The 60,948-nt window shown below is 39.5% G+C and overlaps 1 protein-coding gene across 1 annotated transcript; it reads right to left on the bottom strand.

Moving 5' to 3' along the window:
- Positions 1–437: 437 nt before the first annotated feature.
- Positions 438–35,305, bottom strand: RAB39A (RAB39A, member RAS oncogene family). The gene is made up of 2 exons (XM_043898300.1): positions 34,938–35,305; positions 438–5,757 (listed from the first exon to the last, which is right to left on the bottom strand). The coding sequence occupies exons 1-2, from the start codon at positions 35,162–35,164 to the stop codon at positions 5,331–5,333; spliced, it is 654 nt and encodes a 217-aa protein (XP_043754235.1). The 5' UTR covers positions 35,165–35,305; the 3' UTR covers positions 438–5,330.
- Positions 35,306–60,948: the final 25,643 nt, after the last annotated feature.

The following is a 60,948-nucleotide window of genomic DNA, read 5'->3' as shown; positions in this document are numbered from 1 at the left end:
CATGTGTGAGGCTGAAGCATGGCAAAGATGAACCAAATATAAAAAAGCCACAAATTCTGAAATATCTGTCAAAGCAAGGTAGATGATCATGTTCTCTTTTCTGCAATTCTGAAATCCAAAAAGCTCTGAAAATCTGAAATTCTTTTGATAATTCATTTGGCAGCAAAAATTTGACCTGATCTGGTTATTGATAAACTTGTCTTTTTAGTGTGAATATTCATACATTTTGCTGCATATATGTTAATGCTTGATTATACTGTTCTGCCCCACACTCCACCAAGGTATTATGTAATATGTAAGAGATTTCAGATCTCGAATTCTTATTCATACCTCACTTGTGAATAAATACACACATGTATTTAGTAGTTTCTGCTTCAAAAGCACTGCTAAAGATGGCGCACTAAAAACAGATAATGTAACAATCATGTGACAATGAGTTCTCATTCTCATTCCTTTTATTCATTATTTAAAATCAAATAACATACTTCAAGAACTTTATGCCATATCTTTCTTCCATTTGCTGTCATTCTGAAAAAAACTGCAAGAGAAATTGTAGCAAAACATGTTTGTTCCTCCATGGAATATATAAACTAAAACTAAATATACGGATCCCATATTAAATAGGATTAACTCAGCATAATAATCATCAATTAATAGTCACTGAATGCCACATAGATAATGTTTTAGGCACTATTTAAAAAATGATGAAAAATTTACCGAGACATAACAACAAGGAACACCAGTTTTTTAATATCTTTAAATTTTTTCTTTTATATTTATTCTATATCATAATGATGTGAATTAGATTGTGTAGTAATTGATTAGATTGTCACAGCTCATCACTCACATGTTATTAAGATTTTGGAAATACCAAGTCATGTAGCAGTTCACTCAGGTTCAGTAGAACAGTTTTTAAGTTATTTTAAGATCAGTTGCTCAGGAAAGTTTAGTGAGAAAACTGGAATTTAGAAAGATTTTGAAGCAGAAATGGTTGTTTATCAGCTGTGGAATATCCAAAAGTAGGTTCTGATTGGGAATGCATTCTACTATTTTAAAATACAAAGAATCTAACTTTAAAGCCTTCATAGTCTTTCATTGTTTTTTTCTTAATGATTTCCTTTGCATTTCCAACTGAATCTCTCCAGGCAGTTACAGGGCAAAAAAATGAGTTAGCTTATCAAACAGGTCTTTAGTCTTTTGAATGCTTCTATGTCGTAACTAAGGAAATAGAGTACACTCTTTTAAGTTGTAGAACGACCTAAGAAAGAATTGTAGGATTTTATTTGAGCCAAATTTGAGAAATAAAACCTGGGAAGAGTATCTCAGAAAACTCTGAGAACTATTCCACCTGTTATAAGTCAAGGCACAGTTTATAAAAGTTTTTTGAGCCAGAAGGCTGTACATCAAATGACTTATTAGTGACCACTTACATAATCCAGGTCTAAGTGTCATCGTGGTGGGTTATGTGATACTTTACAAGACCAAGAAAGAATGTTACCTTCCAAGGAGTTGTCTTTTTGATGCTAGGCCAATGGTGCTCTGAATGATTGAGCAGGTATTCCTGCTGAGAGAGATTTGGTTGATGCACAGTGGGGGAGAGAGGAGGCCAAAGGGCAGAGAAGAATTCTTTTGTTTAAATATTTCTTATCTTGCCATAATTGTGAATTTTATTTCACAAAGTCAAAGGACACCGTGTTCTTCTTTTCATAATTTCATTTACGTATTTATTTTTGGCTGGCTAGGTCTTCATTACCATGCATGAAGCCTTCTCTAGTCACGGTGAGCAGGGGCTACTCTAGCTGCTGTGTGCAGGCTTCTCATTTTGGTGGCTCTCTTGTGGGGCACTGGCTCTAGGACGCAAGGGCCTCAGAAGTTGAGGAGCTTGTGCGCAGTGACTGCGGCTCGCGGGTTCTAGAGCGTGGGTTCAGTAGTTGTGGCACATGGGCTTAGCTGCCCTGCGGCATGTGGGATCCTCCCCGATCAGGGATGGAACCCGTGTCCCCTGCACTGCAAGGGAGACTTTTTTTTTTTTTTTCATTTATTTTTATTAGTTGGAGGCTAATTACTTTACAATATTGTAGTGGTTTTTGTTGGAGACTTTTAACCCGACTAGACCACTGAGGAAGCCTGAAGCTTGGTTCTTAATTTAACCAATGGCAATATAAAATCTGACAAAAGCAGCACTAAGATGATTTTATTAATCCATAGATTCAGTTTTTTCATGATGTAAAGTTGGATAAAAAGACTGCCAAAGTTATCTTAACAATAATAGAAATGACTGCTTTGGTTGCTACCAAACCAAACCAACTAACCAACCAACCAAACAAACTGAAACTGCTTTGAAGCTTTGGAAAACCTAGAGTAAACTCTCAGGTTTCCAGGCTCAAAAACTCTTGTTTGCTACTACCGTGTATATAAAGGCCACATTTACACACTCCACACTCCAATTACATCATCATTTTGGCTTAAGCTTACCGTTTAATGAAACATATCACTACATGCCCTGAAAGTGTTAATAATACTCAAGATGAGCAATTTCTGTCAGGGACAAATTTGTTACATGAATGGATAGTTTTCATTTCTTTTTAATCACATCTAAAATATTTAATAATTAGCTAATTATTAAATTAGCTACATTGTTCATTTTAAAGATTTTAATTTAAGTAAGGTTTAAATTAAATATTAAATTATATAATTCTAATGTAAAATCAAGTATTTTTGATTTCTAAGAACCTTAGTCAAAATATTTTGCCTGGAGCTAATATCTTTACTACATTGGCATTATTATCCATATGCTACATAATGATGTGTAAGAAAATAGGTCAGTTACTTACATGTATAGGGAGATGGGCAGATAAATAAATAAAGGTATCTGGCTAAGGTTATAAAGATACTTGGCAATCTGGTATAAGAACTCAAAAATTTCAGCTCCTCTATAATATAATGATTTAGCCCAATTTTAGACTTTGTGGATTCAGTTAGATAACATTTCCCCTTTTATTCAACACACACACACACCCTGACACAGCATGATTACAGAAAGAATACCAACCAAGATGTAAGGATTACACTTCGATGCTTGCTTCTGCTCATGTGTGATTCTGCTAAGTGTCAGCTTTATGGGGCCCTGAATTCCCATTTGTTTCTTTTGATTCCTTAATTCGATTCTAAATCTTGGAACACATCATATCCTTTGACCAAACATGAGTGCTATCCCAACATTAGTATTACAAAGGGTATCCACTGAAAGTTAAATCACATTTTATATTTTAGCTGTTTAACTTTACGAGTAGCCACAAATAACTGTACTTTAAACTACTATTAAGTATTCACTATGCAAGTTGATGCTACTTTGAACTGATGGGAAATTATAAGATTTTAAATTGTAACAATAAAAACAGACTACTTCACATTTGGGGTGACAGTATTGTCTTATCTGGCCAGTTAAAGTTTGAACTTACTCAAGTAAAATTAATCCAAGGATATCAAGAAAACATTGTCAATATATTCAAAAAAATTATAGCAATGGTATAATTTATAGTCTCTACAGGCACTATAAAAATACTTACATTAACCTAGAAAGGTACTAGTATTTAAACAATCAAAGAGGCACAAAAACCACATTCAAACATGACTTTTGATTGAATTAAGTCTTGTGGGATTTTCTTGCCTATCATTTCCACTCTAGAAGAGTGAAGTTTCAGGGTAACAGTCTACAGAAATAAATCAAACCAAGAACTGCACCAGGTCCATGAAAGCATATACCTTCTTTGCTTCTTCTGTGTGGGAGTGAAGGAAAAGAACACGGGAAAAATTCTCATCCACTGTAAAAATTCTCATCCACTGTAAATATAATAGTATGCCCATCAGCAGTTGATATTGATCTCACATTGGTATAATTCTTTCTCCATTTACAAAGCTTTTCTACATGATTCACTGGATTCCCAAAATAATTTCATGAAATACAATTAATGAGGTCATTAGCCTTGTTTCACAGATGAGAAAACTAACAGAGGTTAAGTTACTTACTCATGTATGAATACTGGAAAGCAAAGGCAAGTTTAGAACCAGGTTTTCTGATTTCTTATTAAATATTCTTTCTACTATACAAATTTGGTTTTCAAACAAATGAAGCAACTACAGTTAAATAGTAAAGACCTTATGATTCCAAAAAGCAGTTTCTTTGTGATCAAGAATGGTTTACAGAACAGAATAGAAATGTATATTATAAAATATTTGACATTGTCATAAAAATGTCCCTTCCAGGAGGGGAATTTAATCAGCAAGTTAAAAATTAGAAAACTCAAACATTATCTTGTAGCCTTAACTCATTATTTTATTTTTACTTTTACTGATGATATTTTAAAATAAAATTTGAATGCTATTTCAAACATCTAGCCAATTTTCCTTGCCCAGAAAACTATTTTCTACACTTTCCTTGTATTGAAAATGGGGAAATTTGGAAATTCACTTGAACATAAAAAGCAATTATTAAAAATATTCTGCACTTACCTATATTGATAATTTTGACAATAGCTCAAGGTAGGTTGGATTTACTTTCTTTGAAAATGTCATCAGTATATAAATTCATTTTTCTTATCTGATTAAGGACAGTATACTATAAAAACAAAACATTTGCTGATAGTGATCTTTCATTTTGATTTTTACAAATATTTATAGTAAAATATTTTGCTGAGACCCTTAGATGTCTCTATAAAACATAAAATTTTCAGGAGCAATAAATCAGAGAACAAAAATTAATATAAAACTTACGTTTTCATGTTCAGGCAAAATTAAGGGCGAATATTTTAGAGAATGCTTACAAACTTGCTACCTTAAGCAAGAAATTGTTATTTTAGGCCTACTTAATAACTCTGAGATTGTTTACTTTGTAAATGAACAGTGCACTTTTAAATCCACTTTACTATTTAATATTAATTAATGCTAGAGAATGTAATTCCTGATAAAATCTTTTCAATAGAGTATATGTGTGCATAAAACATCCATTTCAAACTATCAAGAAAGACGAGTAATATTGACATATTTGGATATTATGGTCAGTTATATGCTAACAAAATGAGAATGAAGGCAATTATGTAGACACTCCAGTTTTCAGAAAATGTTGTCTGCTCTGCTTGATAATTTAGCAAAATACCAATCTGTTAGTTTAACAAGTAAGCATATTGCTCTGAATTAAATACCTTACAAAACAGCATTAGCATGGGTTTATAACTTTTTAAAATGCTTTCATCATATCATTCTGTTGTTAATGTTGGTATTTATCCTGAAATGACACCCAATCTGTTCTTAATTCTTTGGCATGTTTGAAGTCAGCAGAAGCACTCTTTCCTGGGCTTTACTGCTTCCTCAGAAGAATGCACAGTATTTGGAACAAAACCACTTTTAACCCCTTCCCAGCCATCCTGAATACAAATCTCTCCCCTTTTAATAAGTTCATATATGTCTCTTGTCAAGATAGTGAAGGATTCCTCAACATTCGTAGCATCTTTTGCTGAGGTTTCTATATACTTCATACCACAGTCTGCTGACAGTTTTTCAGCTTCTTCCCTTGTAACTTGACGTTGTGAAGCTAAATCACATTTATGTCCCACTAGCAGAAACACAATCTGAAATGGCTGTACGTGCATTTTTGCTTCTTCCAGCCAATCTTTCACGTGTTCAAAAGACCGTCGGTTAGTAATGTCAAATACTAAAAATCCACCAACCGAGTTGCGGTAATAAGATCGAGTTATTGATCTGAAAAATAAATAGAAAAAAAGGTTGTAAAAGGACAACTTGTTCTATTTCAAGCAACGTAGCACCATAACAAAATCTGAAGATACTTTAAATGTGATTTAACTAGAGTTTATAAATCAAATATGAAGTGTCGTAAGTGCACAAAAAAATTCTATGAAACTAATATGCAAGCCAGTTTCATCTACTGACAATATTAGATATTTTCAGATAGATCAATAAGCACGTATATGTCATCTCACACTCAGGATTACTTTTATTTTTAAATGTCTGATAGGATAATTATCACATTACTGTGATTAAAAGTATGTACACAGAAAGTTTTGCTTCAGGGCAGAAGTTACAATGATCTTAAGAATCTTCTCCTATCATTTAGGTCAACAAGCTACTCCTTATGTCAGTCAAGGAAGAGGAAATGAGGGCCAACTTGTCATGTCAGTTAGAGGTTTAGTCCTGGGTTAGTTATACCTGTTCAAGAAGCAGGAAGTTGTTCAGACACAGGATATGAATCTGAGATGTATGTACTAATGATTGTTTGCCTCTGCGGATCTAGTCTCTGCTCTCCTGGCCTCAGAAAGCCAACCTTTACAGAAGCTTTCTCAAACCCCTTTGCCCTCTGGGCTGCAGTGGGGTTCAGCTAGCGGGAGGGGGTCCTGCTGGAGACTGGAGGAAAGGGAGGACAGGGTATTTACCCCTCCCTTTGTCTCTGCCAGGCTGGGATTTGGTAGTGGTTGTTTTTTCTGCTTCTGGTTGACGTTGCTTGTGGGCAGTCCCTCTCCCACGGCGATGCCTCTCAGCAGGTTCTGGTGGTCTCATTCCCTTTCCCTGCCCTTTCTGGTCAGGTCATTATAGCTTCCCACTGAATGCTTCACCATTCTTTGCTGGTGCCCTTGACTTGGCCCACATTTCTGGAAATAGTCATCTTCATTAAACTCGTTTCAGTTAACCTTTCAAGTGTGCCATTTGTTTCCTGACTAAATCAAGATGCAAGATGGCAAGACCATACTATTTTATATTTTTTGCCTTTATGTATGTTGTTTTCTCTACCTAGAATGTCTTCTACACTTTTCTTTGCCTAGCAAACTCCCGTTCTTCTTTAGAGAGTCAGTTAAAAAATCCTATCATATAAAAAGCCTTCCATGTCACTGTCTTCTCCTCCTCTCTTAGGTATTTCTCTTAGGTATCCTCTCTTAGGTATTTCTCTAGTAACGCCACTGAACCTTTGGCATACTGCCATTATTTATCAATTTTCATAATGTATTGATTGGATTTGTTGGTATGTCTTCAATTTAATGAAGACATACCAACAAATATGTTCCTTCTTTAGGGCTAAACATATTCCATTTATGCATCTAACAACTGCCTGACAAGTGATGGATGTACTTTAATATTTGTTATATTGGATTAATTAATCTTATTGGAGAGGGAACGTGTTAAATGTTGTATGAGCCAGAGATCACATAAGTGTCTCAGCTTCCAAGTTGTCAGTGATTTTTTTTTTGGTCAAGCCACGTGGCTTGCAGAATCTTAGTTCCCTGGTGGTGGTGGTGGTTTAGTCGTTAAGTTGTGTGTGACTCTGCAACTCCACGGACTGTGGCCGGGCCATGCTCCTCTGTCCATGGATTTCCCAGGCAAGAATACCGGAGTGGGTTGCCATTTCCTTCTCCAGGTGATCTTCCCGACCCAGGGATTGAGCCTGTGTCTCCTGCTTGGCAGGTAGATTCTTTACCATTGAGCCACCTGGAAAGTCCTTAGTTTCCTGACCAGGGATCAAACCTGGACTCCTGAAGTGGAAGCATGGAGTCCTAAACTCTGCACTATTAGGGAACTACCCAAGTTGTCAGTGATCTTAAGCATTTAGATCATCCTTAAGCAAGTGTTCCTGTTACTTGCCTGAGGCACCAAAGATATTTGTGAAGGGTCAGTAACTTTACATACCTTCTTTATCCTTATTGCTGAAATCACAGCTCAGTTCAGTGTCTGGATATCACAAGTACAATTTGTTGAAGAAAGATTACCTCCCCTCTGCATAGCTCCTGCCTGCCCTTCTCCTTGGAATTCCTAATAGAGAGGCTCTTAAGTGACTGCTTAAAAAAAACCTCTTTCAAGGACTACTGTACCACACAGTTGGAGACACTAAGGAAAAACTCTCCCTATCATTGTGTGAGTGCTAAGTTGCTTCAGTCACGTCCAACTCTTGCAACCCTACGGATTGCAGTCCACCTGGCTCTTCTGTCCACTGGATTCCTCAGGCAAAAATACTGGGATAGGTTGCCATATCCTTCTCCAGGGGATCTTCCAGACTCAAAGACTGAACCTGCGACTTCTGCATTTGTAGGTGGGCTCTTTACCACTAGCGTAACCTGGGAAGCACACTCCTACTATCACTGACAGGCTATAAATAATGCAGTTCATTTAAGTTGTTGCTGTTCTTTTTTACTTTTGAGGGATAACGAATTCGTTGTTGTTTTGCTACTCATCTATATACGCTGGAATTTAGGCAGATGTGCAGGGCTCCCCAGGTGGCGCTAGTGGTAAAGAACCCACCTGCCAAGGCAGGATACCTAAGAGACAGGGTTTTGATCTCTGGGTCTGGAAGATTTCCTGGAGGAGGGAATGGCTATCCACTCCAGTACTCTTGCCTGGAGAATCCCATGGACAGTGGAGCCAGGCAGGTCAAGGTCCATAGCATCACAGAGAGTCAGCCACAACTGAAGCGACTTAGCACATAGTGTCTTAAGGGAAACCTAAATAAGGCTGATATTAGACTGAAAGCTTTCACTTACTCAGAACCAAGTTTGTATTACTCCCCCTTTGCCAATTAATTTACTACCAGTATAATTAAAAATAATATGCCTTTTAAAAACAATTTTATTTATTTATTTTTATTATTTACTCTTGACTCCACTGGGTTTTTGTTCCTGCATGTGGCTTTCTCTAGTTGCAGCAAGTCGGGACTGGGGCGGTGCATGGGCTCCTTGTTGTGGTGGTTTATCTTGCTGCTGAGCATGGACTCTAGGGTATGTGGGCTTCAGTAGTTGGGGCATGTGGGTTCAGAAGCTGCAGCTCTTGGGCTCCAGAGCACAGGCTCAATAGTTGTGGCATGCAGGCTTAGTTGCTTTACAGCATGTGGGATCTTCCTGGATCAGGGATAGAACCCCTGTCTCCTGCATGAGCATGTGGATTCTTTGAGCCACCAGGGAAGCCCAAACCAACATGATTTTGTCGTTAAAAACTCAACACTGTTCAGGATCGGGGGACACGTGCACCTGTGGCTGATTCCTGTCAATGTATGGCAAAAACCACCACAATATTGGAAAGTAATTAGCCTCCAATTAAAAAAAAATTAATTAATTAAAAAAAACTCAACACTGAAATGCTTGTCTATTAGGCAGAGGCATGTCTTACACTGTAGGAAATGCTACATATTCTAGTATCTGTATTTAATTTTGAAAACATATTTGGAATACAGTTGGCAAATCATTCTATAGAATAAAATAATAGCAAAATACATGTAACATATTCTATAAAACAGAATTTTTAATTAGTTATTAGTTGAAACTTATTAATAAGTTATTAATAATTATTATAATATTAATTATTATTATTATAAGTTATTAATAATTAGTTGAAATAAAAGGCCTCAATAGGAAACCTGCCTTTTTCAATATAATAACTTGATCTCCAGTTTGTATCTGGATATTAGATTGAGAATTCTGATATAGTTAGGATTCAAACTCAGAATTAGTTGCCCTAAGAGGTAGGGTTTTCCCTAAAATAATTGAGTATCCCTGCTGTCAATTATATAGGGGGAGAGACAGGCCTCAAGATTGAAAAATAGAACTTGAGAGCCAGGTCTTACAGAGATGATGAGGGGGCATCTATCTTTCTCTGGAAGTTATTCTCTTGGGTTGAGACACCTAGGTGTTCAGAATGTCTTAAAGGTGCTTTAAGGAGGCAGGGAATAAACCCTAAAAGAACTAGGTAGATAGGTCTTCCTGTAAAGAATCCAAGAATTGCAAAGAATGAAGAGTAACATTTTTTTTTAAGCAACAACATCTTTTGCATGTTATTTTATATCTACTTCCTTCTGGGCTTTGAAAGTCTCACTGAATGAATAAATGATTTAAAGAAAGCCTGGGGAAGGTTCCACTGGACAATTACAGGCATGACATTTTAGAATACAGACATGCCCACTTTGTCAAGAGCTATCATGCTTTTGAGAAATAGTTCTTGGCTTAAAACCTGGCTTTGATAGAGATTAACAAACAACAGCCGTCTGTGCAATCTGAGTGCTCATAAAGAGCTAGGTGTTCTGACTCATAGGCAGGAACTATGACATCAAACAGAAGTCATATACATAGGCAGGAATAGGGGTGGAACCTGAGGGGACCTGGAGCAACATGGCTCACACATCCAGCATGTCTCCTTCTGCAACCTATGGCCTCAACCTCCCTCAACCTATGGCCTCGTGTGGATTTCTCTTATAATCGAAGAGGAAAAAAATTCAAGTCTGCCTTACAGATGGCTCTAAATAATATGTTGGCATCAGTCAATTCCACTCAATAGTGGAAAGGACAAATCCTTCCATTTCTTCCAAAGGAGAAATTCCTCCATAATGAGGAACTTTTACCAGAGGAAGAGATGGAGAGATGTATGTTAAGGACCTACATGAATTCATGAGCAGAGGCTAAGGGTTATGCATGCTGGAAAAAACAAAATCAGAAGATTGATAATAAGGATGTTTGGGATGTGTGGATGGGTCTTGAGTATGCAAATACTGTATCCAATGTGAATACTTACCAAAAGCCTCCTCTGTGAAGGAGTTTCTTAATAATCGGCTAAACAAAATGTCCTGTCTTACAGTCATCAGTCAGTATTTTTATCCTATTTTGGACTCAAAGTGATCATGCTAGCAGGCCGACTAGGCTCAACATAGACTTTCTCTTATCTCAACTTCAATAGCTTAATACCCAATTTTCTAGCAGTTAATGACATCTTGAATATGGTACCTTACCTGGGAAAACCATCACAAAAGGGACACTGATATGTTCTCACTGTAAAAGACATTTAATGTGGACTCAAGCCATGCTAGCACCACCATCCAAGAACTTGTGGAATGCCTTATACACAGTCAAGATATCTCACACTTTGCTACAGACCAAAGGTTTCAGTTCACAGAGGAAGAAATGAGCTGATTCCATAAGATTCGATGATCTTATATCACTATCACCTAGAGGCATACACCTATAAAACTGGGTTATTAAGATCTAGTTATGTTAACAGATACACACACACACATATATAAAGATGTTTAGAGAAACTTCCCTGGTGGCACAGTGGATAAGAATCTGCCTGCTAATGCAGGGGACATGGGTTCCATCTCTGGTCCAGGAAGATTCCACATGACGAGGAGCAACCAAGCCCATGTGCCACAACTACTGAACCCACGTGCGGCAATTACTGAAGCCCATGTACCTACAGCCTGTGCTCGGCAACAAGAGAAGCCACTGCAATGAGGAGCCTGTGCGCCGCAGCAAAGAGTAGCCCCTGCTTGCCACACCCAGAGAAAGCCTGGGCAAAGCAACGAAGGCCCAGCACGGCCAAAAATAAATAAAACATTCAATATACATTACAATAACCTAAGTGGAAAAGAATCTGAAAAAGAACACATACACCCACCCCCGCTGACACACACACATAAAAAAACTGAATCACCTTGCTGTACACCTAAAACTAACAGAACACTGTAAATCAACGTTACTTCAACTAAAAAAAAGATTCAGTTATGCTCATGCCCAGGAGTTGACACCCTGTAAAATTTTGGCCTGATCCTTCAGGATGTATATGTTCTAAGCTAGTGAGGAATATAGTAGGTGGTGACTTTTTCCCCATAAAAAGATGCTGTGGTATGGGAAACAAAGGGTAAAAGTGGGGTGATGGTACCTTTCACAATTACACTTAATGAGTCACTAAAGTTTTTTTGTTGCTTCTAATCTCTGTGACTCTGAACTCTGCTGATATAAAGGTTTTAGCATCCAAGGGAGAAACGCTTTCACTAGAGAACCTCGTGACACTTCTATTGAATTTGTAGCTGAGACTGCCAACTGTCCATTCAGGGTTTCTTATGGCAATGGGTGAAAAGGCAAAAAGAAAAGGCAAAAAAAGGTCCCCATGACAGTATCATGGGGACCACACTGGCCTCCTATGGTTCTCACCCTGGGATCTCTGGGTTCATTCCAAGCCTGGTCCCCAGCTATCCTGTCAAGGCTCTGTGACTCAGACATGCTTCCAGTAGCTTTTGTTTTTTATTAAAGTCCTCAAATTGATTTGCTGCTGGCAACCAAAGATCTGATTGACAAAGCCTACAGATAATTTGTAGGAAAGAATGATGCAAAACAAAGTTACAAACAAACTTTCAACATAGTTTTATGAAGCCAAAATTCATTCATTAAAAAACAAATTGTGGTAAGAAACTTGAGATTTACTCTCTTAACAACTTTTAAGTATACAGCATTGTTAACTATAAGCACAATGTTGTACAACAGATTCTCTAGAACTTTTTCATCCTGAATGACTGATAACTTCCATTCTCACTGAATAGCAATGTCTTATTTCCTACCCTCTCCCCCATGCCCAGCCCCTAACAACCACCATTCTGCTTTCTGCATTTGTGAGCCTGACTTCTGCAGATACCTCATATAAGTGGAATCATGCAGTATTTGTCACTCTGTGACTGGCTTATTTTGCTGCAGGAAAATGGGGAGCGAGAGGACAGTCATGTCCCAGGTCTCAGGTGAGTCCCTGAGACAGGCCACCAAGTAAGGGTCCTTGGTGGGGAAGAATTCAAGAGCAAGCCATAGGAAAGTGAAAACAAGTTTATTCTGGCAGATACACGCTACAGAGATGAAGTGTGGGCCATGTAAAAGTCAAGAGGCCCTGATAAATGGGGTGGTTAGTTTTTATGGGCTGGGTAATTACATATGCTAATAAGTAGGAGGATTATTCCAATTCTTTCAGGGAAGGGACAAGGATTTCCAGGAGTTGGACCACTGCCCCCTTTTGGTCTTTTTATGGTCAGTTTGGGAATTCTCATGGCCCCTATGGGTATGTCATTTAGCATGCTACTATATAACAATAAGCATATAATGAGGCTTAAAGTCTACTGGAAGTCAAATCTTCTGCAATCTTGGGCCCAGCTGGTTTCTAACCAGTTTATGTCATCTCCTCAATGACTATGTCATTTTTTTAAAGATTGTGACCTGCCCACTTCCCTCCTATCTCAATTTCACTTATTAATACATAATGCTCCCCAGATTCATCCATGTTGTAGCATATGACAGGGTTTCTTTTTCTTTTTTATGGCTGAATGAGTTTCAATTATATGTATATACCACGTTTTCTTTATCCATTCATCTCAAAATTTATTCCTACATGTATATTTATTTTAGAATAGAAAAGGAAAAAGATTGTCTTATTATTAAACTGCTTAATCATTCTAATTTCTTTTCCTGAAATATATATAGACAAATGAAAGTGAGAGCACTGGAGTTTGCTTACATTTATAGAGTTACTTAATATATGGGCAATGCAACCAAGTACGAATGAGATCTTATATGTTATGAACTTTATAGGATGTGCACTAGCCTCGTACAAAAGCAACAAAACATAGAACATTTGCTGACTTTACTTGGGTAAAATGAGCCAGTTGTTCCATTCTGGAAATGCCCTTCCTGTGGCTTTGCCAATTGCCAGGTAGGCATTTGGAAGATAAAGGTACTTTGATGTCAAAAGGCTGTTGGCAGCAAGCAGCCTACAAATGCAATAGCTTTGGGAGTGCCTTTTTTCACCATGGCATTACATTCCTATTGCCCTTCTGGGAATAGTCATTGTATTGATGCTTTATTTACCTGCTTCACTTGCCTTGTAATCCAGGCCCTTAGGACTGCTTTCAAGAGACCAAAACACATCTCCCCCACTCCTCTTACTATTACTGACTTTAATAGTCCCTGGTCTTGCCTTCTGAAATGTGTTAAGTTGCTTCAGTAATGTCCAACTCTTTGCAACCCCACGGACTATAGCCCACCAAGCTCCTCTGTCCATGGAATTCTCCAGGCAAGAATGCTGGAGTGGGTAGCTGTTCCCTTCTCCAGGTAATCTTCCTGACCCAGGGATCGAACCAGGGTCTCCTGCATTACGGGAAGATTCTTTACCATCTGAATTATCAGGGATGACTTCTGCAACTTGGGGCTTATAACGTAGGATATCTTTTTTCATACATATAAATACTGAAATTCTCTTTCTTTGTATAATTCCAAGGTCTTTTCATCAAAAATCAAATTTGTGGTTTGGAGGCTATATGTAATATTGAGAATACACAATGGCCACATTCTCTCTTTGGATATGGGAATTAATTTTCCTGTGACCATCTTTTTTTTTTTTTTCCTTTTACCACAGATCATCATTTTATGATAGTGAGGCCTTCTTATCACCCTCCCCCCAAGCATGCTCTATTCACCTTGTATCCTCTATTTTCCTCCGTAGTAATTAACCCATTCTAATGTCTATACAATTTTTCCAACTTATTTGGTTATAGCCTGTCTCCCCTCATTAGACGATAAGCTACACAGAGCAAAGTTTTTCTTCATTTTTTGGTGCATTGTATCCTAGTGTCTAAAACAAAACTGGGCATGTGTGAGGCCTACTGTGAGTTGTAAATAAATAAACAACAAAATTAATAAGTTCAGACTCTGTAAGGCTATCCCCAGGCAGCATGCGAATAATAAGCAAATGGGGGAATAACAGAGGCAAATATAAAAGAGCTTATCTGCTTTTGATATTTATAGTAGGGATTCATGAAATAGGCCAAATAACAAAGAGGAGAAGAGGGCTGAATAGCAGCACACACTATAAACATATAGGTGAAATCATTCACCTTTTCTAAAGAACTACTGTATTTAAATTCAATTGTAATTCAAATTGTCCTCTGTAGTCAATTCTAGATGGCAGACATGTCATGTGAAAATCCAAATAATTTATTTAGAAATTAATGAGAATTTATGAGAGATGTTTCTAGCTTCACCATGTTTCTATAAGGTAATAATGAAAGATGCTTATTTTCCATTTGGTATGGTACGAGAAAGTGTAGAAAAGACTAGCGCTTATTCTGACACCTTCTGGCATCCTTTTGCAGAACAAAAATGAGATGATGACAGCTTCTCATGATATTTGATCTTCCATGTAACATAATGCATTATGTGATTTAATGTAAGTAAAGAACATTTTCTCTTGGGTTATAATCCTCCTACCATTTTGTGACTTCTGTTTCCATATGACTCTCTCAATATTGCTTCATTTCATGTGGCTTTGTATATCTCTCCACATTTTATAATTTATGTTGGTGTTTATCCTTTTCTCATTTCATTCTATATCTGAAATTATGCAGCTTTTATTTTCAAATTAGAATAGGTTGTTCTTTTCTATTCTTTTTCTAAATTCATGTTTTCATCAACGTTTACTGTGTACTTATAGAACATCCTTATTTTTCCCATTCCCCAAACCTGCCAATACTGTATCATTATATCATAATTGTAGAAAGATCATTTCTTGGCATTTGGTTATTGTGACCATGTAAACTTTTCAGTGCTAAGCCCCAAAATAAACTATGATTTATTTTCCTTAGAGTTGATAATTATCTTGCATATTAGTCAAGATAGACCAGGCTATGCTACAGTAAGAAATAACCCACCTCTTGATAGGAAGAAAGTTAAAAAAAATCTGGGTTGTGTTTTAAAACTATCACGTGTGAGTTCTACTCAAATTCATTGGCCAGAAATAGTCATATGATTCTAAGTGCAAGAGGGAAAAGAAATATATTCCTCCCATGTGTCCAGAGGAAAAGAAGCATCAGATAATGCGTAAGCCCTCTCTACCACATTTTTTTCGCTTCCTTTTTTCTTTTTGGCTAAGTTTTCCATGCAGTCCTCAATAATCCAACCCCAAACTCTGCCAGTTGCCATCTTTTATAAAGTTCATACCTATTAGCTTATCTGTCAATTTCACCTTCTTGAGGATTCTCTCCTACAATCTTCTGCCCTGCTGCAATAAATCAGGTCTGGTTGTCCTTGGTATCTGGGGCAGAGATAGCATCCTGGATCTCCCTTCACCATTTTCTAGGGCATTTCCTTTGATTTTCTTTAGAAGTAAATCTCCTGTTCCTTGTAGCCCATGTCTTCATTCCTAGTTTATTCTTTTACATGCATGTGTGTGCTTGTCTGTGTTTATATATATAGAGAGATATACAGCACATCTTCAAGTACCTTCCTAAAAAAGATACATGAGGGAGACTGGCTCAAAATGGCGGAGTAGAAGGATGGGTGCTCACGTCCTCCTGTGAGTGCACCAAAATTGCAACTAGCTGTTGACCAACCATCAACAGGAAGATGCTGGAACCCACCAAAAAAGATACCCCATGATCAAAGACAAAGGAGAAGCCACAACGAGATGGTAGGAGGGTAAAATCAAATCCCTTACCCACCAGGTGGGAAACCCACAAACTGGAGAACAATATTACCAAAGAAGTTCTGCCACTGTTGTGAAGGTTCTGAGCCCTGCGTCAGGCTTCCCAGCCTGGGTATCCAGCAAAGGGACTAGGAGTCCCCAGTGAAGCTGACTTTGAAGGCCAGCAGGATTTGATGACAGGAGTCCCACAGGACCAGGGGAAACAGAGACTCCAGTCTAGGAGGGCACACACACAAAAATCCTGTGTGCCCCAGGACCCAGGGGAAAGGAGCAGTGAGCCCACAGGGGACTGAACCACGTCTACTTGTTAGTGTTTGAGGGTCTCCTGCAGAGGCGTGGATCAGCAGCGGCTCAACGCAGGGATGGGGGCACTGCAGCAGTAGTCCTAGGAGGTGCCCCTTGGTGTGAGCCCCCTTGGAGGTCGCCACCAGTCCTACCATGGCAGCTTCTCAGGTGGCGCTAGTGGTAAAGAGGCCGCCCGCCAATGAGAGAGACATAAGAGATGTGGGTTTGATCCCTTGGTTGGGAAGATCCCCTGGAAGAAGATATGGCAACCCACTCCAGTATTCTTGCCTGGAGAATCCCATGGACAGAGGAGCCTGGCAGGCTACAGTCCATGGGGTTGCAAAGAGTAGGACATAACTGAGGCAACTTAGCAAATAGGCATACATGCAGGGCTTTAGGCTCCAGGGCTGGGTAACCTCAGGCCAAACTAATAAGGAGGGAGTGCAGCCCCACCCATCAGCAGATAATTGAACTAAGAGCACAGCCCTGTCTACTAGAGCAAGACCCAGTTTTTCCCACCATCAGTACCTCCCATCAGGAAGCTTGCATAAGCCTTAGCCTCATCCATCAGAGGGCAGACAGAAGAAGCAAGAAGAACCATGATCCCACAATGGTTAGAACAAAAACCACATTACAGAAAGTTAATCAGGATGAAAAAGCAGAGAGTTATGTCCCACATGAAGTAACAAAACCCCAGAAACACAACTAAATGAAGTGGAGATAAGCAATCTTCCAGAAATAGAAGTCAGAATAATGATAGTGAAGATGATCCATGATCTGAGGAAAAGAATGCAAAGGATGCAAGAAATGTTTGCCAAAAACCTAGAAGAACTAAAAAGAACAAACAGAGATGCATAATACACTAGAAGGAATCAATAGTAGAATAACTGAGGCAGAGGAACAGATAAGTGACCTGGAAGACGAAATGACAGAAATCACAGCCACAAAACAGAATATTACAAAACAAACAAAACTAAAAAAAGAGACGAAGACAGCATAAGAGACCTCTGACACATTAAATGCACCAACATTCATATTTATAGGGGTCCCAGAGGAGAAGAGAGAGAGAGAGAGAGAGAGAGAGAAAGGACCTGAGAAAATACTTGATGAGATAATCAGCTGAAAACTCCCCCAGCATGGGAAAAGAAATAGTCAGCCAATACCAGGAAGTGCAGAGAGTAACAGGAAAGATAGACCTAAGAAGGAACATGCTGAGACACATAGTGATCAAACTGATAAAAATTAAAGACAAAGATAAACTATTAAAAGAAATAAGGGGAAAATGACAAATAACATATAAAGCCAACTCCCATAACTTTCAGCTGATTTTTCAACAGAAACTCTCTAAGCCAGAAAGGAATAGCATGATACATTTAAAGTGATGAAAGGGAAGAACCTACAGTCAAGAATACTCTACCCAACAAGACTCTCCTTCAGATTTGATGGAGAAATCAAAAGCTTTCCAGACAAGCAAAAGTTGAGAGAATTCAGCACCACCAAACCAGCTTTACAAAAAATGCTAAAGGCACTTCTCCAGGCAGAAAACACAAGAGAAGGAAAAGAAAAAATGAACTCCAAGCAATTAAGAAAATGGTAATAGGATCATATATATCAGTAATTACCTTAAATGTAAATGGATTAAATGCACCAACCAAAAGATATAGACTGGCTGAGTGGATACAAAAACAAGACCCTATATATGCTGTCTACAAGACACTCACCTCAGACCTAGGGTCACTTACAGACTGAAAGTAAGGGGATGGGAGAAAGTATTTCATTCAAATGGAAATAAAAGAAAGCTAGAATAGCAATACTCATATCAGACAAAATAGACTTTAAAACAAAGACTGTTATAAGAGAAAAGAAGGACACTACATAATGATCAAGGGATCAATCCAAGAAGATATAACCATTATAAATATATATGCACCCAACACAGGAGCACTTCAATATGTAAGGCAAATACTAACAACCATAAAGGGAGAAATCAACAGTAATACAATAATAGTGGACCACTTTCATCAATGGACACATCATCCAGACAGAAAATTAATAGGGAAACACAGGCCTTACATGGCACTTTACACCTGATGAACTTAACTGGTATTTATAGAGAATTCCATCCAAAAATAGCAGACTACACATTTTTCTCAAGTGCACATGAAAGGGTCTCCAGGACTGACCACATGCTGGGCCACAAGGTGAGCCTTGGTTAGTCTAAGAAAACTGAAATCACATCAGGCATCTTTTCTGATCATAATGTTATGAAATTAGAAATAGAAGGACTGATGCTAAAGCTACAATACTTTAGCCACCTGTAACCAAATAATCCCACTCCTGGGCATGTATCTGGAGAAAACATGGTCCAAAAGGATACATGCACCCCAATGATCATTGCAGCATTGTTTACAATAGCCAAAACATGGAAGCAACCTAAATGCCCATCAACAGAGGAAGCGATAAAGAGGTGGTACATATAAAAAATGGAATATTGCTCAGCCATTAAAAGGAATGAAATAATGCCATTTGCAGCAACATGGATGGACCTAGAGAGTGTCATACTGAGTGAAGTGAGTCAGACAGAGAAGGAGAAATATTGTATGACATCCCTTAATGCAGAATCTAAAAAGAAATAATACAAATGAACTTACTTACAAAACGGAAACAGATTCACAGACTTAGAGAATGAACTACGGTTGCCAGAGGAAAGGATGAGGGGAAGGGATAGTTAGGGAGTTTGGGATGGACATGTACACACACTATATTTAAAATGGATTATCAATAGGGACATAGCGTACAGTACAGGGAACTCTGCTCAGTGCTATGTGGTAGCCTGGATGGGAGGGGAGTTTCGGGGAGAATGGATACATGTATATGTGTGGCTGAGTCACTTTCCTGTTCACCTGAATCACAACAGTGTTAATCGGCTATACCCTAAAACAAAATAAAAAGCTTTAAAAAAAAAAAAAAAGATGCATGAGGAAAAAAAGATGCATGAGGTAATATTTTGAAGTTTTGCTTGTTTTTATTCTGTTTTCACAGTTGAATGGTCAGACACAGAATTCTTTCAGAATTTTGAAATCTTTCCATTGCCCTCGAGGTTCAACTGTTGTTTACAGGAAGTGTGAAGTCAATCTGATTCCTGATCTTTTTCACGTGACCTATTACCTATTATCCATATCCCTCCCCTGCCCTACCCCGGAAGTTTGTAGGAACTTCTCTGTGGACCCAGGGTTTAGGATTTCATGACAATGTCCCTTAGAATGTGTCTACTTTCATTTATTGTGCTGGGCTCTTCTCATCTGAAAACTCAGGTCCCTACACCTTGGAAATATTTTTTAAATTGCTTCACTGATCATTTCTTTCCTGTTTTTTTCTGTTCCATTTTTCTGGAATGCCCGTTGCGTTTTTATTGAACCTACTGGAACAGTCATCTAACTAAAGAAAAAAAAAAAATATATATATATATATTTTTCCTATTTTCTAAGTCTTTGTCCTTTTGTCCTATTTTTTGAGAGACTTCCCCAACTTTATATTGAGTGTTTTACTTTTTTCTATTGTGTTTCCAAAAGCTCTTTTTTTCTCAGACTATTCTTTTGAAAAAACAGTATTTATTCTTCTTTTATGATTGCAATATTTTCCTATTTTCCCTCTGAGAAAGTTAAAGACAGGGATTTTGGCAGGGGGGAGGGGTTGTACTTCTGAAACATTCCCTTCTCCCTTATCAAATTTGTTTTTCTGGTTGCTTTTGGCTTCTGTTTATTTCAGTCTCTAGATTTCATATTTTGGATTTCCTAATATTTCTTGCAGTCTTTCATTGAGACTAAAAGCCTAACTCATAAGATGATCAGGATGGATCATTTAGTTGAGGAATTGCTAATGTTGGTATCTTAAGTCTTTCTTCTTGGCCTGGTCAAATTCTTCTGAAATGATTTCACCAATGTTCTGTTTGAAGGGTGAAGATCTGATTGTCAGCATTCTGGAAGCTAAGACAGGGAAGAAAGCTAGACAGTCTTAGCATACAACATGCACACATTCACTTAAAGTCCTTACTTTTAATAAGGGATCCCAACCTCACTTATGCCTGATCATTTCAGTAAGAGATTCTATGTTTAACTTTTTCAAAGAATAAATTTCTAGTTTTTTGCCAATGTGCGGGAAGAGGAAGTCAACTGTTGCATGGAATGGTGGAGGGGATGTGAGGACCCAATCTTTCTTAAACAGATTGACAATCAATGATCCTTATTTTAGCATCCCTAATTCAGAAGTATCTGGTGTCACCATTTCCTGGGTCTTTAGAGGACTCAATGATATATACTGGTTTGGTTTTTCGCTTTTCCTACCCCCTAGCTTAGAAGCTAATTTTCTTTAAATTGCTAATTCATGTATCATTCCTCCATCTGCTTCCTTACTTCAAATTTTTTTTTTTTTTTTTTTTTGCTGTTGTCTTGTTACCTATTCTTGCTAGGATCTATGGCTAAAAAACAAAACTATTGTTACTTTAGTGAGGTTTCAGAAAAAAAAAAAAAAAAGGCATAGGTATTCAATCTGCTGTCATTACTGGAAGCCACTTCTTCCAGTCTATTGTTATTGCTTCCTATTGTTATTTCTCTTACTACTGACATATCCTTCACGTCCCAGCAGCAAGGACCACATTCTTTCAGATACATCCTCTGAAACAAGCCCTCACCCTACACACAGAAGACAATTTCTCCCTTTGTTCTGCCACCAGAACTTATTTTAGTACTTACCAGCCTTTATTCCAATTATTTATTACCTTTCTTTGCTATGAGCCTGTGAGAAAGATCTCTAATTGTCCCTCAGGGTCTATTCTCCCTGTCTTCTTTTAGTAATAGAACTCCATGAGTTTTTGCTTGTACACAGCAACCCACATAGAAACTATATTTCTCCAGTTTTCTTACAGCAAGTTTTGGCATATCACTAAGTTTGGATCAATGGAACATGGTAAATTACATGTACGGTCTGAGGTTCATCTGCTTAAAGAAGCCATTTGCCCTAGGCTGCATCTTTCTCCTTCTTGCCTGTTAGGAACGGCAGTGACTGGAAAACCCTGGAAACTGAAGCTGAGGCATAGTCACCTAGATAGTCCAGAACTGCTCATGCTGGACTATCAAGACAGGGGAGAGAGAAACAAAATTCTGTATCATTTAAGATACCATATTTGGCCAGTTTCTGGATTGCAATATAGTCTGTGCTCTATCCAGTATAGAGACAGCAACGTGAGACTACATCTTATTTATTTTTACATCTATCTTTGTATCTAGTGCCGTGTACCCAGTTAATTTAAATAAATGCATAGATTTCCACAGGTAAATCATCATTCTGATGGATTTCAGTTTCTCTCGAAAAAAGCAGAAAGCTAGTTCATTGTACTTTTGAAATGTTAGGACACCGTAGCCAGTATTTGCTTGTAGCTTTGCTTAATACCCAGTATCTTTCCTTGCTTATCAAGGCAAAAAACGTCATATAAATTCTTCTGTTGCAGTGGGTTGGGGTCATTCCTGTTACTAAGTGTGGCTGTGCAGTTGCTGAGTACTGCATGCAGGGGAAAGTTGGTTGTCATTGCAGCCACAAATGTTTGCTGTCAGTTATCAGCACCACTTCTATTGTGTAAAGCTATTTCTCCTTTTGTTTCTGAATAGACCAGAAAAATAATGGTTTGCGTAGACACAGTAATTAACTTGGATCTAGAGATGGGAGTGGGGTGGGGTTGTACACAAAGTATTTTTCAGGGTAGAAACCACATGGAGGTGAGGTGAAAGTCACTCACTCATGACCGATTCTTGGCGACCCATGGACTACATGGGCCCATGGATTACACAGTCCACGGAATTCTCCAGGCCAGAATACTGGAGTGGGTAGCCTTTCCCTTCTCCAGGGGATCTTCTCAACCCAGGGATCGAACTGGGGTCTCCAGCATTGCAGGCGGACTCTTTACCAACTAGCTATCTGGGAAGCCGAAAAGTGAAAGTGAAAGTCGCTCAGCTGTGTCTGACTCTTTGCCACCCCATGGACTATACAGTCCATGGAATTTTCTTGGATTTTATTTTCAATTCAACTCTCACTGATTTACCTTGCCTCCAACAGTTCTCTCGTACACAATTAGTTATACCTTCTCTTCCATTTCTGATTCTCTTTTCAGAGTCTATCCTCCAGTCCTATCAAATATGTCTTAAATTTCATCTATTTGCTACACTAACTTTTGATTTCCTACTCCCATAACCTTTCTGTAGCCCTTAAAACAAGTGAGTGTACCTTTTAATTTTGAAACGGAGACCTGACAAAGTCACCTAGAAGAACCAGCAAAAGAGACAGAGGGCTTCCCTGGTGGCTCAGCATTAAAGAGTGCGCCTGTCAGTGCAAGAGACACGGGATCGATCCCTGACCCAGGAAGATGTCACAGGCCGTGGAACAACTAAGTCCGTGTGCCACAACTACTGAGCCTGTGCTCGAGAGCTTGGGAGCCGCAACTACTGAAGTCTGCACACCCAAGACCCTGTGCCCTGCAACAAGAGAATCCACCGCAAAAGAAGCCTGTGCACCACAACTAGACAGTAGCCACTGCTCACTGCAATTAGAGAAAAACTGTGCAGCAACGAAGACCTAGCACAGTCAAAACTAAAATAATAAATAACTTTTAAAAAGAGACAGAGAATCAAATGAGAGAAGAAACCATGCGAGGTTCTCAAATACATTCTAAAATTTAGGGAATTGCCTACACTTTTTCTTTGACGTGTTCTAATCTCTCTACTGATTCCCAAAATCAGTTCAGTTCAGTTCAGTCAATCAGTTGTGTCTGACTCTTTACAACCCCATGGACTGCAGCACGCCAGGCCTCCCTGCCCATCACCAACTCCCCGGAGCTTACGCACACTCATTCATGTCCATCACGTCAGTGATGCCATCCAACCATCTCATCCTCTGTTGTTCCCTTCTCCTCCTGCCTTCAATCTTTCCCAGCATCACAGTCTTTTCAAATGAGTCAGTTCTTCCCATCACGTGGCCAAAGTATTGGAGTTTCAGCTTCAGCATCAGCCTTTCCAGTGAATATTCAGGACTGATTTCCTTTGGCATGGACTGGTTGTATCTCCTTGCTGTCCAAGGGACTCTCAAGAGTCTTCTCCAACACCACAGTTCAAAAGCATCAATTCTTCATTGCTCAGCTTTCTTTATGGTGCACTCTCACATCCATACATGACTACTTGAAAAAGCGCAGCATTGACTAGATGGACCTTTGGTGGCAAAGTAATGTCCCTGCTTTTTAATATGCTGTCCAGGTTGGTCATAGTTTTTCTTCCAAGGAGCAAGTGTCTTTTAATTTCATGGCTGTAATCATCATCTGCAGTGATTTTGGAGCCCAAGAAAATAAAGTCTGTCACTGCTTCCATTTTTTCCCCATCTACTTGCCATGAAGTGATGGGACCAGATGCCATGATCTTAGTTTTCTGAATGTTGAGCTTTAAGCCAACTTTTTCACTCTTCTCTTTCACTTTCATGAAGAGGCTCTTTAGTTCTTCTTCACTTTCTGCCATAAGGGTGGTGTCATCTGCATATTTGAGGTTATTGATATTTCTGCTGGCAATCTTGATTCCAGCTTGTGCTTCTTCCAGCCCAGCATTTCTCATGATGTACTCTGCATATAAGTTAAAGAAGCAGGGTGACAATATACAGTCTTAATGTACTCCTTTTCCTATTTGGAACCAGTCTGTTGCTCCATGTCCAGTTCTAACTATTGCTTCTTGACCTGCATACAGATTTCTCAGGAGGCAGGTCAGGTGGTCTGGTATTCCCATCTCTTGAAGAACTTTCCACAGTTTGTTGTGACCCACACAGTCAAAGGCTTTAGTGTAGTCAATAAAGCATTAAGTAGATGTTCTTCTGGAACTCTCTTGCTTTTTCAATGATCCAGTGGATGTTGGCAATTTGATCTCTGCTTCCTCTGCCTTTTCTAAATCTAGCTTGAACATCTGGAAGTTCACGGTTCATGTACTATTGAAACCTGGCTTGGAGAATTTTGAGTATTACTTTGCTAGTGTGTGAAATGAGGGTACTTGTATGATAGTTTGAACATTCTTTGGCATTGCTTTTCTTTGGGATTGGAATGAAAACTGACCTCTTCCAGTCCTGTGGCCACTGCTGAGTTTTCCAGATTTGCTGGCATATTGAGTGCAGCACTTTCACAGCATCATCTTAGGATTTGAAATAGCTCAGCTGGAATTCCATCACCTCCACGAGCTTTGTTCGTAGTGATACTTCCAAAGACTCATTTGACTTCGCATTCCAGGATGTCTGGCTCTAGGTGGGTGATCACACCATTGTGGTTATTTGGGTCATGAAGGTTTTTTTTCGTATAGTTCTGTGTATTCTTGCCACCGCTTCTTAATATCTTCTGCTTCTGTCAGGTCCATACCATTTCTATCCTTTATTGTGCTCATCATTGCATGAAATGTTCCCTTGGTGTATCTGATTTTCTTGAAGAAATCGCTAGTCTTTCTCATTCTGTGTAATGGGACTCTGGGTTGGGAAACACCATGTATGTCTTGGGTGTTTACAAAGTATATTAGAAAGTTAGTATTATATTAAAGCTCGAGAAATCTTGCAAAACCCCAGCATTTTTAACAGTATTTGATCAAGGAAAGTTTTACTCAAATTATACCTATTACTTTGAAAAATGCTACTCTGAGGAAAAATGATAAGCAATACCTAGAATTTGAGAATCTATACTCTCTTTTTTTTAAAATGTCTTCTCTTATAGCCAAGAAGTTCATAATATACATTAACTCCCATTTGCAGTATTCTCTCTTGATCTCTCCTCAGAGAAGAGGGTTCAGTTCAGGCCACACACTATTCTTTTATATTTCTGAGGCAGATGTCTGTTATTAAGGCTGTCATTTAGCCTTATCTGTTTCAGGCCATATCACACTATGTCCTACAAAACAGAAATACATTTGGAAAGGTTGAAGAATCAGATGAAAAACCACTTTTGACACAGGAAGATAATTTAGACAAGAGATTCTGACCAATTACACAAAAAGTAGGGGAAGAAATAGGCATATGCATGCATGCTAAATAGCTTCAGTTGTGTCCAACTCTTTGTGACCCTAGACATTGTAGCCCACCAGACTCCTCTGTCCATGGCAGCATCTCCAGGTAAGAATACTGGAGTGGGTAGCCATTCCCTTCTCAAGGGGATTTTCCCAACCCAAATATTGAACCCGGGTCTATCTGTTGCAGACAGATTCTTTATGGTCTGAGCCACAACAGAAGGATAATATTTTGCCAAGAAAAGTCACTGATAACTTTTGGGGCCTGGCTTGCTAAAGACCTTTCTCAGGTAACTCTAATGCAATCATTATACCTGTGAAGTAGAAATAAACCTAAGAGAGAATTCTGTCTCTGTTACCTTACCAATTCTTCTGGCATTGTGACATTTTTGATGGTTTATTTATATCCTAGATATTGGTATGAGTGGATGGTCTTAAAGACGTACTACCAGTAAAAAAATAATTTTATTTAGCATGTTATTCCTCAATTAAAAATGAATCATTACCATAGGAAGGAAATAGAAAAAACAAAATTCAGTACATTTTAAGAATGTTTTAAAGAACACTAAGATTTTAAGCCAAAATAAAATAATATGCCACCAAGCCATCGACAGTTAGTCAGTCATGCTTATATACAGAACTGCTGCTACTGCTGCTGCTAAGTCGCTTCAGTCGTGTCCGACTCTGTGCGACCCCATAGACGGCAGCCCACCAGGCTCCTCTGTCCCTGGGATTCTCCAGGCAAGAATACTGGAGCAGGTTGCCATTTCCTTCTACAATGCACTCATGCATGCTAAGTCACGTCAGTCATGTCTGACTCTGATACACAGAACTACTATCACTATTTTGAAACTCTTTCACAGCTTAAACTAAAAATATACTTTTAACTTTGAAGTGTACTGGACCTCTGTTTCACATTTTTCTGGAACTCCTATAGCTTAGAATACTACTTCATTACATGAAGTGACTCCTTTCAGAAAACAATGGGTTTTTAATGATATTTATTTCATGATAAGTGAGGTAGACTGTGTAGGGTAATAATTTTTAAATGAACTCTGAATTACATATTGTCAGAATTGATTAAAAGTTACTGACATTTGGAGGCAGATTTATTGGTATCATAAAGTATAGGCTTTGTAGGATTTCACTTCAGAAAGAATGCAAATATTTTATTAAAGTAAAATCTGATGTTCTCTGGTGTGTGTGTGTACCTCAGTATTATTTGAGTGGTTCACCTTTCTTTTCCACCACTTCACAGAACAGACTGGAGAATGCAGATTTCTTCTAACTCAGTTAGGATAAGAATAACTGGCTCTTTAAAACATCAAAATAAATGATCTCATATCATTCCAAGAAGTTGCTCTTTAAACTTTAAGTAAAATGTCTATGGAGGCTAAGTTGTTAAGAAATCTTTATATACTATCAAAACTGACCAAGAATGGGTAGCAATTTATTCTGTCTCTTTCTCTGAGACTAAGCAAAGCACTTTTCTTCATTGGAAAACTTTACTGAGTGATCCATATACTGACAACATTACTAATTTTTCTTCTAGCCATTTTCTTGAAAGCTAAATGTGGGGCCAGTGTGTCAGAATAGGTGGTCATTGATGCAGCATGATGAGAGGAAACTCCAACACCCTTCAGCCACAGATTCACAACTCCACCAACAGGGAAACATTACTTCAAGATGATACCAGGTGGTCATTCTCTTTTAGAGTAGAAATACTCCTAGAAGAACCCTATTCTTTCAATATTTTTGTATCTCTTGGTCTTCCAGCTACTTCTCTCTCTGAAGCTAGGATGCAGAATTAAGGAATGGCTTTTCAACTGAGATGCGAAAGGAAAACAGAAGAGTTGGTCAAGATCTTACTATTCAAAAACAGAAGGAAAGAAAAAGTAGGAAAGCACCAAAGGCCCTAAGAATGCATTCTACTTACTTTGCAATTTTGCCTGCTGCTGGCCTAGGCTCTTCAAACACTGAAGTACAATATTTAGTCTACTTTATTTACAATATTTAGTTACTAAAGAGGATGTATAATCACCTTCATATACCAATATGTCATTGAGGTTATGGCTACGTAGGCAAAATCAATTGATTCACTGAAGAAAAAGGAAATTAAGAAAACTAATCACAGGGTTTTGAATTTAATGGCTAGCTTCTTAACTGTACTGACTATGCAATCACTCAAAATGGTCTGACTGTTCTGAATGGACAGCAAAAATAAATTTCAGCATATAAAAATACACTTGGCTACAAGGGTCATCTTTCCACATTCTGCTACACTTGTTAGAAACAATGCTGGCTTCTTTTTACATATCATTTTACTCTGAAATATGAGAAAGTATACTTTTTGGGGTGACTGTTCACTTTTTTCTTCTGTGAATTTCTCTTTCCCAAATAAGTAGACTCCTACAGATTCATTTGCTTTGTATGACTTATAAAACATATCTCGAAATTTGTATAATTCCTTTGTATTTTATGTGTATATTATCTTAATAACCCAACCTTAGGGGAGCTGACTCACTGGCCAATCAAAAATCAATGATATTTTTTCTTTTAAGAATTTGAATAAGAGGCTCAGAGACTGAGACAGTTTGGCGCTGACAGCACTGGATAATGGAAATAGACTAGAGAGAAAATCCACAAACACATGTTATTAGGACACCTGTATGTTCACTGACATTTTGCTTCTCATGAAATAGGTATCATTTATAATTTATCCCCTATATCTAATCTAATTTGGCTTTATTTCTGTTACAACACAGATAATTTTAATCAAAACACTGTATTATCTGATCACTCAATACAAATAGAGCCCAGCTTTCTATTGTTTCTAATAACTTGGAACTACAGCAGACTGCAATGATTATAGCACTTAATTGCAGACAATCTTTGTTCCGTTACCTATGTAATTATGAGCCCACCAATCCGCTATCAGAAAATCTCCATTGACAATCATGAACCACAGTAAGGAGGGTGGAAATCAAATAAAGATTCCTTAAAAAAGAAAAACAGGACTTCCAGGGTGGCACAGTGGTAAAGAATCTCTGCCTGCCAATGCAGGGGACATGGGTTTGATCCCTGGTCCGGGAAGAGTCCACATGCTGCGGAGCAACTAAGCCCATGCCGCCACAACTGCTGAGTCCGCGCACCCTAACAGCCTGCGCGCAGCAGTTTCTGGCCTGGAGGGGTACAACTACTGAAGCCCACCGCCTAGAGCTTGTGCTCCTGCAACAAGGGAAGCCACCACAACGGGAAGCACGTGCACTGCAACGAAGAGTAGCCCCCACTTGCTGCAATGAGAGAAAGCCTGTGCAAAGCAAGGAAGACCCAGTGCAGCCAAAAGTAAATGATTAATTAAAAACAATAGAAAAACCCATTTCGTTTAGAAATCTTAAATGATCTCTTAAGGAAAAATAGAAAATGTTCGTGATGCTTACTCTTAAAATTATGAACAGAAAACAAACCACTTTTAAATATTTACTTCATATGAATGTTTTGAAGTGACAAAGGAGAAAACAGAGACAGAAGAGAAGCAGAGGGATAAATATGGAGAAATAAGCTAAAAAGAAATGAGATCAAAAAAGACACATTAAAATGAAATGAAAGAAGATAAGGTGGGAGGAAACTACCAGTAGAAACTGACAGATGAAGAGGGTAAAGGAAAATTAAAAAATAAGGAGTCTAAGGAAGGGTAAGACACAAAAGGAAGAGAAAGATACACAGTAGAAAGGAGCTAGAGGAAAAGGTTAACCAATATCTGCAGGTTTTCCGTTGCTCCAAACTTCAAAAGTTTACTTGGTTCTGCTCAAGGAATGTGACTAAAGCAATTCATCAAAGGAGTTTCCCCCAAATTATACTACTTAGAACACTACTAATCATAGATTTTCATATTTTAAGAATAGCCCTTCAAATAAATGGTGAAAATGCTAGTTTAATCAAAGGTAAATAGGTTTCTTTACTCAAGACTTCTTGGCATCTTTGATATGAATTTTGTAAGAGAGAAATGGAATACAAGGATTTTCAAACTTATTTGATTAGAGAACCCATCCTTTAAAATGAATCACATGTTATGAGTGTTCTGCAGAACACACTTTGAGAAGCACTGCACTAGGAGGACATTATTCTTTGAGCTTTACAATCTCTGGCTGTAATTGTAATACCCCAAAGGCCAGACAACATGAAACAAAAGGCCAAGTCTGGCTTGAAGCTTCAGATTTTCTATCCCCATAGCTAATGTTGCTATATCTCATTTTATCTTCATATTGCCTTAAATGCTTTTCATGAGAAAAATTCAAAATTTATATTTTTACATTTGGTGCTGTCTATATGTCTAGTCATATTTACACTTATTTATCCCTATTAATACTGTTAAACAATATTTTTGTTTCCTTTCCTGATAAACTTCTTCCACTATGATGATTAAAAAATAGAAGTGATGATTGCTAGTTTCACCCAGTGCCTACAATGCCAAATCCATCTTCCCTTTCCCCCGAGCACATGGTAGCCCTGCATAAGTGTGGCCTTATAACCTATTTCTCCTCAATGAATTGAGAGCTGAAGGAATCTGCACCACACTGGCCTTGCCTGCTTAAAAGAAACATTGCTTGGTTTAGATCCTTTCTTTCCCCTCTCCCCGAACAGGCACACAGTGTGCCTACACCCAGCTTTGTCCACAGAGATGATGATAATGTTCTAGGGATGGTAGGAAAGTAAGAGAGAATGATCTCTCTCTTGAATGACGGCCTGGATAGTAAGAGAGTAAGAGAGAAGGCATCTGAATGATGGTCCTGAATGATGGACCACTTACCTTGAGACTGTTAAACAAGAGAGAAATGAATTATCATTAAATAAGGCACTGTAATTATAAGTATCCTTAATACAGCAATTTAACATTTATTCTGACTAAAACACAGCGTTAATAACAAAAAGTTTAACAATTGAGTATTATGCTACGATTTACAGATGCTCACATGTTCATCATTTTTCTCAACTTTCTTCACTTTGATTTTGTTCTCTTTTTTTGTGTGACTAGTTACTGGCTACAAGCATATTAATATATGCTCTGAACTTTAAAAACTAAGGCTTTATCAATTATTACTTTAATAAAGTTGGGTAAAAAAAAAGATGGGTAAAAAAAAGATGAAAAGTGAAAGTTGCTCAGTCCTGTTCTGACTCTTTGCAACACCATGGACTATACAGTCCATGGAATTCTCCAAGCCAGAATACTGGAGTGGGTAGCCTTTCCCTTCTCCAGGGGATCTTCCCAACCAAGGGATCGAACCCAGGTCTTCCACATTGCAGGCAGATTCTTCACCAGATGAACCATGAGGGAAGCCTGCCCCCTCCCGTCCCTCCCCTCCAAGAAAAAGGTAACTTAAGGCTATTTATATCATAATCATAAGCTCACTACTTTGTTGTCCTATAACATATTTGTTTATGCTTTTAAGCTATCTCCTGAACTGTCTAAAACTGATTTGTTTTTGCTTATATCTGATCACCAACAAATCTCTAAACAGAATGTAAATGGAATGTTTCCCACAAATTCCTGATTACAGTTAAACAGTATGATTACAACTAATGACAGGACTATACATTCATGAACTAAATAGTGCCTTTCTATGAAACAAATGCACTTACTCAAAATAAGTATCTGTATTTTCTTAGAGGAAGGTACAGAATGATTTAACAATAACTGTTTAATGCAATTTTATGGAGAAATTGTTCTGCTAAATGAGAGAAAAGCAAGTATTTGGAGGCAGCCACTGAATAAATTTAGGAATACATCTTTGGTAAACAGCCAAACAAAATATAGTATGACTCACTGTCAGTAAGTGTTCCCTAAATGTCCTTGCATTATTATGAGTGTTACTGTCTGATTTAAATGTGTATGTGTGTGCTCAGTCATGTCTGACTCCTTGTGACCCCATGGACTTTAGCCCACCAGCCTCCTGTGTCCATGGAATTTTCCAGGCAAGAATACTGGAGTGAGTTGCCATTTCTTACTCTAGGGGAATCTTCCCTACCCAGGGATCAAACCCTTGTCTCCTGAATTCGCAGGTGGATTCTTTACCACTGGGTTACCTGGGAAGCCAGTTTAAATAGTACATATAAAGTAAATGTACATTCTTCTTAAAGGCAATAAAAAACAAGGATGTATTTAGCAGAAAAGATCTTTAAAATCTAACAATTTAACCAACCCTTACAATAAGTTTAAGAGCTACTTTTATGGATTAAAGACCTAAATGGAAGACCAGAAACTATAAAACTTTTAGAGGAAAACAAGGGTAGAACACTCTTTGATGTAAATCACAACAAGATCCTCTATGACCCACCTCCCAGAGTAAGGGAAATAAAAACAAAAATAAACAAATGGGACCTAGTTAAACTTAAAAGCTTTTGTACAATGAAGGAAACTATAAGCAAGGTGAAAAGGCAGCCTTCAGAATGGGAGAAAATAGCAGCAAACAAAACAACTGACAAAGAATTAATCTCCAAAATATAAAAGCAGCTCATAAAGCTCAATACCAGAAAAACGACCCAATCAAAAAGTGGGCAAAAGAACTAAATAGACATTTCTCCAAAGAAGACATACAGATGGCTAATAGAAACATGAAAAGATGCTCAACATCACTCATTACTAGAAAAATGCAAATCAAAACCACAATGAGGTATCATCTCACACAGGTCAGAATGGCCGCCATCAAAAAGTCTACAAACAATAAATGCTGGAGAGGATATGGAAAAAAGGGAACCCTCTCACACTGTTGGTGGGAATGCAAAGTGGTACAGCCACTATGGAGAAACAGTGTGGAGATTCCTTAAAAAACTGAGACTAGAACTACCATAAGACTCAGCAATCCCACTGCTGGGCATACACACTAAGGAAACCAGAATTGAAAGAGACACATGTACCCCAATGTTCATTGCAGCACCCTTTACAATAAATAAGACATGGAAGCAACGTAGATGTCCATCAGCAGATGAATGGATAAGGAAGTTATGGTACATATACACAATGGAATATTGCTCAGCTATAAAAAAAGAACGCATTTGAGTTAGTTCTAACGAGGTGGATGAAACTGGAGCCGATTATACAGAGTGAAGTAAGTCGGAAAGAGAAACACCAACACAGTATATGACAATCCTATGTGCAAGGCAGCAAAAGAGACACAGATGTAAAGAACAGACTTTTGGACTCTGTGGGAGAAGGCGGGGGTGGGACGATTTGAGAGAATAGCATTGAAACATGTATATTACCATATATAAAATAGAGGACCAGTGCAAGTCCAATGCATGAAGCAGGGCACGCAAAGCCGATGCTCTGGGACAACCAGAGGGATGGGGTGGGGACGGAGGTGGGAGGGAGGTTCAGGATGGGGGGACACATGTGCACCCATGGCTGATTCATGTCGATGTATGGCAAAAACCACCGCAGTACTGTAAAGTAATTAGGCTCCAGTTAAAATAAATTAATTAAAAAATATTTTTAATATTTAAAAGAGTTACTTTTAAGGAAAGCATTTTAGACTCAAGAAGATTTTACTACCTATACTTAACTATCAGTAGTTGCTAGATGTTTAAGGTATAAAGTAATGGTATAGAAGTTAAGGTATAAAGAACATGTTTTCACTATATTCACTTTAGTGGCTCAGAGGGTAAGGAGTCTGCCTGCAATGCGGGAGACCTGGGTTTGATCCCTAGATTGGGAAGATCCCCTGGAGAAGGAAATGGCAACCCACTCCAGTATTCTTGCCTGGAAAATTCCATGGATGGAGGAGCCTGGCGGGCTACAGTACATGGGGTTGCAAAGAGTCAGACATGACTGAGCAACTTCACTTCACTTTAGAGGGTAGAGCAAGAGCTATAGTAAATGCTTTTTACTGACCATGAAATATCTTAACGTTCATCTCTGATTGAGATCATAAGTGAATAAATTTGCTGTCAACCTTACAATGGTAAAACTGTAATGAATCTTAGAGATCATAATGACTCCATTTTATAGATGAGGAATTAAGAGTTTGAAAAATTATTTTAAAGGAGGCTTTTTCTCTTTTTCTCAGAGAAGTAGGCTGATCTCACTCAGAATGGGTGTTGGATGGGGGGAGGGGGAGCCATGTTTGGGAAGTATGGTTAAGAAGTACCTATTCCAAAAGCAGAAGACTACAAAATGTTTGCTTTAATGAGTTCCAGTTGATAATAGAACCTTAAAAGAGTCCCAAACACTATAATATATCAGATCCCTTACCTTCCTCTAAAAAAAAAGTTCTTGAATCCTAAAAATTTTAAATGTGCTTCATATCTGATTCCATCTTAAATATCTAGGAAATGCATACAATTTACATTTAGTTTTTATTTGGCAGTCACTTTTGTGAAATCCTTCAGGGTTTCAATGAGCATGTAGAATGAGACTATTTATTTGTATTCCTCCGCCATGTAGAAAAGTATTTTCTGATCTTTTATCACCCTGGAACATTAAGTATCTATTATAAATAAAATAAAGGAAAAGTTCCTAACAAATCTCAGTATGTACATCTCTCTTTTCTCCAACAAAGCACCAGTGATGACAAACTTCTAAAGACAACTCAATCCTTAAAAAACAATAACAATGAAACACAAAAACTCAGCTGTGTCTGTGTCCTTGGTGGCTGTACTAGACACACTCTCACGGGTCCTGGCCCTGTATTTCTGATGACCACATTCGGTGCTGTGAGATGTTCAGACCATTACCGCATTCATCTCTGTCTGCACGGTGCCCAATGAGCTCATGCTGTAATCTGGGCTGGAGCACTGCTTGCTGTGAAGCTAAACGGATCAATCACGAATCTGGGAATCCTTCTATGCAGTTCTCCGGGGCCGCATAGATGGGAAGCTGCTCGGTCAGAGGAGGAAAATTGGAGCTTGGAGAAGGGTGGCCAGGTCAGGGCGTGAGAAGCGAGGGACGCTGAGTTTGGGGAGAAGGCAGCGGGGGAGCCGAAGAGTTGGGGATCAAAATGCCAGCAGGGCCAGAGTGCTGGGTAAGAGGGGCTGGTGAGGGTGACCTGGGTTCAGGCGGGAAAGGAAAAACGGAAAGGGGGCGCAGGAAATGGGAGCCAAAGAAAGAAGTGAGAAATTGCGGAGGAGGAAGTCGTCCCTGGAAGAGGAGGGGCAAAGGGGAAGCGAGAATGGAGTGTTTGCACTTTCGAGAGGGAAGGGCCAGAGCTACTCCCGACTCGGGCCGGTGCGGACAACGCTTAGGGAGGGGGCCCCAGGCGGACGGAGGGGGCGGTGCGGTCCCTGGGGGGGGGTGGGTCCCAGCGCCGGGGGTCCTACCTGAACCGCTCCTGTCCCGCCGTGTCCCAGAGCTGCAGCTTTATCCTCTTGCCGGGCTCGATCTCCAGCAGGCGGGAGAAGAAGTCCACGCCGACTGTGGGGTCGCAGGCTGGGGAGCGCAGCCCAGGGAAGCGGCCCTGAGTGAAGCGGTGCAGGAGGCACGACTTTCCCACGGTGGAGTCCCCGATGACGATGAGGCGGAACTGGTAGATCCAGATGGTCTCCATCGCTCACGTGCCCAGCGGACTCTAAGGCCGCCCCACCCTCCTACCCGCCGCCGGGCAAATAAAGCGGCGGGAACTGTCCGTTCAGCACCTCCCCAGCGCCCGCCAGCCGGCTTCCAGCATATTCCTGCGGCTGCGGCCGCCACTAGGTCCCCGCCCTCTCTGGAGGGAGAGGCGGGGCCCGGCAGGGGAAGGGGCGGGGCTTCAGGCCAGGGGGCGGGGCAGGGTCGTGAGGAGGAAGCGGCTTGGCGGGCGGGGGGCGGGGGGCGGGGGGCGCGGGATTGTCTAGCTGCTCGCGAATTCCCGCCCCCGACCTCTGTAAATCACTTTTCCCCAAAGCTCACTGGGCGTTTTGGGTGTGGTGGAAGGACGTGACGGCAGCAATGACCAATGAAAATGAAACAAGGGCTCAACTCTGGGAGGGTCAGCCAATGAAAAGTGAAAATCATTTTCTTTTAGAGGCGTCAGGGCGGGCTTGTCAGATTCCGGCTCTGATTTTTGAAAATGTGGTTTCCACTTTCATCGGGTTTGATCAGCTCTGTGACCACTGTTGCCGAACCAGATATCTTTGCGGCTTTCTGCTCTCCATCCTTATTGACTGCTACCTCCCAGGTGTTCTAAGGTGAAAGAGTTGAGAGCAAAGTTGAAATAAATTTGCAGAGCAAGTTCCGGATGCTTCAAGCAAGGACTTTGGCCGTTGCTCATGCCACGACCATCTCTTCATTATTGCTTTCATTACTACGGAAGAATGACAAAAATGCCAATCGCCTCCATCGGGCCTTTCAGTTTGGGGAAGGAGAGAAGGAAAGAAAATGAAATGGTGAGATATTCATGAAAGCTCCCATTCTTCTCAATCTCTGTTCTTCATGTCGGAAAAAATCCCATAGTGGTCTCTACGTAGCTTGTTTCTGGTCAGGAATCTAAGTAAACAAAGCACACCTGAATTCTGGGGAGATTCTCATGCCTTTCTTCAGACCGTTTAATAATGAATTCAAGGTTTATCTTTTAAAAGTTAAGCAGTTTTAAAGTGTATTTTTGTTAAAATAGAATTTTAACAATTCAACTTTTTTCTTGTCCACATCCAAACTTATACTTTTGTTATTCAGCTTTACTTCCTTTCTTGTTTAGGAGGAATAAGTTTTGTTTTCCACGATATGTTTAATCCTCTTTTTAAAACTTTTTTTGTTATTGTTGAAAGTAGTCTTTATTTCATGACATTTATCCCTCAAATCTCCCCCTTTCCAATTGTTTGTACTTCCAAAGGACACACTCAAATAATCACAATCCTGAAACCAAGCAAAACATCTTTCTATTGTGTCTTTTCTTTAGATTTTTGCTTTGGCTATTATTATCCTTTTCAAATGTTAAAAAAAGAACTATCTATTCCCATTTCTCACCCACCAGTTAGTCTTCAGCCTGCTCCATGACCAATATGTACCTGACATTGGTTCTGATAAGGTTGCCAGGGACTTTGCAACTACCAAATCTACTCCTCCTCACCCTGAAATGGAGCAGGACTCTATAGTCCTTGCGCCTGCTCCATCACGTCCTCTGCTTGCCTGTTGTCTGTGAAAAAATTTAGCCAAGGAACAAGTTTAATCAGAGAAGTGAGAAATGCTGAAACAAAGGAAACTAAATAATAATAATGTAGTCATTAAGAATAGTCAAGGACTGTTAGCTCTTTCTCAACAGCTATAGATAATATCATGAGTCATATCCTATGAGCTCTCTTATAGATACTAAAACACCAGGTGGAAAAGTTAGCTACATGATGACTGGCCTGTACCCAGGACATGACCTGCCACAATTCCAAGAACTGGCCCCTAAGAAATGGGAACAAGTGAACCTGGAACTGAATATTCAGTTCAGTTCAGTTCAGTTCAGTAGCTCAGTCATGCCCGACTCTTTGCGACCCCATGAATCGCAGCATGCCAGGCCTCCCTCTCCATCACCAACTCCCGGAGTCCACCCAAACCCATGTCCATTGAGTCGGTGATGCCATCCAGCCATCTCATTCTCTGTGGTCCCCTTCTCCTCCTGCCCCCAATCCCTCCCAGCATCAGGGTCTTTTCCAATGAGTCAGTTCTTCACATCCGGTGACCAAAGTATTGGACTTTCAGCTTCAGCATCAGTCCTTCCAATGAACACCCAGGACTGATCTTCTTCGGGATGGGCTGGTTGGATCTCCTTGCAGTCCAAGGGACTCTCAAGAGTCTTCTCCAACATCACAGTTCAAAAGCATCAATTTTTCGGTGCTCAGCTTTCTTCACAGTCCAACTCTCACATCCATACATGACCACTGGAAAAACCATAACCTTGACTAGACAGACCTTTGTTGTCAAAGTAATGTCTCTGCTTTTTAATATGCTATCTAGGTTGGTCATAACTTTCTTTCAAGGAGTAAGCGTCTTTTAATTTCATGCTGCAATCACCATCCACAATGATTTTGGAGCCCCCCAAAAGAAAATCTGACACTGTTTCCACTGTTTCCCCATCTATTACTTTGGAGTGATGGGATCAGATGCCATTATCTTAGTTTTCTGAATGTTGAGCTTTAAGCCAACTTTTTCACTCTCCTCTTTCACTTTCATCAAGAGGCTTTTTAGTTCCTCTTCCCTTTCTGCCATAAGGGTGGTGTCATCTGCATATCTGAGGTTATTGATATTTCTCCTGGCAATCTTGATTCCAGCTTGTGCTTCATCCAGCCCAGCATTTCTCGTGATGTACTCTGCATATAAGTTAATAAGCAGGGTGACAGGCTTGACATACTCCTTTTCCTATTTGGAACCAATCTGTTGTTCCATGTCCAGTTCTAACTGTTGCTTCCTGACCTGCATACAGGTTTCTCAAGAGGCAAGTCAGGTGGTCTGATATTCCCATCTCTTTCAGAATTTTCCACAGTTTATTGTGATCTACACAGTCAAAGGCTTTGGCATAGTCAATAAAGCAGAAATAGATGCTTTTCTGAAACTCTCTTGCTTTTTCCATGATCCAGAAGATGTTGGCAATTTGATCTCTGGTTCCTCTGCCTTTTCTAAAACCACCTTGAACATCTGGAAGTTCACGGTTCATGTATTGCTGAAGCCTGGCTTGGAGAATTTTGAGCATTACTTTACAAGCGTGTGAAATAAGTGCAATTGTGCTGTAGTTTGAGCATTCTTTGGCATTGCCTTTCTTTGGGATTAGATTGAAAACTGACCTTTCCAGTCCTGTGGCCACTGCTGAGTTTTCCAAGTTTGTTGGCATATTGAGTGTAGCACTTTCACAGCATCATCTTTCAGGATTTGAAATAGCTCAACTAGAATTCCATCACCTCCACTAGCTTTGTTTGTAGTGATGCTTTCTAAGGCCCACTTGACTTCACGTTCCAGGATGTCTGACTCTAGGTGAGTGATCACACCATCGTGATTATCTGGGTCGTGAAGATCTTTTTTGTACAGTTCTTCTGTGTATTCTTGCCACCTTTTCTTAATATCTTCTGCTTCTGTTAGGCCCATACCATTTCTGTCTTTATCGAACCCATCTTTGCCTGAAATCTTCCCTTGATATCTCTAATTTTCTTGAAGAGATCTGTAGTCTTTCCCATTCTTTCCCATTCCTGTTGTTTTCCTCTATTTCTTTGCATTGATCACTGAGGAAGGCTTTCTTATCTCTCCTGGTTATTCTCTGGAACTCTGCATTCAAATGGGAATATCTTCCCTTTTCTCCTTTATTTTTCACTTCTCTTCTTTCACAGCTATTTGTAAGGCTTCCTCCGACAACCATTTTGCCTTTGTGCATTTCTTTTCCATGGGGATGGTCTTGATCCCTGTCTCCTGTACAATGTCATGAACCTCCGTCCATAGTTCATCAGGCTCTCTGTCTATCAGATCTAGTCCCTTAAATATATTTCTCACTTCCACTGTATAGTCATAAGGGATTTCATTTAGGCCATACCTGAGTGGTCTAGTGGTTTTCCCTACTTTCTTTAGTTTAAGTCTGAATTTGGCAATAAGGAGTTCATGATCTGAGCCACAGTCAACTCCAGGTCTTGTTTTTGCTGACTGTATAGAGCTTCTCCATTTTTGGCTGCAAAGAATATAATCAATCTGATTTCGGTGTTGACCATCTGGTGATGTCCATGTGTAGAGTCTTCTTTTGTGTTGTTGAAAGAGGGTGTTTGCTATGACCAGTGCGTTCTCTTGGCAAAACTCTATTAGCCTTTGCCCTGCTTCATTCCGTACTCCAAGGCCAAATTTGCCTGTTACTCCAGGTATTTCTTGACTTCCTACTTTTGCATTCCAGTACCCTCTAATGAAAAGGACATCTTTTTTGGGTGTTAATTCTAAAACGTCTTGTAGGTCTTCATAGAACCATTCAACTTCAGCTTCTTCAGTATTACTGGTTGGGGCATAGGCTTGGATTACCGTGATATTGAATGGTTTGCCTTGGAAGTGAACAGAGGTCATTCTGTCATTTTTGAGATTGCATCCAAGTACTGCATTTTGGACTCTTTTGTTGACCATGATGGCTACTCCATTTCTTCTAAGGGATTCCTGCCCACACTAGTAGATATAATGGTCATCTGAGTTATTTTTTTTCCATTTATTTTTATTAGTTGGGGGCTAATTACTTTATAATATTGTAGTGGTTTTTGCCATACATTGACCTGAATCAGCCATAGATTTACATGTGTTCCCCATCCTGAACCCCCCTCCCACCTCCCTCCCCACGCATACCTCTGGGTCTTCCCAGTGCACCAGCCCTGAGCACTTGTCTAGAGGTGACTCACTGTTTGCAGATGACATGATCCTCTACATAGAAAACCCTAAAGACTCTACCAGAAAATTACTAGAGCTAATCAATGAATATAGTAAAGTTGCAGGATATAAAATTAACACAGAGAAATCTGTTGCATACCTATACACTAACAAAGAGAAAATAGAAAAAGAAATTAAGGAAACAATACTATTCACCATTGCAACAAAAAGAATAAAATACTTAGGAGTATATTTACCTAAAGAAATAAAAGACCTATACATAGAAAACTATAAAACACTGATGAAAGAAATCAAAGAGGACACAAATAGATGGAGAAATATACTGTGTTCATGGATTGGAAGAATCAATATTGTCAAAATGAGTATACTACCCAAAGCAATCTATAGATTCAATGTAATCCCTGTCAAGCTACCAATGGTATTATTCTTCACAGAACTAGAACAAATAATCTCACAATTTGTATGGAAATACAAAAAACCTCTAATAGCCAAAGCAATCTTGAGAAAGAAGAATGGAACTGGAGGAATCAGCCTGCCTGACTTCAGGCTCTACTACAAAGCCACAGTCATCAAGACAGTATGGTACAAAGACAGAAATATAGATCAATGGAACAAAATAGAAAGCCCAGAGATAAATCCACATACCTATGGACACCTTGTCTTCGACAAAGGAGGCAAGAATATACAATGGAAAAAAGACAACCTCTTTAACAAGTGGTGCTGGGAAAACTGGTCAACCACTTGTAAAAGAATGAAACTAGAACACTTTCTAACACCATACACAAAAGTAAACTCAAAATGGATTAAAGATCTAAATGTAAGGTCATCTGAGTTAAATTTACCCATTTCAGTCCATTTTAGTTCACTGATTCCTAGAATGTCGACATTCACTCTTGCCATCTCTTGTTTGACCACTTCCAATTTGCCTTGATTCATGGACTTAACATTCCAGGTTCCTATGCTTATTCAGTTAAGGATGGCCAAATGACAGAGCTGTGATCAATGAGACATAAAGCTTTTGTTTTCCTGATAACAAAACCCTTACTGGCCATCACTTTGTTGCCTTTCTTTTTCCTTCCTACCTGGAAGATGTAACAGCCACGTGTGACCATAGAGGTGAAGGCTAGATGCTTAAGGTGGTCATAGGAGAGAGAGCAGCAACCTGAGACCCTGATGGACTTGTTGATCTGTGGTACCAGTTCTGGACATCTTCTTGTTTGAGATAAATTAACCAGTACCTCTTTAAGCCAGTGGTGACTGAATTTTCTGTAAGCATGGCCTAAATGCTTTTATTTCTTGGTTTCTACAGAAGCATTCTTTCTTAGTTTCTTGTTCCTTTGATCCATATCTCACATATTAAAGTTCATAAGAGGTCTGTCTTTCCTTTCTTTACCCTTTCCCCCTGTTTTCCTTCACTTTGAGCTGTTTCTCATGATTTAATCTACTCTAGTGACTTCAGTTACTCCCTTACCAAAATCATATGTCCTCCCCCAACCCTTGCTCTGTATTCAGATTCATATTTCAAACTACCTCTCCTCTTAGATGTTATGTAGACATTTCACAGTTGACTCTGTGTTGGTTAGGATTCTTTGAAAAAAGTTTTAGTTAGGGTGATATAAAAAGATGAGTGTGCTTATCATAAGAGTACAGAGGTATTTTCACAGAGTCCACAGGCTGGTGTGCAGCTGTTATCAGGAAGGGGTTAGAACCAGGAAAGGGAAAGATCTAAAGAATCCAGGGAGCATGTGTCCCTGTCTCTCCTATATTTCTTTCTGTTTGACATCTGCTTAATCCTTATCTCCCTGCAAATCAGCTTTCCCTGCTACTTAGTCCCTATGGAAAACTGTAGTTGCTTCAGTTTCAAAGTTAGATATTTAGACACATATGGAAACCAATTATAATTTTTCTGTACAGACAGTCAGGTTGACCCAGTTCAGAATACGTGTTCATATCAAAGAGATATGGTCAGGGGAAGAGGAACAACAGCACGTCAATCACTTTGTATGGGGTATGTGGGATATTAGCAGTCCTGGAGGAAGGATGGTTCAGTGCCTTCCCTTTGTGTCAAAAATATATTCTCTATAATGTCCAATAGTGAACTCAGTGGCTTAAAAATTTTTTTTTTAATTTTTATTGGAGTATAGTTGATTTACAATGTTGTATTAGTATCAGGTGTACAGCAAAGTGAATCAGATATATATATATTATATATATATATATATATTTATATTTATAATATATATATACATGTATCCACTATTTTTTTAAATGTATATTCTTTTCCCGTATAGGCCATTACAGAGTACTGTTGTTGTTGCTATTCAGTCACTCAGTCATGTCCGACTCTTTGCAAACCCATGGACTGCAGTATGACATGCTTCCCTGTCCATCACCATCTCCTGGAGTTTGCTCAAACTCATGTCCAATGACTCAGTGATGCCATCCAACCATCTCATCCTCTCTCGTCCCTTTCTCCTCCTGCCTTCAGTTTGTTCCAACATAAGGGTCTTTTCCAATGAGTCACCTCTTCATATCAGGTGGCCAAAGTATTGGCGCTTCAGCTTTAGCATTGGTCCTTCTAATGAATATTCAGGATTGATTTCCTTTGCAGTCAAACCAGGATTGACTGGATTGATCTCCTTGCAGTCCAAGGGACTCTCAAGAGTCTTCTCCAACAGCACAGTTCAAAAGTATCAATTCTTTGGCGCTCAGCTTTCTTTATGGTCCAACTCTCACATCCATACATGACTGCTGGAAAAACCATAGCTTTGACTATACAGACCTTTGTCAGCAAAGTAATGACTCTGCTTTTTAATACACTATCCAGATTGGTCACAGCTTTTCTTCCAAGGAGCAAACGTGTTTTAATTTCATGGCTTCAGTCACCATCTGTAGTGATTTTGGAGCCCAAGAAAATAAAGTTTGCCACTGTTTCCAATTTTTGCCCATCTATTTACCATGAAGTGATGGGACCAGATGCCATGATCTTAGTTATTTGAATGTTGAGTTTTAAGCCAGCATTTTCACTCTCCTCTTTCACTTTCATCAAGAGGCTCTTTAGTTCTTCTTCACTTTCTGCCATAAGGGTGGTGTCATCTGCATATCTGAGGTTATTGATATTTCTCCCAGAAATCTTGATTCCAGCTTGTGCTTCATCCAAACTGGTGTTTCTCATGATGTACTCTGCATATAATTTAAATAAGCAGGTGACAATATACAGTCTTGACATACTCCATTCCCAATTTTGAACCAGTCTGTTGTTCCATGTCCAGTTCTAACTGTTGCTTCTTGACCCATATACAGATTTCTCAAGAGGCAGATAAAGTGTTCTGGTATTCCCATCTCTTGAAGAATTTTCCATAATTTGTTGTGATGCAGACAGTCAAAGTCTTTAGTGTAGTCAATGAAGCAGAAGTAGATGTGTTTATGGAATTCTCTTGCTTTTCCTAAGATCCAATGGATGTTGGCAAGTTGATCTCTGGTCCCTCTGCCTTTTCTAAATCCAGCTTGAATATTTGGAAGTTCTTGGTTAATGTAGTATTGAAACCTGGCTTGGAGAATTTTGAGCACTATTTGCTAACATGTGAAATGAGCACTATTGTGCGGTAGTTTGAACATTCTTTGGCATTGCCCTTCTTTGGGATTTGGATGAAAACTGACCTTTTCCAGTCGTGTGGCCACTGCTGAGTTTTCCATATTTGCTGATGAAGATGAATTCGGTGGCTTTCTTACTGTTTTCTTTTACTGTGTATTACAATTTGGTTAATGGTGTTAGTGTCTATCCTAGCTCCTTAGACACATGAAAGCTTTTGGTACTGATTTGAGAGGCCAGGAGTTTGTGTTGCATAAAGGGGAGAGGTGAAATTGGTCTAAAGGTGGCAGAATGTAGAGCTAATTATTAGTTAATAATCTGATAGATAGTATCCAGAACAAAAGTAAAATGGAAAGGAATTTAGGCAGGCCTTAGAGTAATGGGTAGAAGGAGCAGATATAGCTATAAGCTAACAGAATGAAAACTGGGGAATCCATCCCAAAGAAAGGTTTGTATGAGATGTCAGAATATGGCTTGGTTAGATACCACCAGTCAGAGGAAAAGCATGTGACTTTTTATAAGGTCCTCAACCTCAGGAGAGATCTAATGAGGACAGTAAGGAAATTTAGACACCACATTCAGTTGATTAAGATAGAATAAAAACTTCATCTATCTTGGAATCTTCACTCTTCTTTGTTGTATTCTACCAATCATTAAGCCTTGTTGCCTTTACTTCAACAGTATCTTATAGATTTATGACATTTCTGAACTTCCCACTATCACTGTCTGTTCATTTCATTCTCTTATCACTTTAGGCTACACTGTTCAAGGGCATCTCTGTTAGTTTCCTAGGCCTGAAGTAAAAGACTACCACAAAAGGAGTGGCTTCAAATAACAGAAGAGGAATTGCTTAAAATGCTGGACTGGATAAATCACAAGCTGGAGTCAAGATTGCCAGGAGAAATATCAATAACCTCAGATATGCAGATGATACCACCCTTATAGCAGAAAGTGAAGAGAAACTAAAGAGCGCTTGATGAAGGTGAAAGAGGAGAGTGAAAAAACTGGCTTAAAACTCAACTTTCAAAAAACGAAGATCATGGCACCGGGTCCCATCACTTCATGGCAAATAGATGGGGAGATGATGGAAACAGTGATAAACTTCATTTTCTTAGGCTCCAAAATCACTGTGGATGGTGACTGCAGCCATGAAATTAAAAGACGCTTGCTCCTTGGAAGAAAAGCTATGACAAACCTACACAGCATATTAAAAAGCAGAAACTTTACTTTGTCGACAAATGTCTGTATAGTCAAAGCTGTGGTTTTTCCAGTAGTCGTGTATGGATGTGAGAGTTTGACCATAAAGAAGGCTGAGTGCCGAAAAACTGATGCTTTTGAGCTGTGGTGACAGTCTCTGGGACTTCAGGGAAATCAATCCAGTCAATCCTAAAGGAAATCAATCCTGGATATTCATTGGAAGAACTGATGCTGAAGCTGAAGCTCCAGATGCAAAGAGCTGGCTCATTGAAAAAGACCCTGATGCTGGGAAAGATAAAAAGCAGGAGGAGAAAGGGACGACAGAGGACGAGATGGTTGGATGGCATCATCAACTCAATGGTCATGAGTTTAAGCAAGTTCTGCAAGATGATGAAGGGCAGGAAAGAGTGGGGTGCTGCAGTCCATGGGGTCGCAAAGAGTTGGACACAACTGAGCAACTGAACAACAACAACAAAATAACAGAAATTTATTGGCTTATAGTTCTAGTGCTAGAAATAAAAAATCAGGGTGTCAGTAGAATTGGTTGCTTCCTTAAAAAAATTGTATTTATTTATTTGGCTGTGTTGGGTCTTAATTGACATGTGGAATCTTTCATTGCAGGGAGTGGTCTTAGTAGTTGCCCCACAGCATGTGGGATCTTAATTCCCTGACCAGGGATGGAACCTAGGTCTCCTGCATTAAAAGGTGGGTTCTCAATCAATGGACACCAGGGAAGTCCCAGCTTGATTCCTTCTGAGGGCTGTGAGCAAGACTATATTCCATCCTTCTTTCTTAACTTCTGGTGGTTTACTGGTGATCTTTGTTTGGAGTTACTTGGACTATGGATGTATCACTCCAGTTCTCCACCTTCACATGTCATTTTCCCCTAGCCTCTTCACATAACCTTCCATCTGTACATGTCTGTGTCTGTTTCCAAATTTCTCCTATTTTATAAGGACACTAGTCATATTGCATTATGACTGAATGTATGCTGTCACTTTAGTTGTATCTGACTCTTTCTGATCCTATGGACCATACCCCACCAAGCACCTCTGTCCCTGGGATTCTCCAGGCAAGAATACTGGAGTGGGGTTCTGTGCCCTCCTCTAGGGGATCTTCCCAACCTATGGATCAAACCTGCATTGGCAGGCAAGTTTTTCACCACTAGCACCATCTGGACTGAATGACCTCATCTTAATTTGATCATCTGTAAAGACGGTTTACAAATAAGATATATGTCTAAAGTACTGGAAGTTAGGACTTCAAAACAACTTAATCCATAGCAGACCCCCATTTTGTGTCTACATTGCTTCCAAAATTATTTTATTGGAGCTTCCCTGATGGCTCCATTTTATTAAACAACTCCAATGACTTATTCACCCTAGGATAAAATCTAAATACCTAATAGCATCATGTATGACCGATAATAATGTGACATCTGTAATCTAATCAGTAATTCCTCTACATGACATGCTATTTATATTATACTAGCTTTTCCCCCCATGCTGCTCTCCCTTTCCTTATATCTTTTTTACCAGATGAAAATATGGTTAGCAAATTTCTATTTATCTTCCAAGGCTCCTTTGTAGTCTTTCTAAACCATCTATGCTCTTCAAGGAGAATCAATTTGTCTCTCATCTGTGTTACTAAAGCAGGTAAGCAAAGAGTACTCTGTACTTGTACAATATCTCTTATATCTTCTATAAAATATCTCACTGAATCATGGCTATGGTTTGACTGTTTCTTGCTAGATTATAAGTTCCTTAAGGCTAGAAAGTAAGTGAAAGTGAAGTCGCTCAGTCATGTCCAACTCTTTGTGACCCCGTGGACTGTAGCCTACCAGGCTCCTCTGTCCATGGGATTCTCCAGGCAAGAATACTGGAGTGGGTTGCCATTTCCTTCTCCAGAGGATCTTGCCAACACAGGGATCAAACCTGTGTCTCCCGCCTTGCAGGCAGACGCTTTAACGTCTGAGCCTCCAGGGAAGGGCTTAAGGGCTTAAAGCCAAAGGGACTTCTTAATGCTTTGCTATTTCCCCAGCACACACAGAACTAACAGGTAGTAGTACTCTATAAATGCCCATTGAGTGAAAATGAATTGTCAGCCATAATTATCATGAACCTGAACTTTTATACATATGCAGTCTGCACACAACACGATGAGGTTCATAATGAATTAGAATTGATTAATTTTATGATTGCTAAAATTTGTCTTTGAATAATTCATGAATAACTTTAATTTAAAGTACATTTGAATTATGTAAGCTGAGTACAAATAATTTAATATTTTAATAAAATACTTTGTTATGTTTGTAGACATTTAAGCTTAGAAAATAAGGCAGATAATAGGTAAATTTTAATTTAAGAAAACTATTTAAGCTGTTACTCAGGACATTCTGCTGAGAAAATATGGAAAATGCTGGAAAGGAGAATACTCTGTTTTTTGTTTATTAACCATAAGTTGGGAGGGATTGGGGGCAGGAGGAGAAGGGGATGACAGAGGATGAGATGGCTGGAGGGCATCACTGACTCGATGGACATGAGTTTGAGTAAACTCCGGGAGTTTGTGATGGACAGGGAGGCCTGGCGTGCTGCGATTCATGGGGTTGCAAAGAGTCGGACACAACTTAGCGACTGAACTGAACTGAACTGAAGAGACTTGTGTTCTGATCCCAACATTGCCACTAAGTTTGGGAGACTTTTTATAAATCACTTACTCTCTCTGGATCTTTGTTTCTTCATCTGACACTAAAAGGGTTGAGTTGCATCTGTGTTTTTCAAGCTAGGGGTTGTAAAATCAACCTGGTGGGAAACTTACCAGAATTCAAAACAAAACTCCAGAATACATCACACATAATAAGGATGTTCGTTGCATGAAACTTTTCTTTCAGTGACGTGTGTTATGTGTGAGTGTGTTGTGTGTGTGTGTGTTTGAATGTGTATTTTCATACTTGTCTGTACTGGATCAAGATGTAAAATTTATTTCTTTTGGGTCAAAGTAAAAAATTTTAAAGGCTAGGTGATTTTTAATGCATCTTCTGACTTTGAGATTCTCTTAAAATGCTCAGAAATTCTCCATGCAGTATCAATGTTTGCTGCATTAAATCTATACATGTGTGCTGTGATTTGCAAGTGAGAAGACAACAAAAATTTTGCTCTTCTTTCAGTTTTCACCACTTAAGTAAATGGAAACATCATTTTAAAAAATGCTTAAAAGTTGCTCAGTTCAGAAATCTCAGCCTGATGCCACACTTTTTATTTCTCCCATAAGTGTTCCACTAATAAATTTGATAGGACAGTGGCTCTGGCTGTAGTAGACCTGGGAGGTGCTGCGTGTGGCATAAATCCTCTTTCAGGAAGTCGCCATTAGCTCCACCATAGGGCCACCGAGAAGATGACCCACAAACTGGAGAACAATTATACCAAAGAAATTCTTGCATTGTTACAAAATTCTAGGGCCCATAAAAGTTTCCACAACCTGTGGATCCGGCAAAGGGACTGAGAACCCCCAGGGAATTTGACTTTGAAGACCAGTGGGATTTTATTATAGAGCTTCCACAGAACTGGGGAAACAGATTCTTGGAGGGCACAAACAAAACCTTGTGTGCACCAGGACCCAGGAGAAAGGAGTAGTGACCCCACAAGAAACTGAGCCAGAATTGCCTGTGAGTGTCCAGGAGTCTCCAGTGGAGGCATGGGTTGACAGTAGCCTGCTGTGGGGTCAGGGACACTGAAAACAACAGCCCTGGAAGCCATGGGTGGTGTGCTGGCATCAGTCCTTGAAGGAGGTAGCCATCACTGCCATTACACCTACCACAGTTTGGCCTCAGGGAGGGAACTACAGGGAGTTACCCATCAACAGAAAATTGGATTACAGATTTACTGAGCATGGCCCTGCCCATCAGAGCCAGACCCGGATTCCTCCACAGCCAGTCCCTTCTTCCATCAGGAAGCTTCCACAAGCCTCTTATCCTCATCCATCAGAGGGCAGACAGAATGGAAACCACAAACCCAGAAAATTAACCAAACTGACCACATGGATCACAGCCTTGTCTAATTCAATGAAACTATGAGCCATGCCATGTAGGGCCACCCAAGATGGATGACTCATGGTGGAAAGTTCTGACAAAACACGGTCCATTGGAGGGAGAATGGGAATGGCAAACCACTTCAGTATTCTTGCCTTAAAACCCCATGAACAATATGAAAAAGCAAAAAGATATGACACTGAGAGTCAGTGATGAACTCCCCAGGTCAGTAGGTGGTCAATATGATACTAGAGAAGAGTGGAGAAATAGCTTCAAAAAGAATGAAGAGGCTGAGCCAAAGTGAAAATTACACCCAGTTGTGGATGTGACTGGTGATGGAAGTAAAGTCTGATGCTGTAAAGAACAATATTGCATGGGAACCTGGAATGTTAGGTTCATAAATCAAGGTAAATTGGAAGTGGTCAAACAAGATGGCAAGCCTGAACATCGATTTTTTAGGAATCAGTGAACTAAAATGAACCAGAATGGGTGAATTTAATTCAGATGATCATTATATCTACTACTATGGGCAAGAATCCCTTAGAAGAAATGGAGAAGCCCTCATAGTCAACAGAAGAGTCTGAAATGCAGTACTTGGGTGCAATCTCAAAAATGACAGAATGATCTCTGTTTCTTTCCAAGGCAAACCATTCAATATCACAGTAATCTAAATCTATGCCCCAACCAGTAATGCCAAAGAAGCTGAAGTTGAATGGTTCCATGATGACCTACAAGACCTTCTAGAACTAACATCAAAAAAAGCTGTCCTTTTCATCATAGGGGGCTGGAATGCAAAAGTAGAAAGTCAAGAGATACCTAGAGTAACAGGTAAGTTTGTCCTTGGAGTACAAAATGAAGCAGGGCAAAGGCTAACAGAGTTTTGCCATGAGAATGCACTGGTCATCACAAACCCCCTCTTCCAACAACACAGGAGAAGACTCTACACATGGATGTCACCAGATGGTCAATACCGAAATCAGTTTGATTATATTCTTTGCAGCTGAAGAAAGCACAGATTATATTCTCTATACAGTCAGCAAAAACAAGACCAGGAGCTGACTGTGGCTCAGATCATGAACTCTTTATTGCAAAATTCAGACTTAAATTGAAGAAAGCAAGAAAATTATTAGACCATTCAGGTATGACCAAAATCAAATCCCTTATGATTTACAGTGGAAGTGACAGATTCAAGAGATTAGATCTGATAGAGTGCTGAAGAACTATGGACAGAGGTTTGTGACATTGTATAGAAGGTGATGATCAAGACCATCCCCAAGAAAAAGAAATGCAAAAGGCATAATAGTTGTCTGTGAATTCATTCCTCCAAACACTTTTCTTGGAAAGTGTATATACTGTGAGGATGTATTAGATATTCTGACATTTTCCCTCAATGATTAGATAGATTCTCAGTATATTTTAAAAAATGAGAATGGTAATGTTTTAAATAAGTTGACTGCTGGGATAAAATAACAAGCAAAAATATGCTAATCAGGAATGGTGGTGTTTGAGTCAGTAAAAACATGAAAATGTACCCCTTTGTGTAGAGATCCTGGGTGTGGGTAAAAGGACCTGTGACCTTCCTCATCGTATGGCCTACAGTGTCCTTACATGGAAATTAGCATGACCAGTCAGCTTTCAAATTTCTGGGTAAAGTTGAAAAAATTGAATAACATTTAACATAGTGTAATGTTTACTCTGACATTGTACAGGAGGCGGTGATCAAAACCATGCCCAAGAAATACAAATGCAAAAAGGCAAAATCGTTGTCTGAGAAGGCCATACAAATAGCTGGGAAAAGAAGAGAAGCAAAAGGCAAAGGAGGAAAGGAAAGATATACCCATCCAAATGCAGAGTTCCAAAAAATAGCAACGAGAGATAAGAAAGCCTTCCTCAGAGATCATTGCAAAGAAATAGAGGAAAACAATAGGATGGGAAAGACTAGAGATCTCTTTAAGAAAATTAGAGATACCAAGGGAACATTTAATGCAAAGATGGGCACAATAAAGGACAGAAAATGTATGGACCTAACAGAAGCAGATATCAAGAAGAAATGGCAAGAATACACAGAAGAGCTATTAAAAAAAGATCTTCATGACCCAGATAACCATGATGGTGTGACCATTCACCTAGAACCAGACATCCTGGAGTACATAGTCAAGTGGCCCTTAGGAAGCATCACTATGAACAAAGCTAGTGGAGGTGATAGAATTCCAGCTAGCAATTTCAGTCCTAAAAATGATGTTATAAAAAATGCTACACTCAATATGCCTGCAAATTTGGAAAACTCAGCAATGGCCACAGGACTGGAAAAAGTCAGTTTTCACTTCAATCCCAAAGAAAGGCAATACCAAAGAATGTTCTGACTACCACACATTTGCACTCATCTCACATGCTAGAAAAATAATGCTCAGAATTCTCCAAGCCAGGCTTCAACAGTACGTGAACCATGAACTTCCAGATGTTCAAGCTGGATTTCAAAAAGGCAGAGGAACCAGAGATCAAATAGCCAACATCCACTGGATCATAGAAGAAGCAAGAGAATTCCAGAAACACATCTACTTCTGCTTCACTGACTACGATAAAGCCATTGACTGTGTGGATGACAACAAATTGTGGAAAATTCTGAAAGAGATGGGAATACAAAACCACCTTACCTGCCTCCTAAGAAATCTGTATGCAGGTCAAGAAGCAACAGTTAGAACTGGACATGGAAAAACAGACTGGTTCCAAATTTGGAAAAGAGTACGACAACGCTGTATATTGTCACTCTGCTTATTTAACTTATATGCAGAGTGCATCATGTGAAACGCTGGGCTGGAAGAAGCACAAGCTGGAATCAAGATTGCCAGGAGAAATATCAATGACCTCAGATATGCATATGACACCTCCCTTATGACAGAAAGCAGAGAGGAATTAAAGAGCCTCTTGATGAAAGTGAAAGAGGAGAATGAAAAAGTTGGCTTTTAAAACTCAGCATTCACAAAACTAAGATCATGGCATCCAATTCCATCACTTCATGGCAAATAGATGGGGAAACAGTGGAAACAGTGGCAGACTTTGTTTTGGGGGGCTCCAAAATCACTGCAGATGGTGACTGCAGCCATGAAATTAAAAGATGCTTACTCCTTGGGAGAAAATCTATGACCAACCTAGACAGCATATTAAAAAGCAGAGATGTTACTTTGCAAATAAAGGTCCATATAGTCAAAGCTGTTTTTTCCAGTAGTCATGCATGGATGTCAGAGTTGGACCATAAGGAAAGCTGAAGCACTGATAGTTTTGAAATGTGGTGTTGGAGAAGACTCTTGAGAATCCTTTGGACTGCAAGGAGATCAAACCAGTCAATCCTAAAGGAAATCAATCCTGAATTTTCATTGGAAGGACTGATGCTGAAGCTGAAACTCCAATACTTTGGTCACCTGATGCGAAGAACTGACTTGTTGGAAAAGACCCTGATGCTGGGAAAGATTGGAAGCAGGAGGATAACAGGGCCACAGAGCATGAGATGGTTGGATGGCATGACTCGATGGACATGTGTTTGAGCAAGCTCCAGGAGTTGGTGATGTACAGGAAAGCCTGGCATGCTGCAGTCCATGGTGTTGCAAAGAGCCAGATATGACTGAGTGGCTGAACTGAAGAAATTTGATAGGTTATATATGTATACATATTCAAAATATATCCAGATTATAACCACTTCTTGCCACATTTACCTCTACCACCATGATCCAAGCTACCATCATATGTAGTCTGGGTTACTGTAATAGTGTCTTACTAGGCATTGCCATTGCTATTTTCAACCTAGCAGCTAGAATGACCTTGTTAAAATATAAGTCAGATCATGTGACTTCTTTGCTCAAGAACATCTAAATGGTTTCAAATCTCACAGCAAAAGTCAAAGTCCTCAGTCTTTCTTTACCTCTTAGCTCTCACCTTCTACTGTCCTTTTAATACCTCCACAACAAACATACTGGCAACAAACGTACTCAGTATTTCTCAGATATGCAAAGCAGGCTGCCACCTCAGAACCTTTCAACTCGCCATTTCCTCTGGAACAGCTCTTCGCCTTTGTTTTGCATGGCTCGCTCCTTCACTTTATTCAGTTTTCACTAAAATGTTTCCATGAGGCTTTCCTTCCCTACAATATGTAAAACTACCCCCTCTGCTTTATTTTTCTCCATAGTACTTATCAACTTGAAATAAAATATGGCAATTTTTATTTTGTCCACATCCCACATGAAAATGCTTCCCAAGTGGTACTAGTGGTAAAGAACCTACTTGCCAGTGCAGGAGACATAAGAGACACAGTTTCAATGCCTGGGTTGGGAAGATCCCTTGGAGGAGGGCATGGTAACCCATCCAGTGTTCTTGGCTGGAGAATCCCATGGTGGGCCACCATCCATAGGGATGCAAACAGTCGGACACAACTGAAGTGAGTTAGCATGCACAAGAAAATGCAAGCTCCATGAATATGGATTTTTTGTTGTTGTTTATTCACAGCAGTATCCCAGTGCCTGGCATAATACCTGGCATATGGTAGATAGTCAATAAATATTTGTTAATAAATTTAAGGTCTCCATAAATTATGTCTAAAAGACAAAACAGGATAACTGATAGGGACCTTTAAACAGATAATGATATTTGATTTTAGACATGGAGACTGAAGACTTCAGTTGGAAATTAAAGGAAGAAAATTCTAGATGTGGAGAGTAGAGACAGTGTGTTATCACTTCCAATTTTGTTTTATGAACTGTTTCATAACCTTTTCCTACCAAGGATTAAGTTGATAAAAGATTAATTTTGACGTGAAAACTGGATATTTTCCTAGTGGTTTCACCATAAAGTCATGAAATATACCATTGAGGAGTATGTATGAAGTGAGTAAGATCTTCAGTATCCTCAATTTCCTGATCACAGTCAGGGACTGATTAAACTGGAACCAAAGTTCTGATTTGAACTAGTTAACTAGTCTCATTTAAAATCTCCTTTAATTATCTAGAGACTGAATCAAGTGAAGTTTTCCCAGAGTATGAATAGTGTGGATAGAAATAATTGCATAAAAATAGAAGTCAGCTTGGAATGTATGTTCATGCCATTCTCAATACTTAAAAAAAATTTTTTTTTGTCTTTACAATTCTTTACTGAATAAGACAATCCCTCCAAAGTGAAGCAGAAGTCTACTTACACTTAAAAACTGTAATAAAAATTTTCTAACTTATGTCCAAAATCACTGCAGATGGTGATGCAGCCATGAAATTAGAAGATGCTTACTCCTTGGAAGGAAAGTTATAACCAACCTAGATAGCATATTAAAAAGCAGAGACATTACTTTGTTAACAAAGGTCCGTATAGTCAAGGCTATGGTTTTACCAGTGGTCATGTATGGATGTGAGTTGGACTGTGAAGAATGCTGTGCACCGAAAAACTGATGCTTTTGAACTGTGGTGTTGGAGAAGACTCTTGAGAGTCCCTTGGATTGCAAGGAGATCCAACCAGTCCATCCTAAAGGAGTCAGTCCTGAGTGTTCATTGGAAGGACTGATGCTGAAGCTGAAACTCTAATACTTTGGCCACCTCATGCGAAGAGTTGACTCACTGGGAAAGACCCTGATGTTGGGAGGGATTGGGGGCAGGAGAAGAAGGGGACGACAGAGGATGAGATGGCTGGATGGCATCACCTACTCTATGGACATGAGTTTGAGTAAACTCCGAGAGTTGGTGATGGACAGGGAGGCCTGGCGTGCTGTGATTCATGGAGCTGCAGAGAGTCGGACATGACTGAGTGACTGAACTGACTGAACTGATGTAGACATTATTTTAATTTTGTTATATTTGCAGTGGGGGTGTGGGCAACTGAGGTTTAGAATTTCCTCTGTGTGCTGCTTTGTACTTAAGAGATGAGACTGCAATTGTTAATGAAGACCTTCACTATGTTATCGCTCAGTTGGATCAATGACCATTTCCACTCCCCATCTATGATACAAAGAGCTCATACAAGCATCCAGGAGTTTAAATGACCTGAACTAAAGTAGGAAGGGAGAAAAAAATCCTGAATTGACAAGAGTTTAAATCTGCAGTGACTGGGGGGAAAAAAAAAACCTTAAATAACTATGTTAGGTTATTAGGTGGAATGGAGGCTTAAGATAAACACTAAGTTGAGTTGCAGAAAGATAAAGTTACTTGCATGTCTGAGGCAAGAAATTGAAGACATCTTGTCTGCTAAAAGAGGAAGAACTGATCCAAATAATAACTGACAAATAATAGTGGTTTAAATAAGTGTGCATTCCAATAAAGTAGGTACATTCATTCAGACAAAACATGCACGTGAATCTAAAACCTGTTGTGAGTGGTAAATATGTGAGGAGTGAAAAATCTACAACGTGAAGAACTGCTTTTTTTCATGTCATCTCTCTGAAATGGTGAGTTTGAACCTCTCACATTAGCTGGTTGTGGTCTTATAATGGAGCCTATTTGCCTCTAGTGGGGCTTCCCAGGTGGCTCAGTGGTAAAGAATCTACTTGTCAATGCAGGAAATCACAGATTCAATCCCTGGGTTGAGAAGATCCTCTGGAGAAGGAAATGGAAACCCACTCTAGTATTCTTGATAGGAAATCCCATGGACAGAGGAGCCTGACCAGCTACGGTCCATAGGGTCACAAAAGAGTAGACACGACATAGTGACTAAAACAACAACAACAAAATTTGCCTCTAGAGCTTCAGAAGTTATTCAGGTTGACTAGACTTGGTCTAGTCTTTCTTGTATATATTAACTATTTTTCAAATTTGTCTCCTCTTTGCCATCCCCAGTTGCCCTGATTGTGATCCTTATATCTCACTAGAGTTGCTACAAGCTCAATTCCTCTGATCTTGTCCACTTCCAAAATGTCCATCATATCACTTAAAGAATCTTTCTAACATATACTATAATCTTATCACATTATGCCTAGCCTAAACTATTTCATATCCCCTCTATGTATACACACATACCTATACACACACACAGCTTAAAGAATAAATTTTAAATTTATTCTTATGCTAGAAAAGTTGAATTTGAAAATTGCTGGAGTTCAATGGTTCTATGAAGACCTAAAAGACCTTCTAGAACTAACACCCAAAAAAGATGTCCTTTTCATATTGGGGACTAGAATGTAAAAGTAGGAAGTCAAGAGATACTTGGAATAACAGGCAAATTTAGCCATGGAGTACAAAATGAAGCAGGACAAAGGCTAACAGTTTTGCTAAGAGAACTCACTGATCATAGCAAACACCCTCTTCCAATAACACAAGAGAAGACTCTACACATGGACATCACCAGATGATCAATACCGAAATCAGACTGATTATATTCTTTGAGCTGAAGATGGAGAAGCTCTTTATAGTCAGTAAAAAAAAAGACTGGGAGCCAACTGTGGCTCAGATCATGAACCCCTTACTGCAAAATTCAGAAATAAATTGAAGAAAGTAGGGAAAACCACTAACCATTCAGGTATGACCTAAATCAAATCCCTCACGCTTATACAGTGGAAGTGACAAATAAATTCAAAGGATTAGATCTGATAGATGGAGTGCCAGAAGAACTATGGATGGAGGTTCGTGACATTGTACAGGAGGTGATGATCAAAATCATCTCCAAGAAAAACAAATGCAAAAAGGCAAAATGGTTGTCTGAGGAGGCCTTACAAATAGCTGAGGAAAGAAGGGAAGCTAAAGGCAAAGGAGAAAAGGAAAAATATACCCATTTGAATGCAGAGTTCCAAAAACTAGCAAGCAGAGATAAGAAAGCCTTCCTCAGTGATCAATGCAAAGAAATAGAGGAAAACAATAGAATGGAAAAGACTAGAGATCTCTTCAAGAAAATTAGAGATACCAACGGAACATTTCAAGCAAAGATGGGCACAATAAAGGACAGAAATGGTGTGGTCCTAACTGAAGGAGAAGATATTAAGAAGAGGTGGCAAGAATACACAGAAGAACTGTACAAAAAAGAATTTCGTGATCCAGATAATCACGATGTTGTGGTCACTCACCTAGAGCCAGACATCCGGAATGCGATGTCAATTGGGCCTTAGGAAGCATCACTACTAACAAAGCTAGTGGAGGCAATGGAATTCCAGTTAAGCTATTTCAAATCCTAAAAGATGATGCTGTGAAAGTGCTACACTCAATATGTCAGCAAATTTGGAAAACTGAGCAGTGGACACAGGACTGGAAAAGGTCAGTTTTCATTCCAATCTCAAAAAAAGGCAATGCCAAAGAATGTTCAAACTACCACACATTTGCACTCATCTCACAAGCTAGCAAAATAATGCTCAAAATTCTCTAAGCCAGGCTTTAACAGTACGTGAACCCTGAACTTCCAGATGTTCAGGCAGGATTTAGAAAAGGCAGAGGAACCAGAGATCAAATTGCCGATCTTCAAAAAAGCAAGAGAGCTCCAGAAAAATATCTACTTCTGCTTCATTGACTAAGCCAAAGTCTTTGAGCTTATGGATCACAACAAACTGGAAAATTCTTAAAGAGATGGGAACACCAGATCACCTGACCTGCCTCCTGAGAAATATGTATGCAGGTCAAGAAGCAGCAGTTAGAACTGGACATGGAACAAGAGACTGGTTCCAGATGGGGAAAGGAGTACATCAAGACTGTATATTGTCACCCTGCTTATTTAACTTATATGCTGAGTACATGATGTGAAATGCCGGGCTGGATGAAGCACAAACTGGAATCAAGATTTCTGGGCGAAATATCAATAACCTCAGATAAGAAGATGACACCACCCTTATGGCAGATAGTGAAGAACTAAAGAGCCTCTTGATCAAAGTGAAAGAGGAGAGTAAAAAGTTGGGTTAAAACTCAACATTTAGAAATCTAAGATCATGGCATCTGGTCCCATTACTTCATGGCAAATACATGGGGCAAAAAATGGAAACAGTGACAGACTTTATTTTCTTGGGCTTCAAAATCACTGCAGATGGTGACAGCAGCCATGAAATTAAAAGATGCTTGCTCCTTGGAACGAAAGTTATGACTAACCTAGACAGCATATTAAGAAGCAGAGACATTACTTTACCAACAATGTTCTGTCTAGTCAAGGCTATGATTTATCCAGTAGTTATGTATGGATGTGAAAGTTGGACCATATAGAAAGCTGAGCATGGAAGAATTGATGCTTTTGAGCTGTGGTGTTGGAGAAGACTCTTGAGAGTCCCTTGGAATGAAAAGAGATCAAACCAGTCCATCCTAAAGGAAATCAGTCCTGAATATTCATTGGAAGGACTAATGTTGAAGCTGAAACTCCAATACTTTGGTCACCTGATGCAAAGAACTGACTCATTGGAAAACACGCTGATGCTGGGAAAGACTGAAGATGGGAGGAGAAGGGAATGACAGAGGATGAGATGGTTGGATGACATCACTGACTCAATGGACATGTTTTGACTAAGCTTCAGGAGTTGGTGATGGACAGCGAAGCCTGGCGTTCTGCAGTCCATGGGGTCTCAAAATGTTGGACATGACTGAGCAACTGAACTGAACTGGACTATGATAGAAAATACATACTTTGGTCACGTTTGGATTTTCCTTCACTTCCTATTTTTTTTCCTTTGTCTTTATATTTGCTTTTGCATTATTATACTATATGTGGCTCCTGAAATGCCATGGTTTATTTCAGCACCTTGTATTTTGCATGGATGAGGATTAGATTAGGTTGTGAGTGATATAAAAAAGAAAAAGATAAAATAACATTGCCTTAAATATGGTAGAAATTTATTTATCTTTGTGTAAAATAAATATGTAGTTGGATTCTCCAGAACTATTGGAGCAGTTTTACAAAGGTAAGGACCCACACACTGTCTCTACTGCTGTACTACCGTGCTCTGCATTTGACTTTCACCTTCACAATGGCTGCGTAAGTAGCAGCCATCATATCTAAGCTGTAGCAAGCCATAAGAGTGGGGAGTGGAATGTGCATCCTCCAAATGACTTTCAGTGAGTTCCAGGACTTTATTGAAAGCTGTTAATAAAGAGAGTCTCTGTTTCAGTTAGATTTGGATTTTTGAAGCTAATTAGTGCAGCCTTCTTGCCATCAAAAGGAGAGATCCTGCCTGAGAGTAGAATGAATCTTGAGGAAACAGAGCCTCTTAAACCCAGAAAAGAAACAGCTCTTTTGTCTATCTGATCCCAAACATCAAGCTATAGCTAAAGCAAGATGTACCACTGGGTTTATAAATGACATAAGTGATTATAAATCTAGGGCTTCCCTGGTGGCTCAGCTGTTAAAGAATCCACCTGCAATGTAGGAGACCCCAGTTTGATTGATGGGCTGGGAAGGTCCCCTGGAGAAGGGAAGGGCCACCTGCTCCAGTATTCTTGGGCTTCCCTGGTGGCTCAGACAGTAAAGAAACTGCCTGCAATGCAGGGACCTGCGTTCAGTCCCTGGGTTGGGAAGATTCCCCTGGAGAAAGGCATGGCGACCCACTCCAGTATTAGTGGGATTCCCTTGTCAAATGGGCCTTAGGAAGCATCACTACAAACAAAGCTAGTGGAGGTGATGGAGTTCCAGTTGAGCTATTTCAAATCCTGAAAGATGATGCTGTGAAAGTGCTGCACTCCACATGCCAGCAAATTTGGAAAACTCAGCAGTGGACATAGGACTGGGAAAGGTCAGTTTTCATTCCAATCCCAAAGAAAGGCAATCCCAAAGAATGCTCAAACTACAGCACAATTGCACTCATCTCACATACTAGTAAAGTAATGCTCAAAATTCTCCAAGCCAGGCTTCAGCAATGCATGAACTGTGAACTTCCAGATGTTCAAGGTGGTTTTAGCAAAGGCAGAGGAACCAGAGATCAAATGGCCAACATCTGCTGGATCATCAAAAAAGCAAGAGAGTTCCAGAAAAACATCTACTTTTGCTTTATTGACTACACTAAAGCCTTTGACTGTGTGGATCACAATAAACTGTGGAAAGTTCTGAAAGAGATGGGAATACCAGACCATCTGACCTGCCTCTTCAGAAACCTGTATGCAGGTCAGGAAGCAACAGTTAGAACTGGACATGGAACAACAGACTGGTTCCAAATAGGAAAAGGAGTCTGTCAAGGCTGTATATTGTCACCCTGCTTCTTTAACTTATATGCAGAGTACATCATGAGAAATGCTGGGCTGGAAGAAGCACAAGCTGGAATCAAGATAGCCAGGAGAAATATCAATAACTTCTGATATGCAGATGACACCACCCTTATGGCAGAAAGTGAAAAAGAACTAAAGAGCCTCTTGATGAAAGAAGAGTGAAAAAGTTGGCTTAAAGCTCGACATTCAGAAAACTAAGATCATGGCATTTGGTCCCATCACTTCATGGCAATTAGATGGGGAAACAGTGGAAACAGTGGCTGTCTTTATTTTTCTGGGCTCCAAAATCACTGCAGATGGTGATTGCAGCCATGAAATTAAGACGCTTACTCCTTGGAAGGAAAGTTATGACCAAGCTAGATAGCATATTAAAAAGCAGAGACATTACTTTGTCAACAAAGGTCCATCTAGTCAAGGCTATGGCTTTTCCAGTAGTCATGTATGGATGTGAGAGTTGGACCATAAAGAAAGCTGAGTGCCAAAAAATTGATGCTTTTGAACTGTGGTGCTGGAGAAGACTCCTGAGAGTCCCTTGGACTGCAAGGAGATCCAACCAGTCCATCCTAAAGGAAATCAGTCCTGGGTGTTCATTGGTAGGACTGATGCTGAAGCTGAAACTCCAATACTTTGACCACCTGATGCGAGGAGCTGACTCATTTGGAAAGACCATAATGCTGGGAAAGATTGAGGGCAGGAGGAGAAGGGGTTGACAGAGGATAAGATGGTTGGATGGCATCACTGACTCAATGGACACGGGTTTGGGTAAACTCCAGGAGTTGGTAATGGACAGGGGTTTGGGTAAACTCCAGGAGTTGGTAATGGACATGGGGTTGGGTAAACTCCAGAGTTGGTAATGGACAGGGAGGCCTGGCGTGCTGCGGTTCATGGGGTTGCAGAGTCGGACATGACTGAGCAACTGAACTGAACTGAACTTGTGGCTGAGGAAGTAAAGAATCTACCTGCAATGTGGGAGGCCCTGGTTCAGTCCTTGGGTTGGGAAGATCCCTGGAGAAGAAAATGGCAACTCACTCCAGTATTCCTTCCTGGGAAATCCCAGAGAAGCCTGGTGGGCTACAGTGCATAGG

This window comes from Cervus elaphus, chromosome 1 (assembly GCF_910594005.1).
Source record: "Cervus elaphus chromosome 1, mCerEla1.1, whole genome shotgun sequence".
NCBI lineage: Eukaryota > Metazoa > Chordata > Mammalia > Artiodactyla > Cervidae > Cervus > Cervus elaphus.
The sequence above is the reverse complement of the archived record's forward strand: the minus strand, read 5'-3'. Positions and strand labels throughout refer to the sequence as shown.

Coding starts and splice junctions, on each gene's coding strand:
- RAB39A (XM_043898300.1), bottom strand. CDS start 35,164: ATGGAGACCATCTGGATCTACCAGTTCCGCCTCATCGTCATCGGGGAC. Junction 5,758..34,937: donor GCGGGACAGGAGCGGTTCAG/GTAGGACCCCCG, acceptor TTTATTTTTCAG/ATCAATAACTCGATCTTATT.